General features: G+C 37.0%; 3 protein-coding genes across 8 annotated transcripts; 2 read left to right on the top strand and 1 right to left on the bottom strand.

Annotated features, from left to right (window-relative positions):
* The first annotated feature begins 13,567 nt into the window (after positions 1-13,567).
* LOC140165368 (XK-related protein 6-like) lies at positions 13,568-18,445 on the top strand. The gene is made up of 3 exons (XM_072188689.1): positions 13,568-14,102; positions 15,222-15,436; positions 17,456-18,445. Exons 1-3 carry the CDS (start codon positions 13,609-13,611, stop codon positions 18,379-18,381), a joined length of 1,635 nt encoding a protein of 544 aa, XP_072044790.1. The 5' UTR covers positions 13,568-13,608; the 3' UTR covers positions 18,382-18,445.
* A 1,799-nt stretch (positions 18,446-20,244) lies between these two features.
* On the bottom strand, positions 20,245-26,069 carry LOC140166142 (probable thiopurine S-methyltransferase). The gene is made up of 8 exons (XM_072189531.1): positions 25,918-26,069; positions 25,176-25,268; positions 24,592-24,724; positions 24,102-24,154; positions 22,682-22,756; positions 21,945-22,030; positions 21,598-21,642; positions 20,245-21,094 (listed from the first exon to the last, which is right to left on the bottom strand). The coding sequence occupies exons 1-8, from the start codon at positions 26,013-26,015 to the stop codon at positions 20,979-20,981; spliced, it is 699 nt and encodes a 232-aa protein (XP_072045632.1). The 5' UTR covers positions 26,016-26,069; the 3' UTR covers positions 20,245-20,978.
* A 2,451-nt stretch (positions 26,070-28,520) lies between these two features.
* LOC140166140 (probable thiopurine S-methyltransferase) lies at positions 28,521-59,238 on the top strand. 6 transcript variants are annotated; one of them, XM_072189526.1, is made up of 10 exons: positions 28,521-28,722; positions 33,557-33,690; positions 34,815-34,907; positions 35,924-36,056; positions 37,061-37,113; positions 37,610-37,684; positions 38,372-38,457; positions 43,643-43,687; positions 50,269-50,386; positions 55,161-59,238. In XM_072189526.1, the coding sequence occupies exons 2-9, from the start codon at positions 33,608-33,610 to the stop codon at positions 50,382-50,384; spliced, it is 684 nt and encodes a 227-aa protein (XP_072045627.1). In that variant the 5' UTR covers positions 28,521-28,722; positions 33,557-33,607; the 3' UTR covers positions 50,385-50,386; positions 55,161-59,238. The 6 variants fall into 6 exon arrangements, with proteins under 6 accessions (XP_072045627.1, XP_072045626.1, XP_072045630.1 ...); XM_072189525.1 differs by having other exon boundaries at positions 28,521-28,743; XM_072189529.1 differs by lacking the exon at positions 50,269-50,386 and adding an exon at positions 48,121-48,226 and having other exon boundaries at positions 28,521-28,743; positions 55,161-55,261.
* The last annotated feature ends 9,775 nt before the right edge of the window (positions 59,239-69,013 follow it).

The following is a 69,013-nucleotide window of genomic DNA, read 5'->3' as shown; positions in this document are numbered from 1 at the left end:
TCTGCTATAAGTATGAAATTATACTAGCTGGGCATGGTGTGATAAGCCTTTTGATAAGCATGAAACCATACTTAATATTCAGCTAGCTTAGTATGCAATCTGCTGACTTCAGATATGCAAACTGTTACTGAAGTATGATTTAATATAGGCATGAGCCAAGTATGTTTTCTGCTATAAGTATGAAGACGTATTTGTTTAGCATGAAAACATACTTACTAGGGGAATTGTGTGTGTATCGTCCTTTCGATAAGTATGATATCATACTTAGTGCTTGGGGGCAAAAAAATCGGCCAATTTGGAATATTGCTAACATGTAAGTATGGAGCCACACTCGCTAGGAGCAAGGTGTGTATAAAGAAATTTGGATAACTACACAATTCAGAAGAAGTGTAAATTGACAATATGAACATGAAAGAAAGAAAGAAAGAAAGAAAGAAAGAAAGAAAGACAGAAAGAAAGAAAGACATAAAGACAGAAAGAAAGAAAGAAAGAAGTTGAGGTAAAAAAGCTTTTAAACATATCGTACAGAAGAGGATAGGAAAAGTAATATTATTAAAAAATAGCACTACAGAAGATTCGAACTCATGGCTATCATTATAACCTATTATAGTTCACAAGTCACAGCCTCTACCGCTGCGACACGAGGAACTCTCTGAACAGTTAATCGATTTATAATGTATATTAAGTTATTCAATGTACGTATGGTCCGTGGCGTGATAGAAAACTTAACTGAAACGTATCAAATAGACATAATTTTATCGGTTTACTCCGAATATATTTGTTGGCAATGTATTTAGGGTTGTAAAAATAAATTTGGAATTTGGATTCATTAACTTCCCCACGGTCGACAAAATTTAAAGAAAGAAACTTACATTGATTTCTTTTAAAACTGATTGTGTCGACCGTTAGCGTTATACTTATTATAAATAAATCTGCACAACTAGCAACGGCCCTCCTACAGTGTATAGTGGTTTTGTTAATGCTTTGTGATCACGAGATCTAGAGTTCGAGTCCCATTGTCGCCTGTTTTTTTACTTAAAAAATCTGCACCTTATCCCTTTTTAAAATCTCAGATGACACCTACGTCGGTTCAAATTTTAACAAAAATAATTATGATCAATAAAGAAATCTGTGAGAGTATAGATTTTAATTAGCGATGTCTCAAGAATTTGAATAGATATGATTTGGTTTATCGTTCATTATCGAACTCCATGCACACGTACATTGTCTTTACCTAGAACTGGCTCATTTCCTCGGACAACGAGGCAGCTACGCAGCATAGGACGCGCGAAGCGCGCCCCATGTTACGCGGCTGAACCCACGACTCGGACAACGAGGCCTATTCATAGGCAAAAGCAAATTAAAACAAAAAAAATGGAGAAAAAAATGCCGGGAATTGAACCCACGCCCTTCCGTTAACTGTCAGTCTCCTTATCCACTGAGCTATTGAGGTGTTGTTATTCTACGTGCACCTTTGTACTATAGATTCATTATAAACGAATAAAAAGTGTTAAAAACTAATCCACTTGTTTTATGCAATAATAATTGGCTTATTGAATAGAGAACCACGGTATTCAGACCTGTTCTTCACAAATTAGATTCCAAAACTTGACATAAATAGAAAATTGCACGGTATGCAAGCCAGTAAACATTATAGAGACATAGTATTAAAATCTTTATTGTGTCTGCATACCGTAAAACTCATACATTGATATGGTCTAAATTATCCCAAACAAATCAAGTATAATTAAATAGCTCAATTGGTAGAGCGCGTACCATTTAAACGGGAAAAGTTAACCGCAGGGGTTCGAATACTACATGGTTTTTTTATTTTGATCCCGTTATTTTATTTTTCCTTAGTATTTACTTCTACAGAATAGATTTCAGATTTTTGTTGATCGAAATAATATTTTACAATGTGTTTGGTCAATGATGTCTTCTGCTATAAGTATGAAATTATACTAGCTGGGCATGGTGTGATAAGCCTTTTGATAAGCATGAAACCATACTTAATATTCAGCTAGCTTAGTATGCAATCTGCTGACTTCAGATATGCAAACTGTTAAAACAACATTTATTTTCATTTTAGACTTTTTTTATAGTCTATGTTTTCTACATTTCAGCTTAATTTAGCAGTTGTCATGGTTGTGTGTAAATTCCTATTACTATTAGATACGTTGTAATAAAACACGATTTTAAATATTTGTGTATTAATTTTCTCTGAGGGTTTGCAGCAAAATTGATATTTTATTTTCCTTGGTATGGGTTTCAGTTGTGGCTAGTAGTCAGGTAATGATGATGGTGATGATGATATGATGATGATGATGACGACGACGACGATGATGATGATAATGATGACGATGATGATGATGATGATGATGATGATGATGATGATGATGATGATGATGATGACGATGATGATGATGATGATGATGATGATGATGATGATAATTAATACACAAACGACAAAGAGGAACAAACATGCCTAGCATGTAATTCTATTTTAACATGGAAACGTTTGACCTCTTATCTTCTCGCAAACTAAGATTATGCATATCTTATCTCTTCAATAAACATTGTAAAAGTCGATTTGGCCTTGACACGTGGGGCTTGCCGAAAATGTGAGCATGTCTTCTATTTCCATGCTGTGAGTGATACCATAGAAACGCGCTCTTTGTTTAAACATTACAAGTAACATGAGTGGCAAACATTAATGTTTCATATTGCTTGCAACCCCCTCCCCCACCCCCAAAGCAATGTTGGAGCCAATACTAGACCAAATGTCCGTTCCTGTCTCAGTATCAAAACAACATTGACTGGTGGGTGCGGAGGGGGTTGAGAATTTCATACTAAATTAAATCCTCATCACTGCCATCATCGTCACCATCACGACTCTAATAATCATCTGACATCAGTTGTATTATCCATCATCATCATCATCATCATCATCATCATCATCATCAACAACAACAAAAAACAACATCATCATCATCATCATCATCATCTAAACCATCATCATTATCACCATCATCATCACCATCATCATCATCATCGTCGTCGTCATCATCATTTACGCTATAGCCACACAAATAGAAATCTTACATTAACTGCAAGTCATCAGAAAAACAAAATATTTTAAACAAATTATTGTTTTATTACTGTGCGCACAGTTTGCAACAATAACATCAACTGCTAGATTATGCTCAAATGAAAAATAAAATAGACTTTCAAAAATCTATAATGAAAAAATATTTTGTTAGTTTTTTTTAGTAATTTTGTGGTTTTATAGAAACTAGTAAAAGCATTTATTCTAAATAATAGCGAAACCCACGGTTAGACAGATGTGTTGTAACTACTTGTCTGTCCTCGTCTTTGCAATAAAAACCTATGTTGCACTATTTGTGCCATCCCAATTCTTGAGGAATGGTAGGTAGGGTGCGTTTTTGGCTTAAGCACGATTTTGTTTCTACTTGAAATAAAATCAAAATAAATATTGTTCTGTTGCCACAATTGCAGTTTTTTCAATAAAAAAAATAGATGAGGAATAATAATTATTCCATGTTTGAATCTATTGTCCCATCAAGAATAGAGTGTCTTCAAAAACTTCAATCAATTCATCTGACAAAGGAAACTATTCTGGTCATTCAATTTTGTTGCGCTTGCACCTGTTATATCACAGGCGTTGGTAGAGAAGGCACACTTCTCTTGTCTTCACCGAAGTAGTGATGTAAACACTAACATGATTAATTACCATAGCTAGCAATGGACATACACTATTTTTGTTCCACTTGAACCCATACTCATAGGCTATTCGCTGTCGATGTGACGTAATTAATCGGATTAACTACCATAGCAATTGATGAATACAATTTCGAATATATAGCCCTGCACTTCATCGTTCACGTGGCACCTATGCATTGAACCATAGTTGTCAAAGAAATGCTAATCACTCGCCATGTAAGATTAGTATTTATGAAAAGAGTGGTATTCAATCTATGTTTGGTGACATACGCGGGTGATTAGTGCAATCTGCTTGATGGTAGTTATTGCCAGCGCACTGAATGGTCTATTGTTCTATTGTGTCCGATTTGAGCGCTGACATATTGGAAAATGTTGCCAATCAATATTCATGAGAGTGTACATTCAACGTCCAATTTTCGAAATTGGGTGACTTGTGCTTGGCAGGTGTAAAATACATCTGACTGGGCGTTTTAAATACGTAACGCATAAAGGCATTGACATCATCGAATGGCTGCCTATAGTGCTGTTAGTGTTAGGCCTTTGTGGGGGGGGGGGGCTGTGTTTAGTTTCTATAATAATTATTATAAGGCCTACATTTATTTGTTATTCCTTTCTTTTACTTTCTCTGTACTTATTCTTTCCTTGCTAAAGTATCACTCCCTCTTCTTATCTCCCTTCCCTTCTCCATCCCCTCATACTTTTTGTCCCTCTTTCTCTCTTCCTCCAGCCCCCTCTCATTCTTCATTTCCCCTCCTCCACCTCTTCCTCCCCCATCCCCTCCCAAGACCTCTCACAAAAGAGCTGCCCCCCCTTCAGTACGCCACTGTTTATGACATTCTCCTTCTTAAAATAAAAACTGAAAATGTCAATTTGTGAAACAACTTTAATATAGGCCTATACCGGTATACTTATTATATGTTACATGTAGGCCTATACGTAGCTATTACCATTATACAGTAATAGACATGCAGACATGGCAGCCTTGATATGTAATCATTCAGCAAGCGCATTCAATTTATTTAAATGAAGCACCTACAGTCAGTGGGGTGACAACGAACTGCATCAGCGGCTAATGTGTGCCTTTTGAGCTTACGGCTACTCAATTACACCCTTGAGTGGTATAACAACAAAAGGTACTTTTCGTTATAGTAAGCGCTTTCACGCGACTTTCGTTTGATCACTTATTGACAGTAGTCTGCTAGGTAAAGCGTTAATACACTGTCTGGTCAGCTTACCGATTTAATGGTGGAAGCCCTTTGTCCCAAACAAAAGGTACCTTTCGATGAATAGCTTCTCAGATTTCAAATCGGCACAAGTGTACAATGCGTTACATAATCTATTGCCTCTCCATTCTTAATAGCTCCATGGTTATTGCGATTATTACGTCACTTCGACAGCGAATTGTAGTATAGACGAATCCAACAAGCCAAGTGATGGTCAGAATTTATTCGGCCATTATACGCTGGTGAAGTTACGTAATTAATCGGATTAATTACCATAGCAATAGGTGAAAACAATTTTGAACATATCGCGCTGCGCTACAAGCAGGTTACACTCATCACCTGTACTGTGTACTCTGCAATCATAGATTGAATACAATACTGGTCTTTTCAAAGATACTAATCTTACAGGTGCAGCATGATATGGTTCAATGAAGAGGTACCGCCTGAACGTATCAGTGTATAACGCGGTATATTCAAAAATTGTTTTCACCTATTGCTATGGTAGTTAATCCGATTATTACGTATATATACTTCGCCAGCGTATTGGAATAAAACAGGAGGATGTGAGTTCATAAGGGCAATGTCGGGGATTATAGGTCACAATCGATGTGGAGAGATGAGAGGTCCGACCAACAGCCATAGCGAATGGTTCCAGCGGACGGTCTGTGGCTAGTAAGGAATCGTCTTTGACCACATGCGCAGATCTGTCTCGTCAGGAAGATATTTAATATCCCGAATTTATAATAGGCCTATGCCTACCAGTTCCATCGTATAACCGATCTGCTAGAGAATATTTGTTACCATGTTTAATAAATTCGTATTTATCGTATAATAAAATGTAGCCAAATGTATATTAGGCCAAGGAAAGTCGATTTTGAGTTTCCCGTCACCCGCCCTCACTTCATTTTCTGACCCTCACTTGAATTCATTATTGTGATTTTCCAAAAAAGACCGATAAAAACTGGTTATATTGGCAAAAAAAATGATGAATATCCCTTTATTTTTGTGGAAAAATCAAAATCAAAACAAACATTTTGCTGTCAACCTTGCAGACTCTTTTTAATATACTTTTGAATCTCATTTGGGTTAAACATCCATCTTCAAGTGAGTAAGCGGCAAATAACAACACATTTTACATGCGTGTTGGTCATATAAAATGAAAGGCAGAAAAATAATGAATAATGAATAATGAAAAAGTTACCTCACTTGTTTTCAGAAATTATGTGATGGGAAACTCAAAATTGACTGTTAGGGGCCTTATGTGTCACACGGTTTTCTGCTGAACCACTAGCAGGCTATGTTACCACATCTATGACAATGACAAAGGTGAATTTTGATGATTTTTACGATCGTCCGGATGAGCAAATCACTGAATGGGTCTTTAGTTCCTCCTCTCCTTATCCTGCCAATATTATATGAATCAAAGAAAAATAAAGAAAAAAAAAATTAAACAAGAAAAAAAGACAAAAAAAAGAAAAAATAAAAGAAAAACAATAGAATAAATTAAACTAAATATGAAAAAAAAAATGATCACGAAAGGAGTCTTTAGAAAATGCAAGAAAATATAAATGAAAAGTTTGAACAATATTTTGTTTATAAAAGTTTGTGTGACCGTGATGAGGCTCGAACTCACCATCTTCCGATCTAAAGAACCAAAGTCTTATGCCTTGCCAAGTGAGCTATGCTCGTGAGATGCGAAATAAAGATAAAATAATACATTGTATACCTGCTTGTGTCGGTAAATGATTTGCTCAAATTCCATAATGATATAATATTGTGGAGGGCGCTAGCGTGAAATATGCTATCATCACAGTCGCTACTATTCCTTGTAGACGGGTTTCTACGGTATGTTGGTCCTTGGTTGAGAAGACATTTATATACTTAAGCAAAGGTAATTTGAAAATGATCCTTTGGCGTATTGGATGCCAATTAACTTAATGTACGATCTTTTTTCAGAATACCTTTATTTTTTTCAAAACCGATTTTTTGACATATTTGTAATACTTACACATGTTCCAACTTAAATCTATGAGTTTGTAGTAAAACGGGATGATTTTCTGTTGGTCCGACATATTATCATAATTTTTCAGATTATGATAATATGTCTGAACGATCGTAAATCGTAGTCTCCTACGAAGCCAGTTTGGTTACGCTCCCTCCACATTTGGAGGGAGCATAACCAAACTGGCTGCGTAGGAGACTAACTCTGAGGCCGCACTCGCCGTCCTAATCCAAAAAGTGCGAGATATTTCAAGTGACAGAGGTGAAGTTTATGATGTTGTTTCTTTGCAAATTCCCAATGTTTTTCGTGTCCAAATGTATTGGGAACTTTCATAATGATTGCATATTATCATTTTGGAAGAAGAAAAGAAAAACCTAAAAATTAAAAAAGATCGTACATTAAGGCTTTAAGGGAGGTGTAATGAGCGTGAACCTGGTTTGGATGCAGAGGGAGTGTGCCTGTAACAGACACAGCCACCAGAAAAGGACCAGCTCAGATCGCGCGCCAAATAAGTTTGCAGTCCAGAAATTTCATTTTTTTTCTCAGGCTTGCAAAAAATAGGCAGAGGTGGGAATCGAACCCGGGACCTCCGTGTTGTAAAACCTACTGCGTTACCACTGAGCCAACTGACAATTAGCTATGAGAAGTTTGATAGTAATCCTTGATATTGCCGAATAGAATAAATCAATACTGATAGGTCTATTTATCTAATGTACGATGCTATTCAAATTGGCCTATAAACTAGGAATATAATGTGAAATGACTATCAATCGATCAATTAATCAAGTTGTCAAGCTATCAACAATCAATAATAAACCGACGTAGGCCTATCATGGAATATTACTATTAAACTAGGCCTACTAACTAATATACCAAATAAATAAAATAAATAAATAAGTCAGTAAATAAATAAATAGGCATAGGCCTAAATAAATAAATAAATACATAATGCAGAATGCAGTTAGTATTTTAGTTGCAAAATTCCAAACATTCTATTCACACATTCTATTATAATTTTCTGCTATACACGCAAAGGACCTGTGCCTTTAATATGTCCGCGCCTAATCAATAATGAGTCTTTCACCATGCTCACACACCATGTTAAACTATTGTATCCCTGTATAGTATTATCTACTGACCAAGTCCTAACAACTCAATGAAATGGATGCTATAACGTACCCAATCAAGCGAACATATCAAGGTCATATCAGGGCGTTATACAAATAATGGTCAAAGGTCAACGTTTCCAAAGAAGTATAGTAATAGATGTAGACACAAGCTTTCGTGCGGGAAACATAAACACATAGTCGTCAGTCGTGTGGTTTTTATGAGATTTGATACGGCGCTGAAGTCTATGGCTGTCCCAAAATCAGTACCAGACCCGGTTACCAGACGGCAATGTGTGTGTTGTTACAAGGAATACAAACTCATTTTATCAATAAGTGAACCACATAGAGGAATACGACATCTATCGTGAGCCGATCTGCATTCTGTTGCCTGCAAAAGCCGACGATCAGGTAAAATTCTAAAAGCAGCGTGACTAGATATTTGCGTTAATTTCATGATACGTGTAAAACGCATTGAAAACGCCAAATTGCAGTCATAAAATATATAATATTAGTAAATCACCCAATCGAATGTTAACGTAGGTATGTGGAAAAGAACTGCAATAACAATAACAAACTATGTGCCCAAAGAGTTGTCTTTGGCACGTCGCTTTTTTGAAATATCACCAAAAATATCAAATTTGGGAAAAACGCCCCAAAATTTAAAACAAGCACGAACCTTCCAAAATAAATATATATTAGCACTCGGCGGCCCAGCCACTACCTGCCGCTGTGATTTGGGGTAACTCATTGCTTCCCCTCTCCAGATACCGGTACTTCAAGGTCGCTCATACCCCAGCCCTTAAGTGATTTCAAAAGTGGTTCAGGTGAGTGTTTTTGGTCGACTTCAGATACAGGACGTGCTGCCCAGTTTTGAAGACGTTGTAGGCGACTGGTGATGAGGAAAAAAGGCATTGCAATTCAAGACGAGGAAGTACCAACGAACGTGCGGCATGATGGCATGAATGTTGGTCTATATAGTTCCTAATTCTGGACAAGTTTCGTAGATGAAAAATAGCAGATTTGCTAACATTATATAGCAATATGAGAAGACATGGTCAGGTGATGAGTATCGCAAAAAGCACCCAAGTTCCTAATGGTCTTTGCAGGCTCAATGTGTTCAATTTCAGTAGAAAGAGTTATATTAGGTGACAGTAGTAATAAAGAATTCTGTTTTACTATCATTCACCGACAGTTTGTTTGTGATCATATCCAGTACACAATTTTGGAGTCGTATTATTGCACTGCCAAGGTCGCCCGGCACTTTGGGATCAAAACTGTGTATTATCGGCATATACGTGATGAGAGACATTATGATAATTGGCAATGTCATCAACTGGATAGGTGTATACAGTGTAGCCAACAGGTCCAACTACAGAGCACTGTGGTAAACCTAGACTATGCCATAGTCGAATTTTATTAAAAATATGTTATTATTAGTCATGATGAACCCATTTCGTTGAACTCAAAATTATACTGATGTTTATTAAAATTAAAGTATTCAATAGTAAAATGGTCATAAAGAGTTAAAAATATCAGATGATTAGTGACAATAAAAGTAATTGAATGCAACATTATCTTGTATTATAATGGCTCACTTTAATACTGAACAATTCTGATTTTGGAATCTACCAGTTTATTGATAGCGAACCCCGAAAATCCGACTATGGACTTTTAAGCAGAACTTTACCCCCTGGACTTTGCTCTCTAAAAACACACTGTCAAGCATACTTGTTTATCAGTCCATTAATCACAAGTACTAAGCATGGTATAGTACAAGACGCGCTAGATGTTTGATGAGAGATTAACTTTCGCGTCAACACAAAAGCGCCGCAAATACCACAGACAGTTGTGTACGGTGTAGTTAATGGTAATGGCGCGGGCCCAGAAGATTTACCATAGCGAGATATGGGCGACCAATCACAAGGCAGATCCATTTAAAGATGCATTACATCATGGCCAATTTTAGTTAGGCCAGAAATTGGCCTAACTCTCCATAGAGTCCCGTGTTAAAAATCTTAACCGCAAGGCAAAGTCAGTAGTCCACTTGGGAAGCTAACAAACAGAGGGAGTAGGGTGACTGAAAAGATCAGATGTGAAAATCTATCAATTGTGCACACATTAATTAAATCAGAGTTTTAAATCAGAGAGCTTAAATACAATATCCAGAGTATGCACAATGGGCAAGTGGACTACGGGGTAGTCTCTGGCAAACCAAAAGCTGAGGGAAGAGCCCTCGGATGGAAGCTTGAGTAGCAAAAAGTGATGGAACACGATTAACACTCCTTCTGGAAGAAAAGCCGGGGTCGACACCCGGGGTCGACATACCTGGGATAAAAGATCAATACGGCAAAGGAGAAGGCTGAAATACCACAACCGAATTTTGCAAAGAAATGCCAATTTGAGAATGCAGAGGAACCTGCCCCAGAAGATATACCAATTAATTCCAAGGACATCATAATTTTTAAAGCCAAGGACACCTGAAGGCCCTTGAGAAACTTAGAATCCGATAAAGCTATAAATGGACCCGATGAGATCCCACTAGAATCCTGAATGCGCTAGAATCCTAAAGTCCTGAGTGCAGCGTTGAATAAGCAAGACCTCTCAGCCGCCCATTTGAGCTGTGCTTTGCAAAGGGAGTGTTCCACAGCCCGTGGAAGTGTGCTTCAGTCATCCCGTTCCAAAGTGATTCAAAGTTCAATCCATCCATGTATCGCCTATCTCTCTCTTAGCAACATGATAAACAAGATTATGGAGGCAGTGGTTCCGAGCAGCTTCAGAAGTACCTGTTGCAGCACCATCTCATATCAGACAGACAGTGCGTATTATATTTTCTCTTCACGAAGTATTCAACAAAAATGTGGAATATACTGACTGAGAAGATCGCCTGCCTGTTTACATGGAATAACAGCCAACTTACCTCTTTCTGCCGCCAGTGTATTATCAGTAATATAACCGTTTGTCCAGATTTTCAAGACTCTTTAACTTGTCAGATTTCCACAAAGTGCGCTGCAAACTTTGTTTGACACCTTGTTTTCTTGCAACCTTTTCTAACCTTTTGCGAACGATGAGAACTTTTGTGTTTGCTGTGTAGAAGTACCATACAAATAACACGAGGACAAGTGCGTCTACTGATTGAGGTATATGAAACAATATCTTTGCGAACTTCCTCTAAGTTTATGCATTTTTATTTGTTAATTGTCAACCCAAGATTCCAATCTTTTGTGCAGTCAAATTATGAATCGTATGAATAGAATTTGGAGTAAAGAGAACCATTAGTTGAATTGTGCAATTTTTTTTCAAATGAGTATAGGTATAGAATAGCTTACAGCAAGCAAATACAACTGATGGCAATTGACATGTTTACAAACAAATTGCCATGAACAAATTTTTGTACTTTGGACCTGCATGTCCTTTCTTACTTCTGAACTATTGAAACCCCCATTGAAACCACAACACAGAGCGAGTCATGAGAGCTGGCTTGGAAATTACAGGAAAATCCGGTTACCTTTATAATTATGTTTAAAGATTTTGTGTATGATACAAGTATGACGTGTACTCATAAGTAATAGTAAAGAAGTGTCAAACAAAGTTTGTAGCGCACTTCTTTGACAAGTTTTAAGAGTCTTGAAAATCTGGATAAACGGTTATATACTGATATATACACTGGCGGCAGAAAGAGGTAAGTTGGCTGTTATTCCATGTAAACAGGCAGGCGATCTTCTCAGTATATTCCAATACTTCTTGAAAGCATGCATGTGAAGAAAAAATATAATACGAACTTCTGAAACAAAATCGGCCAATCAGTCTCAATTGTACGTGTATTCACGAATGCTTTTGACGCCTGTGTTTGTTGTATATCCGGGTTGCGATATTTTTTGTACATCAATAAATTTTGTATATTTTCCTTTTTTGAGAAAAATTATAACATTACATAGCTGCAATCAGCGTAAATAGTTGGCACACTCTCAAAACAATTCAATGCGTGCAATATCAATTAGTATAACGTCTGTCATGTACCCGGGGGGCACTCCAACTTTGGAGGTGACGCGTATGTAGGGCTGTTAAGACCCCCTTTTCAGCATCGCTGTCACCCAAAGACCCCATATTTTTTTACAAACACATGCTCTGTCACCCGAAGACCCCTTATTTTTCCATTTGATCTGTCACCTAAAGACCCTTACAAGTTCAATTTGAACAGCAATTTTCATTTATCACTGATTTTGTTACTTATTTTGAAAAAACAATGAAATTTGAAGCCATTTGGAACTAGAAATTCGATTTTCGAGGTTTTTGTGGCGCTGTTTCGGCTCTCACCCAAAGATTCCATTGAAAAAAGGTCATGTTCTCATGCACCGCCCCCATATTTTTTACATTTTGCTCTCACCGAATGCCAAAAATCATGCTCTCACCCAATGACCCCATATTTTTTACATTTTGCTCTCACCGAATGCCCCTTAGTGCGAAAGTGCCAGCCCTACACCTATATCCATTTCATATTGAAGTGCCCCCCGGGTCATGTACATCAACTTTTTGATTAATTCAATCCGAAAACAAAGCAAAATTTAGTTTAAAATGATTGACCTCAAAAATGACGTACGAATAAAACATCGTAATCGAGCTGGGTGAGCCGTAGCTGTAGCTGGTATAACATATTTCCAGATCTTGTTTAGACTGTTACACGCTATACAAGTTGCTGCCTTACGTGTTTTGACATCGTCTTCTGTACTACTAGTCATCCATGCTCCGAGACATTTGAAGTCTTTCACTTCATCTAGCTTTGTGGCATTATTTATCCTGCTGGTCTTGGTTCAAAGACATAAACATCGTCTTGATGTTATTCATCTTTAAAGCGATTTTTCCAACTGATATTAACTTCTTGAGCGTGTTGTATTTCTTCTGACAGGAGAGCGATGTCCACAACGAGGTTCAGGTCCGTTATCACTTCTGATCCAATTTGTCTACTATTTCTTCTTTCTAGATGAAATCCAAATGCTTCTGCCTTGCCTTCGATAGCCATTCTCAAGACAAATCGAGCACTATTACAAACTGAAAGGTGGTAAGGGCATCACATTGCAGAACATCGACTAAGATGTCAAACAGCTGTTTCTCCATCAAGGGAAATTACTTAGCTCTGTTTTTTATGTGTCCTTCCAACAGTGTCTATAATTTGTTTGTAGCATCTTCCTTCAGTAAATAGTGTCGAAAGCTTTTCTGAAGTCAATGAATGTTATTATTGCTGGTAAATTTTTGGCCTTCACTACTTCCATCATGTCTATTGTCCATGCCAGTATGTGACTGACAGGAGTTCTTCCTTGACATTTCCCATGATTTTAGATGACTGTGTGAGATGTATGAGGAGAGCGAGATGTGGGATAAGATGAGGGAAATAAGCGTGTGGAATGGGAGGAAAGTTGAAAAACAAGCTACTCAATTAACAGCATGTATATTTTTCTCTTTTCAGAACTCCATTTTAAGAATATTCAGGATTTCATCTGGACTCGTCAACTGCTATGAGATACCTACACCTCCGATAATGCGTAAGAACTCCAATAGCGAAGATCAAATACAACAATTAGCCCAACCAGATGCACCTTTAACATCGCTGTATGGGGTAAGGCATGACAACAACAATGGCGACCATTCCGATCAGGAATCGAACCACACACCTCAATCACCCATCAGAAGGGACAGGCCGCGCTCATTGGATAAACACAAAAGCAGAAGTTTTACCTACTTAGATGCTGGTTTTATTATTAAAGGTGTTGCTACCTATATATTTGATGTTGTCACTGATATAATAGCTTGTATAAGATATTTTACCATCGGTGATATTTGGTGGGGAGTAATGACATTAGTGTTTGTATTAATAGCGTCCGTGACTGTTCAAGCAGCAAGTTTTCGATGGTATATGTATGATAATGATACACAGACTGTTACAAGAAAACAAACGAAGGGTGTGTTTACGAAGATGTTTGAAAAGACAGTCTGGATTCCTTTACACGTTTTACAATTGGCAACATTAAATAGGTGAGTAATAATTATGGTAATTAATCGAGTACATTGCATTAGTTAAAATAATCACACGCGACTTTGGGTTTGTGCACATGTCAAAATCACGGAAACAGTCAATGCTGTTTTTCCCAAGTCTTGATAAGTTGGTATAATTATAGACTACCGCTTCTCGTGCAATAGCTGGAAGCTATATTAACATTAGTAGTATCTCCCGCTAAGGTGTTTCATCCCGCATAACAAAACGCACCCAAACGACTTGACCTAATCGTAGATCTAGATCCATCCTTTGCACTCATTTTAGTGATAACTTTTTACCCCAACACCTAGGATCGGCATCAAAAATGACTGGTGATGTTTCTACAGTAAAAGGATGATTTTCATTTAAATTATCCCAAGAGATATCGACTTTTTACTTGGTGTGCTTGGTAGCAAGGTTGAAATAGTAATTTTCTTTCATATTAGGAGAAAATATGGCGAAAAATTGCATGTTCGTAAAACTTTTAGCCGATGATAATTTTGGCATATTCTTTTGCACACAGGCACTGCAGAATTTCCACATTTTTTCATCACTTGATAGAGTGGGCGATCCATAGCTATACATTGGTATCAAATATATCGGTATAAAGACGTTTAATATATAAACTTAAAACCCCTTAGTAGTTTGTGTTACAAAATGTGGATCAGTTGAGTTGGACAACCACAACAAAGAGATACGAAAAGATAGAAGCACTGCCAGATACATGAATAAGAACCTAGTGTTGTGCTGGATTATGTTGCTCCTCCTTGATTTCCCCGGCAAGGGGCTTCCCGATTTCCACCTTTTTTCTGCCATGGCGATGGCATAGGGGGTAGTTTGGAATATGTGGTACAATGGTACTCATAGTTGGAATAAAGATTCATTCAATACAGAAAAGCACTTTAAAGTGCTTAATATAACTTCAGGTGACAGACCCTCCCTGGCACCGTCTAGTTCTAAACCAGATTTCTTTTAAGATACATTGTTTCCGTAATCCTCAATTATTCTTAAAATATCAAGACTATTTTACCTATACTTACACGATTTAATAAGGTCGCATAAAGGTGTAAACTCACTCAAAAGCAAATCATCTACTCTAATGTGTCCTATTTAATTAGGTACCTGAGATGCTTGTACTTTGGCTGGAAAAGTAGGGAATCCAAGAGGTCTTTTGAGGAAAACTACATATGGAAGGTATATGAGCAACGTGACCTCACCATGCTTCGTTTAATGGAAGCATTCATGGAGGCTGGTCCACAGCTGGTTCTACAGATCTATATCATGCTGCAACTATACATTGTTTCTGCGCTGCCACAGTTTTACTGGGTAACAGGTTAGTTGCCTTTTATTTTGCATTTTAATTTGGATTTTGCGGCTTTAAAAAAGTGGCATTATTATTATGAACCAAGAGGTCTTTAACATGATAATTTAGTTCCCTGTATGTGACCGTACACCACGAATGAGCCGTAAAGTCAGCAAATTGTATTCCGAGTTACAGTGTAAAATGTGTATGAAGGTCGTATTCATAGGTACCTTAAGTTGGTGCTACGTGTATCTCATTTTAGTAGTGCCAGTCAAACAACTTTTATACCAATCAATAATCCTATTGTTGAAGAGGATAATAAGCTTCTACCTATAAGTCTATAGAATTCTTAAATAGCTCTAGTCTTTGTTTGCTTTGGCTAAATCCTGTTCAAGTGGTGGGTTACAAAGCATTGTATTTTGGTATATAACCAATAATTTACAATGAGAGGCCATTCCTGAACCTCGTTGACTTGGGGATGATTTGAAATGACTGCCAATAATTATGACTGTTTGATATTTAAAATTATTACCAGCAATAAGCAAAGTTCAACAAACCATAACCCCGCTTCTGGATATCGTTCTAAAGAAGTCAAATTATATACCATTTTAAAGCTTATGATATATATTTTCTAAACATGAACTAAAACAAAATTGACCGGGCCAACTTTACGGCTGGTTTGTGGTGGACGGTCACATATCAGAAAATGGTCGAGATCTAATGTCATCAAAACTTTTCCCAAAAACCTATGATCATTTGGAATCTGTAATTATCGTATACAACATTCCCCTGGATTTACCTGATAACAAATTGGTGTGTCAAACTTATTTGAAACCACAGAATGAATCTTTTTGAAAATAGATAATTCAAATCAAACTTGTTCATGTGGAGGAGGTGAAAAACAAAACCCTAATTTAACCAATATGCTCCAGGAGCACTGTGAGTTGCTGTGCTCCAGGAGCACCGTGTGCTGACGGTAACTCAAATTTGCAGTTAACATAATAGGAAAAACATTATTTGAGCAAAGTAACACTTCTTAAACTAAATTTTCATGATCACATGGCCTTTGGCTTTTGGAAAACATGATTAAATGTCATGGATTTCACAACCAACTTAAGGTTAGCAATTATTTTAAACTGTTGCGATTTGATAGTTCATAGCATCTTGCAAATGGAAGAGAGCTTTGGCAAAAATTGCATTGATCATTTCATAGCGAGTGTGTAGAAGAATTCAAATATCACAGATAGCCTATACTTTTGTAGGGCCTGTGGTTCTTGAGTTATGTTGTAAAGAGTGCTGAAACAACAACACATTTGTAAAATGTACATAACTCATTAACAACAATAAATCAAGCAAGTTTTCAAAGTATATGATTTGCAGAATGAACTTTTGCAAAAACATCAGTGTTATTTTTCAATAATATATTGATTTAGATAATGAAAATCAATTTTTTGGCTGATTCGACCAACAATACCTTGTAAAACATCATTTTATCTTATCCATAACTTACACACAGTAGCCTATATAAGAGCCATTTTTGAATAAGGAACATTCTACTCATTTGGAGTTAACTTTCTCAGATGGCCCTCCAGATTTTCCTTGACAACAAGTTGCTAGCTATGGATTCCATAATCCAATATTATCCTATCATTGCTAAAGCATGTCTTGCATACAGTGAAGTGCATTGTTGGTTTATGTGTAGGTCCCTTGCATATTGTTTTACCCCATACAAAGTTGTTTAGCAGTTATAAATATAAAAATAAGGAGTTAAAAAACAATAAAATACATAAGAAAAGAGACATAAAAAAACTGCGTAACTTTAGAACCAAGTATGCCAGACCTTTGGTGTTTTCAGTAAATGATAGCCTATTGTATGTATATTGTAATAATTACAGTAACTCAATTTTCAAAAATGCCTCCTTTGGCCCCATGGACCAGATAGTGTCACATATTTTAAAAAAGCATGAGTTACTTTGAAATTCTATTAAATACAAAAATCTAGAATAACTTGTCTATAAATTAACAAACATTTCCATTTTTTCCCAACAGCATTGTCAGCCATATCCTCTCTCTTATCACTTTCCTGGGCCCTAGAAGCTTACCACAAGGCTCTAAGAGAATCGCTTGAAACTAAAAATGATATCAGTTACTTTGGATTTGCATTCAGATATATCTGGCGTGTCTCTATGATAACCTCACGTGTGACTGCGATGGCACTTTTTGCTCTCCAATTTGAATTCTACATATTTCCTGCCATAGCTTTTCATTGGGCATTAATGACTGTATGGTTAATAAGCCAAAAAACAGAATTTTGTGAAACAAAAACGGAAGAGCGGCTTTTCTGCGGTGTCATTGCAGTAGTACATATATTTTGCTTCTTTAACATGAAAGAAGGTCAAACAAGACAAAGAATGGCTGTTTACTACATACTCGTATTATTTGAAAACTCTGTGATGGCTGGACTTTGGTACTACTACTCGGGAATGTACATAAATCATAATTATGGTATTATGGCACTCTCATTTGTATGGGCTGGATTTTTTATTGGCATTTTAACAATGATGATATATTATGGCTGCTTCCATCCAAATCACTCCCGCATATCTGAAACTGATGCTAATTTGAGTCAGACATCTGGATATGGCACGGAAACAGGAACAGACACTGTTGAAGGTGTTTATTATTATCAAGATGTACCTGACGGATTTACATTCCACCGGAAAAAATCGGACAAACGTCGTGGCAATATGTTCACCAAATCTGGCAGGAGATATCTGTACTGGAGGGATGCTCATGGAGCGGAGAGGGCATTATTTCAACATTTGATGAAAGATGATGAAAATCAAAACATAACTAACAGGAAAGTTGATTACAATAATATTGATGTGGAAATAACAGCTGACAATGAAATTAATAATGTTAATAATATTATTGAAGACCAACAGGACACGGTTTCACATGAAACATCAGTGTAAAAGCAATACTGCCATGCAGTCTTAAGTGTTTTCTGCAGAATCAGGCTGTAAATGAACTTTTTTTTTCAAAAATAGTGTGCTATCATGACAAAAGGATCCAAATGACATGGCTTCAGGCAGTTAGTATCTGCCTACATCTGAAACACCCCAATTTCAAACCCATAACCTATATTCAAAGCTGTTAAAATATCAATGTACATCCAAATATCAATGTAAACTAAGCAGATTCTTTGTCCATTTCAAAATGGTCAATTTTGTAAGTTATGGCCTTTTGTCTTGGTATGGCAGAATACTTGGCCAGTATACAATTCCCCCTCCACTTTTGTTGGTCATTCGGGGGGGAAAACGTTAAAAACTTCCAAATTTGCTCCTAATCAGACTCCATTCGGGGTAACTGAACAACCTGCCCCCCCTTTCAATGTGCTGCGCACGCCACTGATTCACAGAAGGGCTAAATTTCAACTAGACTGACTTGTAATATGTTGACACCCTAAACATAACAACTTTTAATGAATATTGGAAATAGCCCTTTTCAAATAGGTATCTAATACTTGGTTGAATGCAAGGTTGCAAGCAAGAAGATGACAGCATAAAATGCCAGTACACTGATAAAATTACCACTTTTGATGCAGCTGTTTTTATTTTCACTATAAATTGGATTAAAAAATGTATTTCCGATTTATTATGCTACCAAGTTAATGTTTTAAAACCATTGTTACAAAGTGTGTGTACTATTTAAACTGTATTATAATGCTGTAAATGATACACATAAAAAACCATTAATGTAAAAATGCACAAAATAGCATAGTTACTTAAAGACTGGGTAAGATGTGGACTACATTTAGACAAGAAATTCTATATGACCATATGTGAGGGTAGCACACAACAATCAATTGTTTTGGCACTAAATTGACCATGATATATCAGGTGGGCAACTTAAACATTGTATTCACCTGGTTATTAAGCTTATGATAAGCTTAATAACTAGCTTATGATAGGCTTAATAACTAAGAGGGCCTAAGTATGTATAGGTGCTACATGAACAAACCTTTGTAACACGGAATCTCAATGCCACTTATCATTCAATTCTTGCTTTTGCCAGCAATTGTTGAAGGTCTACTATTTTGGTTCCCTTGAGTAACAATCCAATATAGCTCATTTACTATAGCATACTGTTATTATTTTGAGTTGAACTCTTTAAATCTTAATCTCCTTGGAGCTGTGTCATGTCTAGTGTGGTTCAAAGAATATATTAGTCTGGCTCAGTTCAAGTTGAGCGTAATGCCATGTTGGATTTTGCAGTGGCAGATTCGAATCGCGCATGCTAACCTAATCCAAGAGGGTGTATACACATGTGTAGAAATGCGATTTGTCCATATGCTGGCAACACAGCCACATAAACACAGATTCGAATCTGTCATTGCAAAATCCAACATGGCGTTACTCTCAACATGAGACGAGACACAATACAGTTGTGATTTCCACATAAGGGCAGTGGCGTAACCATGGGGGCAGGGGGCAACGTGCCTGGGCGCCAAATTGACCAATTCAGCATCGATTCTGCGCCCCTCCAAACAATTCAAATTTTTGCACACGATTTCAACACAAAATCAATTGAAAGAACATTTTAAGACCGATATTCAATTTCTAGTAACCAAAATTAATTAGAGGTAGGCCTTGTTTGTCCAAAATTTTGTGCGCTCTGCGCGCAATTGTTTCAAGAATTGCTCACATCTAAGATATTCTCGGGGGGAGGTAGGGGCACCAATTTTGTTTCTTGCCCCGGGCGCTACCAACCCTAGTTACACCACTGCATAAGGGTGTCATGATACCATAAACTGTCCCTATCCTACATTACAACATTACTTCACTTATCACTTATTAAATGAATTCAAATAGGCCACCAGTAACAATGACATGTGGCTATTGCACTTCCATTAGAATGTAAATTTAGATTGTGTTGAGGAGACACATGATCCATTCATTTGCAATACATGTGTAAACTTAGTCACACTGCATCATCTATAAAACAATTCTCATTGATTACTCGAGGCTGCAAAATCAACCAGTAGATGCTTGCCAAACAATCAGCTTGTTAATACCTGACATGTTGCATTACTCCATATAATTTATACCAGGCATTACAATCCACGCTACAATCTATATAACCAACAGTCCAACACTGAGCATGTTTCTACTGATGCTCACAATATGCATGTACTTCAAATTTGCGGTGTAAATTGTTTTTTTGACCTGAAAGCTGCTTTAAGGTTGCAACCAGGTATTATCAATTTATAATGTGTCATTGTCGAACTTATGGCACATCCAGCACACTGAAGTGCCAGTTTATATCATAACACATGATTCACCTCATGATCTAGTTATGGGTTGCCAGGTAGCCACACCATATCACACATGTAAGTAAAGTGCAAGTATACTCCAGCGGAGGATTCTGCACAGTATTGGAAGATGATGATGATGATGATGATGAAGTCATCACACCAATCTGTTTCTACTGAGCCCATTAGTCAGTGCTGGTAAGTATTTCACTACTTAGAAGAAAATGGAAAATGAAACATTGTATTCACAGGTGTATACTACTTGAGTGTCAACATATAACATGATGCTGTCAGCCAATCTAGTCCTCTGTCTTTCATTCTGTCACTCAGCGAATCTACATCTTTCTCCAGCACTTGAAGGTTGCATGTATTACCTGCATTGGTTAAAAAAGCACATCAAAATGCATGACTAGTTAAGGTTTCTTAGTCATCAACACATAGTACAACTGCACTAAGTTTTCTGAGTCATCAACACATAGTACAACTCCAATAAGTTACTACTTCCTTGTGTCTTAGCCCATACAAAGAACAATTTTGGTAGAATTATGCCAATGTTAATAGTAAAATATGCCTAAATGGCCAAAATTTATAATTTTCAAGCATCATGTGGGTCATTTCAAAGATCAAATAACAAATGGAGTTTTTTCTAATTGCCTGACTTTCTAATAGACATGTTTTCACACAAAATATTACAAGTCTGACAGATGCTTTCATGAGAAAATGTCTGGCTTACTGAGGACATGGGCATTATTAAAAACAACAGTGGCAAGTACTGATAATTCACACAATGAAAATGATAGTTATTGCTTTAATTTTGACACATCAATGTAATTATATGTCTTGTCTGTGTGAGTGTAGATGCAAAGGTATTACCTACCATAAAGTTGTTCAAATAAATCATGCTGCAAATCAAATGGTGGACCTGAAATGTAAAGAACAAGTAAAAATTACAAATCAACAGTACATTTAAAACATAATGAATAAAAAATTTTTTTTAAAGATGTGGGTTTTCAACAAAGACTTACTTCAACAAAGGTTAACTGTTTTGGCATTCAGAAGAGATAGCGGCAAGCTATTCCAAAGCTTTGGTGCTGCAATGGAGAAATCACAATCCCTGTATAGCTTTGAGAAGCACTTTGGAACTACAAGGAGGTGTGAGCTAGACCGTAGGTTGACAGAAGGATGGTCAAGTACATATTATGATTCCAATTAAATTTGACTCACCTTTCATTTTGGAGGAATTATAGTCAACAATTTCAACAAGGTACTTGCATTCAGGTTTCATTAGCGACACACACAAATCCACATATCTGCATAAAAACAACAGCAACAAAATTCATCCAAATAGTTTGTATAAAAAGATATCCTTTAATGAGGGATCAAAAATACACAATATTCTCTATATTAAAATGACTGCGAGTGCAGGTCCTTAATAATCAATGACATATGTTGACTGCCACTCACTTCAAATGAGTTGAACATGTTTGGTTTGCAACTTTTCAAATTGCACAAAATTTCATTCAATCATCAATTGATGAATCCGATTTCCTTCTACACAATTTGGCATCATACTGCACCTAACCAAATTCTCCATTTATGCTTGGGTCAATGTTATTACTTTATTATGGCCACTCAAATAAGTGTGGACTTTCTTTTTGTGAGGTGTTAATTTGACATTTGTGTAATGTATGCAAACTCATTGCTGACATTTTGGGTTCACTGTAATGTTCTGCTCCAGGGATAAGCATTGTTCAGGCTTTGTTCTCAACTTCTTCTTCCCTGTGTTTTGTGGCTGTGCTGGCAAAATCAGTTTTCTTCTGAAAAATCTCCCTCCATTCTTTGAACCCAGCACTGGACCTATCATTTCGTAATCCCAAAACAATAAGTTTTTTTGTGTGCAAAAAGCTAATTTCTTTCCTGAATAGTAAATAAAAGAAAAGGTAACAACTGATCCTTCCTACCTTTGTCTATCTGCCTTGGCAACTGCAATTAGAGCTCCCCTGTCAAATACACAATCATATGTGCCTAAAATCTCTCTGTAAGATAATTATAATAGATATAAACAATAACAACTAATAAAATCAGTCGCAGCAAGAAACGCTCCCCTTGCATCTTGCCTCTCCCACCCCCACGCTGCTGTGATATATTAGTTTTTAGCATTTTTTTTGCACATTTTCATCACATTTTACTCTCCATAAATGTTGTCTTTTCCCAGTATCATTCTATGCAACCATCACCATCACCCCTAGTTGATGTCTTGGAGGTTTTCAGTTAATCATAGACATTTTAATGTCACATTATCTCTGAAAATTTTATCTTTGAAGTTTATATTTCAATATTTCAAGTTCATGAGTATTTCCGATATATTTCCCAATAAGACCCAAATTGCCTTTGTTTTATTTCCCACCTAGTATTTACAGCCCCCGGGGGGGGTACTCAGTACAAATGACCATACGGGGACGTGCCGCAAACATGGGTAGCATTTTCGGCCTTCTGGTATATCAATGACCCCTTTTTCAAAGCCTATTTTGGTATATGAATGGGTCCTTTTTTCAAAATTTTCTCAATTTTTTTCGGAAAACAGCCCAATTTTTCCTTAATCTAGCTAAAATTTCAAAATTTTCCCAAAATTTTGGGAAAATTTGTAAAAACTAAGACAATTTTGGTTAAATTCGGCCGAAAATTTTGACTTTTGGTATATCAATGGGTCCAAATTTCTTGAAAAATTGGTATATTTATGGGTCCACTTCCAAAATCTCAGCGCACGTCCCTACCCAAACCAAACTTAAGTACCCCCCCCCGGGTTACAGCCCTGGTATTTAACAGCCACCTCTCAATATCATTGCAAAAACTATGCATTTCATGTTTGAATTTATTGATTTATGGGTAATATTACACATTTACACTCCCTGCCTAAAATATCCGGATGCTGACAAGACCATACCATTACAACAAGTATGTAGTAAAGCTTTTACTTAAACCCAGAGCTTAAAATAAGCCAAAATCTTCAAGGGACCCTGAGCTGGAAATCTATGAGCCCTCATCAATTTCCAATGGCCCCAAACTCAAATTGTACAGTTTTAATGTTACGCTGGTACACATTTGAGTCACCCCTTAGTGACTCTGGCATGTTTGATGACAAAATTTCATGCGCATACTGGCAGGCCTGCAGTGAGTTTCCAGAGGGCCCGGCTTATTTCAGGCACTCAACTTGACAATTTCGGAAAGGAATGAGGCTGAGCTTTTCGTTACTAAAAGTGAAACAACACTTATTGACAACTCTCATGAGTATAATATTGTTTTCTGAAAGAATTTTCAAAGCTATGATAGGCTTGCTACATTGCATTTAGTCCAGATTTATTTTGGTGAAGTATTACATACCTTGATAATTTGAAGAGATTACACTGATATAAATTAAGCTTTCCATCTTTACTCTAAAATGAAGGGTGAAAGAGAGAATATGAAAGTTGACCATATCTGTATACCAATTATCTAAGAAAAATGGACCATTTTTATACCCAAGGCACAGATTTTTGGTCCAATTTAACTATTTCACAAAAGTTTTATGAAATTTCAAAAGAAATTCCGTTTTTTAAACATTAAAGTAAAATTACCCATTTTATACCAAAATTGACCAAGAAAAGGTCAATTGTCTTTTTTGTTGTCTGTTTTATTACTTTTTCCCCCTTTTAGTAAACAAGAGAACCCCTATACTATGCTACATTATTAGTACTTTTTTCTGATACACGTCCTCTGATGACAAATTGAAGTCTCAGACATTTGGTAAAACCAGTGTGAGTACACACCCCACACAGCTCACATTTACAGCTTGTGTACAATATTAAGTCATACTCAGTCATAGTATATTTACCTTGTATAATTTGGCTTCTGGTAGTCCTTCAACTGGTAATATATCATACTCTACATTATGTTCTTTGAAGAAATCTCTCACTGGTATCTCACATAATTCAACTCCAACAACAGTATGGCCCAAATCTGCCAGCCTGAAAGTAAAAAGTACATGGAGCGTAACCAAACTGGCTGCGTAGGAGACTAACTCTGAGGCCTCACTGGGTGTCCTATAAATCCAAAAGTGCGAGATATTTCGAGTTTCAAAGGTGAAGTTTATGATGTTGTTTCTTTAAAAATTTCCAATGTTTTTTACGTTCAAATGTATTGGGAACTTTCATAATTAACTATTTTATCATTTTGGAAGAAAAAAAGAAAAATCTAAAAATGTAAAAAGATCGTACATTAAGGCTTTAAACCAACCCTACCCAAAAGGATAGTGCTTGAGAACAAGAAAACAATGTTTCCCTTGCCCCACATATATTATATCAAAAATTATTTAACATGAATGTCAAAAAAAAATACAACTCTTATCAATATGAATTTGTAAATCTGCTTGACAAATGTCAGTATAATGCAAAAACAGGCTGAGTGAATTTAGCTTACCACTTCATATCCCATGATTTCCCACACAACGGAATGAATATCCTACAGTTCTGTCTCCCTGCTATAAGGTTGTCTAAATACTTCACAAGAGCTCTGCATATATAGAAATAGTACGGTAATTGATAAATAATTGTCAAAATTAAATATCTTGATGAAAGGGAAAGGAATTAGGTGGATGTATGACTGTATGTGGGACTGTGGAGGTGGAGGGAGGGGTGCAGGTAATATCCATCACTGCAGACCTACATCCATCTATATCTTTTGACAGTCCAAGTTCTCTACATGTATAAGCAAATGCAGTACACCATAAAATGCATTTCACCATAACTCATACAAACATTGTCACTTGACTTGTTAATTAATATCAATTATCTTTGCTATTTTGCTGAAAAAATGACCTGCGCTACACTCCGTGCAAGTACATTACAAAAAAATTCCCAATGCATATGCCATGATCTCAGTCCTAATAAACATGAGACATGTTCTCACAAAATGAGTGAAAAGTCACCAGAGTAGAAAAGCAGATATGGTTCCTTCAACCTATGATCCAGAGATTATGAATCTGGCCATAACTAAAAAGCAATATGATTTGCAACTTTCCTCTCATTTTGTGAGAACTGGGTCTCACATTATCATTGTACATTACTTGTAATTATACACACATGATTATATCCATATAACTGACAAGAAAAAACCCCTTTTTTTACTGTTTGTCAAGCCGTATTTGGCTTGAACAACTTACGGATGGTGATAGTCTTTATGAAATCCTATTCTGTTGTTTTCCCATCTGTTCTGCCAGGCAGCATCTCCAGCACGATCTTGGCTTTTAGTTGTTTCCATCTTTCACCATATACAATGTAGGCCTGCCATGAAAAATGTATAATTATATTGTTTTAGTTTTACTTGTGATGATTTTGCTCCTAGATTTTTAACACATGTCTCTTTAAAATTGGTATTGGTCAATCAGGGCCGTAGCAAGGTTGAAAAATGTGGGGCGGCCATCACAAATGTGGGGCGGCCAAATTACAGATATATGCCCAAATTGAAATAAAGATATAAAGAAAAACATAACAAATTTCTCAAAAAGAGGGGCGGCCATGGCATACCTGGCCGCCCCACTTGCTACGGCCCTGTGGTCAATGGTCATAGTGATAAACGAGGATGGAATTTATGAAAATGGATTGTTGTAAATACGACATGAAAACAATGCATACCGGTACCGTACGCAATGTTTTGATGACCTAACTTGATAAAAAATAATGGTTAAACTTACATGCACTGCAGTATAGTATGCTTCAGTGAAGTTACCGTACCCCTAAACTTTAATCGGAGATCCAAAAAATCATTTAACCTGTTCAATTTCATAAAAATATCCAGTTCTGAAGTTGGGAAATTCCCATGGTCAACTGCGCAAACGCAAAAAAAAGTTTCAGGTGCTCTCTCGGGGGTACAATTACCGAATAGGGTGCAACTTGCTAGACTTGAGTCCAGTCCTCGTTTACGGAGTTTAGGGTTAGGGTTTAGGGTTGGGGTAGGGCAGTCTTGTAATAAGACTAGTAGAGTTGCACCCTATTCGGCAATTACTCCCGAAAATTTCTAGTGCCCCTTACACACTAAGCCGTCGGTGCGAAGAAATCGTTGCTCCAAAAATGATTGCAATTTACACATTTGTTTTCACCACAAAATATGATATGAAAACACACTCTGTGAGCAATGTATGAATATATTATTGGAGAGCCTCAGAGGTCAAACACTGACAGGTTGTTAATTATTGTCAATATCTGATATTAATATTTTGCGACATTTATAATGAAAATAATTAACATTGAAGACATGTATCCTATGGCACGTTCTACAACTTGAGAACAAGTACTGAACCCGGGGTCCTGAAACGTTCGAAATTTGTAGTTACATGTACTACTACTACTATAGCCCGACACATCATGGCCCTACGTTGCTCCTTCCTCACAGTAAGGGCCATGACTTCCCTAGACTGTAGAAACCGGGGCACTCTGTGGGAAGAACTGTGAAAACGTATCGCATTTTAAAAAGTTCACCCTGCATTCATAAAAGTACTCACGTGTTCAGTTTTGTGATATATGAAGACTTCCCGCATCTCTTTTCTTCATGAAATCTGCATTTTACAGCCAAAAAATGCAATTTTCTTCGCCACCGTGTTATCTCTATGAGACCATTATTTTTGCGGTACACGCTGTTTTCGACGTGGAGAAGGCCAGTGGAAATCGTAGTACAGAGGTGTGAGTACCTCGGGCTACTACTACTACTGCTATACATGTACAACTGAGGCTGATACCATTTCATGGACTGGTTCAGCAAAAATCTTGCACCATTTTTGAGAATGTGCTTCCTTTGTCCTAATGCCGCAAGATTTCGATCCATTCTTTTCAGGTGGTTGATTAATATGGCTTACCTTCTGATTCCTTGGTACCAGTATTTTAATACAGATGATTGAGAATGCACTGAGAAAATTAGGCCCGGAAATTAGCCCGGGAAATTAGACTGCCAAATTGAAATTCACGACAATATAAACAATGACAAGTTGCGGAAAGCTCGTGTGTCAACCTGTGCTGCATGCAGGGATCAAAATGAAAGCTTGATTGCTCCCACAAGTCCATAATGACAATCCAACCCGGCAATCCATGTAAATGATAGCTTGATAATCTTAAACTTGATAAAGTAGTTCAAAAAATTTTTAAATCCCGGGTGTAATTCAATAGCTTATCTGAAATTATTTTATTTTTAAATTTTAGCTTGTCCCTAAGCTGAATTTACCACCGGGCTGTTACTACACATGCGTAGAAGAACAGTTATGGAACATATGGGCACACACCACTAAATAATCGTCCCATTGAAATACACGGGAAAATACAAGAAAGTAAGTTTGTTTTTCTACCCCATGTAACAACATTTTTAATATTTTGATCAAACCAATGTCTTAAATAAAGATTAAACTTTTATTGAAATTTAATTTTTCGGGACAAGTTAAGACAAACTTGAGAGATACGAACTCCTGAACAGCGCCATCCCGAATTTCAGCCGACACGCTCGCCTCCTTACCAGTTCCGGCCATGATATTGTTCCGAGGGCCTATTACCCATGCACATTCGATTCAGAAAATTTTCTGAACAGATATGTAATGTTGAGCTCCTATTCTATCTTTTTATCAAAACAACCAAGAGTCACTCAAATTTGGTTCCCTCGGGACGCCGATATATTTCGCATAGGTGCTATTTTTTACCGGAACTATGAAAGGTTACACCAAATGCGGAAGGATTTGGTGTAGTGCACCCATATGCAAGGCCGTTGTGCAATGTAAATAAATGTATTTGTTCAACCATAGACTCTGATGACATGGTTCAACTAACTCATGAACTAGCATAAAAATAGCATACCGAATTACCGATGCATGCATGTGCATACATATAAACTATGTGTTGATTGTTACAACAAATCTCCTGATTTTGTGACTAGTTTCTCTAGTTAGTCAGCCATTTGTCCAGAAGAAAGAAGGAAGCTTTAAGGCCAAGTATTACTATTTTTTTATAAAGTAAGTAAATTTAATTTAATATTAAAAGGAAGTACATAAAAAATCGTTGCAAATGATAGTGACAGGAGTGGAGGTTGTTCAACACCTATTGCAAATGATAGTGATTGGAGGGGTGATTATCCAACAGTTATTGAAAGTGTCAGTGATTACAACTGATACTTCTGCTTCTGCTTTGATACTCCGGGGGGGGCACTCACGGGTATGTGCCGCGGCGACGACCCCCTTTTTCAGAGCCGCTGGCCGTTCCTTAGACCCTCTGAATTCATTGTTTGCCCGCTCTGAAGCCCTAAAATTTTTCTAGCCGTTCCATAGACCCTCAGATCATCGATTTCCGCTCTCATCGGCATCTTGAGAGCCGTGTTTTCTGTCCTACTATTTCAAGCCCAAAAGCAGACCCAAAAGCTACTTTTGCGAGCCCAAAAACTTCAAAGGGAATTTTCCATTAATTTCTTCCCCATTGAAACACATTGTATTAAAGGAATAAGGTGAACTTTGGGTGGGATTTTGGGCTCCTTTAGTAGTGGCAACACTGGTTGACTGTTTATAAACATTGCAGCAATGCCGAGTGCCTGCCGACCGCGACACCTTCAGCTGGTGAACATTTAGCTAGAAATAAATGATTTTGAGATCCCTTTTGGGAATAAAATTGCCAAATATCAGGAAAAGTACCTCAAATAATTATGTACACATCCTTGCAGCTCTCCATAAACAATGAATTAAAAGGTAATTTACGATCTACTGGTCTAGTGAAATCGGGAGTGGAATGGCTGTCAAATTCTGCACACTTCACTCAATCATCTCATGTATATTAGCATGGCAGTTCAATGTTTTCTAAATGTTTTTCTTTTCGGCACTGAAAAAAATAATTCTTGTGGGTTTACAGGGTCTAGTAATTTTGATTTGAATGCTGTTTTGCTTTGTTGAGGTTTCCATCGTAAGGCCAAACCAGACCTATTTTGCATTACCGGGGTAATGGTTTTCCTGATTAATAATTTAATGCACAATTCAAAGTGAAATTGATTCCTTCAAAAATCTGTGGCAAAAACGCAACAAAATTGAACCCTGGTTTGGCCTGCGGGTTTAGTTTCCGAGATTTTTCAGATTTTTGCGGCCGATCAGTTCCCAAGACCCCCCTTTTGGCCGGTCAATCAGTTCCCAAGACCCACCTTTTTGACCGGCCGATCAGTTCCCTAGACCCTCCTTTTTGGCTGGCCGATCAGTTCCTTAGACCTCAAGTTCGAAAGTGGGGGGGGCACCCCCCACCAAAAAAAATTTTGAGTGCCCCCCCCCCCCGGGTTGATACTCCTCAACGCTACATTTGTAACCAGGCAAGGAGAACTCTGGAACCTAGAGTTAATGAGTGTAGTTTTGAAGTACAGTCAACAACTCAACTGAATGGGAATTGGATTGCGTACTTTCTCAATGTCTGGTGAGCATATTTCTTCAATATTTTGAGAAATTGACGTTGAATTTTCTATTCTATATTGTTTGGTAATAATGTCTTTTGCCTTAAAGTGTGTATTTCCCATTGACATCCAAAATGGCGTAAGCCAGTCCTAAATATAGGTATGCTATGTGAATTCAAATTTGCCATCAAAATGATGCACATTTTATATATCAAATTAAAGCCCTTGAGTAAACAAAGCCAAAACTGAAAACCTTTTTTTCATAGCACTTTCCGTAGCAAAGTTACATCTTGTCAAAGATTGACTTTCATCAAAAAGATTCAGCTAGCAAAATTCCCCAAAACGGCATTTCGGGGTGTTTCTAGATCTTAGTCTCATTATGATAGCAGCTTTTTTAATGAAACTGCTATCAAAATCCCTTTAAAATTCCATGTGCGATTGTCTTATCACCATAAAAAATCATATATTTGGGTCAAGTGAAGTATAGAAAACATATTTATGTAGGTTTCCTTCTTCGCCAGTTGTTTTAAATTTCTATGTAAATATGCATTGACATTTTCGGCGAATTTGGCTGACTAGCAAATGTGTTAACTAAGGTTTGCCTGGGATACCTACTAAATATATGTAAGAGTACCTGGATTGACAGTTCATACACATAGATGTCAACAATTACTTATAAGAGGCAACCTTAACCACACCTGAGTGTGATATACATACAATGGAAGTGCTTATCACTTACATACATAGGTACGGCATATATAGGACTGGCAAGCGAGTCTAAATTAAACCCATATACAGTGTAAAAATGTGATAAGCGTATAAGGAGGTGGACAAGATGATCCATTTGTCTTACCAGGAGCCCAAGAAGATAGGTGAATACAGGTGAAAATTATACCTACTAAATATATGTAAGAGTACCTGGATTGACAGTTCATACACATAGATGTCAACAATTACTTATAAGAGGCAACCACACCTGAGTGTGATATACATACAATGGAAGTGCTTATCACTTACATACATAGGTACGGACATATATAGGACTGGCAAGCTTAGTCTAAATTAAACCCATATACAGTGTAAAAATGTGATAAGCGTATAAGGAGGTGGACAAGATGATCCATTTGTCTTACCAGGAGCCCAAGAAGATAGGTGAATACAGGTGAAAATTGCTGAAAGAAGGCACAATAACCTTGACTGGTCAAGGTACATACCTGTGGCTAGCTATCAGGGCTTGATATGCAGGAGCAAGGGGCAAATTTACCCCTGCTAAAAGGCAAAATGCCCCTGGTTCTGAAACAGAATTAGAACTGTGTGTACACCCAAAATTGCTCCTGAAATCCGTATTTCAAGCCCTGCTAGCTATCATCTGAAGATAACTTACGAGCCTATATTTGCTGAATTAAGGCATGCAAACCTAGCCCGGCCAAGGCACACTCTTGTGGGTAGCTATCCTTGGTATAGCATGCTCCGCACCTGACGGTCAATGGTTCAAAACTGGACTGGATAAAACAATTTTTCTCTTCCACTTCTTTTTTTCCTTCCTTCTTTCCTTCTCTTTTGCCAAAAAGCCTCCAGGAAGTTTAAAATAACATAATACCCTCTACATCCCTATCTACAAGTAACACCCCAGAACTTAGCCAGAAGACTACATCTTTGTATTGGGGCATGGGATAAGAATTCCCCATTTCTTATATGGACCCAAGGGCATAGCGTCATCATCACAATATATTCGTATCAAAAATTGCGGTGATATTACGGCGAATCCTCTCGTTTTTCAACAGCTACGTATGGCGATTTTGTTCGAAATAGGTCGAGCAACTCAGGCTAAGCTTACCATTTACGCGATATGAGATATACCACAGAGTTTCTATTCTACACGTTTTTACGATTTGCGCATGCTCAGTACCCCATATGATGTTGCCATTACAAAAAAATTTGATTTGTTGTCAGGTAAAACCCAGGTTTTGTTTTCAATACACTAACTGGAAATTCAATACACTGATCAGCGGTGATTGCTGTTTGCTGTGGATATATTTTACTGCATTTTCACCATAACAATTTTTAAATCGTACATTAAAAATGTGATATATTCAACAGTTTGAGAATAATTCTAATCATATGAAAGGAACACGTATAGCCCATTCAGCTCAGATCCATGTGCTGTATAGAATATTAAATCACAAGTCTATAATACAATGCAACTTTCTGTATCTGCATCAATAGAATATTGATTTAAATAGAATTGAATACATCTCTAAATTTTGAGTTTCACCACTGAGCAATCTTGCGATCGATTTCTAGCCAATCAGATAGGACTCCTTTTCTTGCGTTCGGTGAAATACCAATCGCCCGTCGCTCATCAACGGTAGTATTAAGTTGCAGGGAAAAAATATTTATAATACAGGGTGTCAACACTGTGAAGGGCTAAAAGCAAAATTGTTATATTGATTGTTGGAAGTGGCTTTTTTTTTGCTTCTTTCTATTTTTTGCTATTTTTCTTCCCTGCTTTAACTATAAAGGACCAGCAGCATGCTTTTAATAGGCTATTGACTACTGACTAGTCTGGCTTTGCATGTACATGTAGCCCTGGATCACAGATTTTCCATGGACCCAATCATGTGTCCCTTATGGACCAACCTGGTCATCACCAGATCATATCAGAACCAGATTGAACCAGTTATCTCAGGCCTAACATTTTACCGGCACTGTGAGAATATGTGAGATTCAAGTTCTTCAAATGCCCAAATCTTGATTTTGATGGGAGAAAGTGAGGGTCAATGTCGCTCGAATCAATGACTATATTCTGAGTTGGAGATCTGACTTTAGTAATGAAATTTACATTACCGTACCATACATTACATTACATTGCATTCAATGGCGTAGCAAGAGCATCAGGGGCCCATGGACAAGGAGCAGTACGAGCCCCTTTAACCCAGGGCGGGATTTACCTTATGGGGCCCCAAACTCACATGGCAAGTAAAGCATGTGCACTCAAGTCAGTGGCCAAGTTTTGGTTTACGTAGGGGGACTAACATATTTTGTTCCGTAGGACATTTGGGCGCAAAGCACATGGAAAAATTCAATTTCAGACTATTTTAGCCCCAGATCAACATGAATTTTGCTATTCGAATGCACGCAAAGCGCTGAAAATTTTACAATTGTGCCCTATTTTTACCAAAAACATGCTGTTATTGGGGTTAAAAGAAGGCATAGGGCAATTTTTTGCCCCCAATGGTAAATCCGGCCCTGCTCTCCATTATCAGCCCTTATTTAATTTTTGCTTTTGTGCTCGGGCCCCTGAACCCTCGGGGCCTATGGACTTCGTCCACCCTGTACCCCCGCTTGCTACGCCCCTGATTGCATTGATCCTTCATTGATCTACATTATTTTGTTTTTGCTACCAGATTGTGCTTACTTGATCTGCAATAAAAAGGCAGTTTTGGAGACCAAGAGAAATGGCATCTGAAAGTACTAATAAGGGTTGGATTAACACTTGGGAGGAAGGCAGAAGTCCATGGCACAGACCACAAGTTCATCCGTAAGTACATTATCATGCTATTTCACATTTGAACTGACAATAAATAATTTTAACCATGGCCTGAATAAAGCAGTCAATGTTTGTTTTATAAATAGCAGGCCTACCAAACATTTTTTTAATCTGTTATGTTACATACAAAATTCACTTTACAATCTCAGTATATAAATAAAAGGTGACAAATTTTTATCTCCCACCTACACTGAGACCGCGCAATTAAGTTGTGTCTGTAGAAATTTTCAGAAAAAAGGGGATCATTTGATGTTGGCAATGTCAAAAATGGGGTGATTTTGTATGTGAGCATCCACAATTTCACATCATTGACAATCAAAAATAGCTTTTTACCTACAGTACAAAATAGACAAAACTCATTCATTTTGCTGAAAATGCCCGCGTAGTGCGTTGAAATTTCAATTTTGAGGACTAATTGTTCAAAAAAGGGGTCATTCAGTGTACGCTGCTGAAAAAACAGGGTCATTGGGTGTAGGATTTGCCAATAATAATGGGCACATGACGATATCAATATATGGGAGCCCCCCCTGGATTGTAAATATGTGACCCATCACATCAAAACCAACCACTTCACGGCTGGCTTCATTGGCAAATAACAATGAAAGAAGATGATAAAAATATAAAGAAAATAAAAAGAAATTTGAGCTTGTTTTGTCACATAAAATATTTTTACTGGAGTGATTTCAACAAGGTGTCATTTTCAAGCTAAAAACCAGCAGTTTATCCTAGTGTTTAAATTTCCATTTCTGCCACGAAGTGGTCTGTTTTGATGTGATGGGTCACATATACCCTAAAGGGTTTCAGGCGCAAGCGCCCTAAAAGCAGCACATTTTGATGTATAGTACCATTTTTTCAACATTTTTTATGCTTTATTAAATTTTTCCGCCCTTTTTTATTTACTAATTCTTTTTGCCGCCCCCTTCGTTTTTGCCGCCCCTGTTTTTGCCGCCCCTTCTTCTTCCGCCGTCCCTTCATTTTGGCCGCCTGCTTTTACCCTGGAGGGGGCTACGCCCAAAGCCCCCCAAAAAAAAAAATACGTGCATGCACTTCCTTACAACTTCACTCTTTCCCCACCCAAGCTTTTCACCATTTCTTATTTTTTGTTCCAATGACAGAATGTTGGAGAAATATTTGGATAAAGTTATAGCTGGAAGACATTCTTGTCGGATCTTTTTCCCTTTGTGTGGTAAAGCCGTAGACATGAAATGGTAAGTTTGATAGACCTAAATGTTAAGTATTGAAAACATGCCTCGGTATTGTGTGTAAGGATGTGACCCATCTCTGACCTCTCTTGCTCTCTAAGTCTTAAGTAAGTACAAAAAGGGTTTAGTTTGACTTTTATGTTACTTTAGGTAAATTTAGACAGGGACAACATGAAGTTGCAGGTGTAGGTAATAATAAATAAAGAGAAGAGAGTTTCAGTTATGTATACCTTGTATCTTGTAATGAAGTCCACCCATTTTGATAGACATTTTTCTTAGTAGTAGTAAGACTATGAGCGGCGTGACCCTATTTCGTCAAATAGTCGCCCCCCCCTCAAATAAACGCCCCCACCACTTTTTTCAACTAAGATGTTTCAAAAATGCCGATATTTCCATGCTAATATACTAGTAAGCTTACCAAGTCGCCCACATGGTCGATAATAGCGTCAGTAATTGGCGAAAATCTGGATCAGAAACCCGGAAGTGAACCAGAAGTCAGTGTTTCTAGTTCATAGTTCGTCATTTTAGCGTGAGTTTTAAGTTTACCTAATGATTTTAACGGGAATTATCGTTCCAAAATTGACCTTGAATAAACGCCCCCATTGGGAAAATATAATGCCCCCGGGGGCGTTTATTTGACGAAATACGGTATACTAAATTATATCTATAGCAGATGAAAAAGTATAATGTTCATCAAAAATCATAGCATTGTTTTACCCCTTTAGAGCCCAAAATTTAACTTTTTATCTTTTTGCTCATAACTCAAAATAAGGATAAATCATAGACACTATCATACTATTTTATGAATCTGTGAGTTATGCATGATTATGTGTATTGCACTGATCCATAGGCAACTGTTGTAATGCTGTTTTGTTTACCAGAATGTAAATACAAATTTGAACATATTTTGAACAGACTTTTTGAGCCTCTCCTCCCCCTAATGAAAGGACTTTCATTTATAGGATGTCATCAAACTTTTGATTTGTTCCCTTATTACTTGCTTCCCTGTCTATTGAATTTAGGTTAGCAGATAAGGGTCACACAGTTGTGGGTGTTGAATTATCAGGAAAAGGCATCAAACAATTCTTTCAGGAGCAAAATGTTGAGTACGATGTCAGTCCGGTGGAAAATTTACCTGATGCAGAACTTTATAAGGTAGGCTATTCATTTTGTGAAACTGTTGTTTATTATAGAAACTTGTGTTAATGTCATGACATAATTGAATTGCCTGAATAGAATTTTCCATTTCATTTGTAGTATATTAGTCGTACTGTAAACACTGAACAGGGAGAAGATACACACAAAAAATATATCCCCAGATAGAGCAAATAAAGAACGTACAATTCAGAAAAAAACCTCTATGGGAAAAGAGAACACACTTTTTTAAAGTTGCCTTTACAGTAAGCCAACAAATTAAGGTACCAGTTGCGTTTACCCCTGTATATCCTAAATAAAGACAATTGTGTCAAAATTAAAACAAGCAGCCGATGCATGTACTCCTTAGCTCTTATTTAAGACCTTATTTGTTGAAATTGGTTGAGAATTAAAGAAACAGTAGTCCAAAATCTGATGAAGATACAAAATAAAAAGTTGCACATTTGTGTTCTAATCAATGAAAGCACGACGCTAGTTTTTCGTGCTAATCAATGAAAGCACAGCACTAGTTATCTTGTTCACGAACGCTTTGTGTACAAATCAATAGGGCATGCAATGTGGCAAACTGCAACTTTTAAATTTGCATCTTCCTTGGGCTTTTGGATCGTTGTGTCTTTATTTCTTAAACAATGTCAACGAATGAGGTCTTAAATTCGAGCTAAAAGATGCATCTATTGGCTGCTGGTTCCAATTATTACATATCTGTCTTTGTTTAGGATATACAGGGGGTGAACGTAACTGGCACCTTAATTTTTTTGGCTTACTGTATATAGAGAAGGGAAATTTTCTAATTTTGAACTAAATTTGCTAAATTCTGATACCATCTGTATTTTATTCAAACTCTCTAGGTACCGTATCATTTTAAATTTTGTAAAATTTGCATAATAAAAGGAATCTTTGTCAAATAGTTCTGTTTAGCTACAAACACATTTTTATTTTAAAACATGCAAGTTCTGATATTTCAAAAGAACAACTTGTCATACCTTATCATTCATTCCTTACAGAGCAAAGATGGCAAAATCCTGATCTACAAAGCAGATCTTTTTGCTGTATCAAGGTATGTCAGCTATTGTGCATTACAGTGCATGAACATGATGGTAAACTAATGGGCATAGCTAGGGGAAAGGGAGGGACATGTCACAGGTGCTGTGTTGGAGGGAGCACCAAATCGCCTGATCACCACCCCTCCAATTGTGCAAAGTCCAAAATTTTACAGGCTACATGCACATTTCAATAGAGATTTATATGAGAGACTGCTTAAGGCCAAAATTCCTTGATTGGTACATAAATTTTTAAATGGGGCTGCAGGACTCCACACTGAAACTCCTGCTGCGCACTTCACATCTTGCCCTACGGGCTTCAAAATCACCTCACAGTGAGTTGAGAGTCCTTTTTGGCCTCACCCAGAGCCCCCCCCCCAAAAAAAATTACATCTGGCCATGACTACAGTGTACTCAGATCAGTATGGATGCTAATAATAAGCATCATACACAGTGACAGCAACTCATCATTTTTCATCATATGAGCAAATAATTACCTTTTTTTTTTTGCAGAGATGTTTTAGGCACATTTGGTGGTATGTGGGACAGAGGCTCTTTGGTTGCTATAGATAAGGAAGATAGAGAAAGGTATGAAATTGGTATATTTATGCAACAAATTAATTTTCTGTCCCTGCTGAGAATATAGTTCGAACTTAAAACTTCTCTTAAAACATTTTCAATGTGATGTATGTCTGGGCAGCCTATTTGTTCAATTATTCCCAACATACATGCACACATGTTCCAATGATATTTCAACTTACTTCAATTATTGTAAGAAATTTATATGTGAAATCCATTTTTTCACTTAAGACTCAAAATTAATAATCTTGCATTCTTTATCAAGTTCAGAATTGCTTTTTCTCTTTTGGGTACTCATGTTTGGTTTGGGTAGTGATGTGCCACTGAGAATTTGAAAGTGGACCCATCTAAATACCAATATTTTTGACCCATCACTATACCAAACGTTTTTGCCAAATCTAATGCAAATTGCCAAACTTTTCGGCAAATTTAGACAATTTTGGCTACAGTTAAGCAAAATTGGGCTACTTTTTTTTCTGGAACAAGTTGGTAACATTTTGAAAATATATGACCCATTTTGTTACAAAATTGACCTCAAACAAGGGGTCATTGATATACCAAATAGGTGAAATTGAGACCCATGTTAATCCTTGTATGGTCATTGTATAAATGGCCCCCCCCCCCACCAAGCTTTTTGTTTTAATGTAATATGTAATTTTGTTTGTGACATAACTATGTGTTTTGTTTTTGTGACAGATATGTTGATTTGATGGCGTCTTTGATGGCTCCTGATTGCAACTACCTCCTATCAACATTTGACTATGACATGGCTGTTATGAAAGGTAACCATGGTAACAAGAATATAAATAAATAAATGTTGGTTGTTTTAACGTGCGCTTCGCCTAAGCATTAGCACACTTCAACAATTATTCCGCTGCCATTAGGATACATCAGAATCATTTCCGCTTCACTAAATAAAACATAAGAATAAGAATAAAACATAATAAGGCCCTATTTTCATGAATTGACAAGGGCAGGAGCCAGGAGGTTTTTTTCTTTTTGGAATGCAAAATGGGCATTGCTAGCTGGAGCTTTGAAATCAAAATCCGCCATCTTGCTACCATGCGCAAAAAATGCATTTTTGTTTCTCTCTCTTTTCGAACAACACGCCAGAAGGCAAATAAAGCATGTATTTGGCAGGTGTACGCAACACACACTTTGCAGGTAGAAACTCATTTTGAGATGACTGTTTGATCGTCGAATATTTGAAAAATGAAAAAGAAAAATCAAAAGGACCAATTCCAGAGTCCTTAAAATGGTGCTGGTGGGGACAATAATCAACCAAAAGATTTTAACAGAAGCCGATTCTAATGGTCCCTATAATTTTTATTTGGGGTACAAATGTAGCACCTTGAGCACTGCTTGTGTACTTTTGATTTCAGAAAATTACAGAATAAATTTTTGTCCTGCCAGTTTTCTCACGGGTGGCATATTGTTGAAATGGGATGCAAGTATAGTTATCATGACTTAACTCGGATTGTAAATCAACTTGTCAGGCATTGTCAATGTTTTGAGAAAAGCATCTGGAGTTTTGTTTCAATATGTATAAGTGTACATACTAGTTTCAATGGCAAGCATAATTAAAGCCATATTATAACATTACTGTAAAAATAGATTAGTATTAATTTTATTTTCCATAAAATGTTAGCTTTTACTGTCAGATATGTCCCCTTTTAATTTTGAGCTGAACAAGTGAGGTAAAGCATAGAAAATTGGAATTTACTACTAGCGCCCATGCATGTTACTCCCCATGTTGTAATACTGGCACGATCCTCTGGGTGTGTGTGTATGTGTATCCCGCACGCTGTGTACGTACAGTGCATACTTGTTTGACTAATATTTCTATCGTAATAATAGAACGCCGGTTCCAGCGTTTTATTCAAAATCTCGGATTTTGACAAAACTACAGCACCTAAAGTCTTGATTTTTGCAGAGTATCTTTATTGACATTGTACATTACAATCTTGTAAAAACCAGAATTTAAAAACAATTTTGAGGGCGTTCTCCTCAGCAAATGTTATAATATGGCTTTAATGCATGAGATAGGTGTACCGTATATCCATATCAAAAGGAAGCACTTGTTAATAGGTTGCTACATGTGTCTCTGTTTACATAGTAGCTATAGGAATAAACCCCAGACTCAAGTGAAGGTCACTTCAAATCATCCCCAAGGCACATGGTTTAGGAATGTTCTATGTATTTCTAAACCATATGACTTGGGGATGATTTGAAGTGACCTCCACTTGAAATGAGTCTGTCATCTTACATCACTTTTATTCATTAAAAAGGAAACAAAAATATACAAGTCTAGATCAGTGCCCCATGTTGATGGTGGAACGCAAGACATATAGGTATAAACACACACAAATATAAAACATGTTATAAAACATTGTATAAAAAGGCATAATATAAAAAGACAATCAGAAGAGTAAAGAGAGCAGCCTAAAAACAGACCAGACACCCAGATTAACAATATAAAAATATTAAATTTCTAAAAACGGTGGACAAATCCAGGAAGGCTCTTGTTTTGAATGAAAAATACTGAAAGATGAAACAATTGCCAGTTTTGAAAGATTATCCCTGAATATTTTGAAGGAAGTCGGGTTATTGCACAGTTTCAAGATTTCTTAATTTAAACGATGAATATTGTCTGGTGTAATATATCCTCTTGAACCTACTTCTAAACAAATAAGACTAACTTCGTAACCAGAGTCTTCAATGGCAGCGACCAGGGGGGCATATTTATTGCACTTTCGAACATGAGCTTTAGCAACGTTGAATTCAAAAGGGACAGTAAGCTCAATGATGACTAATTTTTTATGTTTTTCCAAAAAGACAAATGTCAGGAACCAGGTTTGTAGTTGAACATTCAAAAGGAATTGTTGTGGGGGTGGAATGTTAGTTGCTCTGGTTACCAAGTCGGACAAAATTTGGGGAGGACTAACATCATTAATAAAGCCCAATTTAATGGTTTTGACAATATAATTGAGAATGTTGTTGTGTCTCCATGTGAACCGACCTTGTTCAAGGGAAGTTTTGCAATGGTTAAGCACGTGGTGGAGGGTCTCACGGTTCCCGCAAGTTCTGCATTTATCAGATGCTGCTTTGCCCCATCGTTTAAGATTGGTCTTATTATTCATTGTGTCACCAAGGGCATTGACCAAAAATTTCAGGACACCGTGGGGAAGATTGTAAATAATGCTCTTCCAATGGTGACATGTTGTTTCTAGAGCTAGAAGATCGCAAAATCGCCCCATTGAACAAGGAGAGTTTTAACATGCGAGTGCCACATTTTTTGAACATTATCTTTCAAATAAGTTTTAGCATTTTTTTGAATAGTTTTGAGAGGAGTGTCAACAGATTTATTTACAATTTTAAAAACCGATTCACTTTCATGAGTTATAGATTTTTTCCTAGTCCAGGATTGTTCCCTATTGAGACGAGTGTCAAGAAAGTGGTTGACAAGGGGACCTCCTTTAACTCTAGAAGAGATGTGCGCTGTTAAATGAGCTTCACGGTACAAATCCGAGATAGATTTGATGTCTAAACCTTTTGGCATGTGAACGAAAGCCATGGTGCCAGGGTGGGGAATAAAAAAAAATGTCTTTAAATACCTGTTGGCAAGGGCATCCAGCTTTTCAAGATGGGTTGCGCACATGTCGTTCACAGTAAGATGATACCTTATTGATGGAAGCAAATATTGCACATAAATGCGAATTTTATATTCAGCACAAATGGGGGAGTTTTTGATGTTGTCTAGGCCCGATGTCAACATCTGTCTGACATACTCGTAAATATCAGATTCTTTGTTATTAAAAGTGATAAGATACCCTAAAAATTTATGGGATTCAGTTTTGACTGAAGGTATAGCAGTCTCACCCAACTGATAAAGCAAATCGGATGACGAGCCACGGACAAGTGACAAAGAACGACATTTGGCAGGTTTGAGTTTAAGACCCATCGTGGCAGTAAGCGAGTTGATTTTAGATATCAAACGCTGATGAGTGCGCTTATTGCCAGTGATGAGGCAGAAATCATCTGCAAAAGGAGTGGTAATAACTTTAGTGCCGTCGATATCATATCCGTAGCTCATCTCAGATTCAAGAAATTGAATTATGGGATCAAAACACATAATGAAAATGATTGGTGAGAGTGGGTCGCGCTGGAAGATGCCCCGTTTGAACTGAAAATTAACGGAAGACCATTGCTTGGTTGTAATCTTACCAGATATGTTGGCATACAAATTGAGGATATACTTTTTGACTTCATTAGGAACATTGCATCTATTGAAAGAATACTCGATAAGATCATGTGGAACGGAACCAAATGCATCTTCCAGGTCGAACCAAGTAAAATGAACAGTATGATTTTTACTCTTAGCATGGCGAATTATTTCATGCACTACTTGGTTGTGCTCAATACAGCCATTTTTGCCTTTTAAGAATGCTTTTTGGAGCTGAGGATTTACAATTTTATTGTCCACGATGAAATTTTCAAGTCTATTGGAAATGATTTGGTGGTATAATTTTCCAATACATGAGGAAAGAGCGATCATCCTAAAATTTGATGGAATGTCTGTTTCACCCTTTTTGTGAAGAAGAACAACTTTGCTTTCAGTCCAGCTAGAAGGCGGTGTACCATTGGCAGAAATCTTGTTGAAAAGAGTCACCATAAAGTGATGAGTGCACGGAAGCTTTTTTAACAAACCATAGGTGATACTGTCTGGGCCGGGAGCCGAGTTGGAACTTTTTCTTTGAAGAGTAGATTTAATGTCTTTTGGTTTAATATAAGACATATTAAACTCAGTCATATTCTCAGGAGGAGTACGAAGGTTGGGAATCTAGGACAAATTGTCAAGATTGAATTCTACTGGTGTTGAGTACTTTCCCTGATAAAACTCGTCGGCAACCGTTTTATTGAACGTAGGGTATTCTTGGTTTTGATATAATGAACCATTAACTAGTTTCTTGCCAAAGTTCCAAAAATCAGACCGAAAGAGTTTCTCTTCATGTTTTGTACATCTTGCCGCTTTCATTTTTCTTATTTTCCTTTTTCAAATAGTCGTATGCACGCAGTGCCTCGAAAAATTCTTGCTTTGCTTCGGCGGTGGCATTTTTACTTAAAAGCTTGTTTTCTCAGTTTATTCTTTGTTTTGCGAATATCGCTTTAAGTTTTCGGATCATGGTGAAAAATGTCTTGTTCTCGCCATTTGATTTAATAAATTCAGGATTTGATCTGAAGAAGTCGAAAAGAATTACACCAAAACAGTCACCTGCATCTTCGGGTGATAATTCACCTGCAGCCAGTTCATGATGAAGGGATTTTAGGTTTTCATTCAGAACAGTATTGTCGAGCTCCACGCATGGGTTGGTAACTGTGGAACTATGAATCGCAAACAGGTTGCAATACTACAAGCTACTTGCACGATTGGTAGCGGCATGTCCTTGGAATCGCACCCGTGACTGCCCAATAAACCAAGTATGGCGATGACCGCAATATAACGCGCACTAGAAATCATGATAACCGAACATTTGAGATGATTTAACAAAGTTTTTTGTATCAAAAATACCTTTCAATAATAGTCAAAAGAAGTACAACAAGTAGACAAACACGATAAAGTAGTGTAGAAGCTGCTGGTGCTTCGTGGAACCAGAAGGTAGTGCAAATTTGCAAAGGCGAATACAAGCCCTTATTCCTAACTATTATATAAAAAGAGACGCATATAGCAGCTGACAAGTGCATCCTTTTGATATGGATGTACACATATTAGTTTTTATTCCTTTTTCTTTCTGAGACTAAGGAGATTTCCATTGTGTTTTCATGTCATAGATAACATATGAAATAGAAAAGTAAACACTTCTTTCAATCCATTTATGCAACAAATGGTTTTTTCTTGATTTTGTGTTTCAATTATTGTTTAATGTAGGACTTTTTTAATTTACTTGCTATTTTTTTTCTTTATTGTAGGACCTCCTCACTGCATTCCCGATTCTGAAGTACGGAGATTATATGGTAGGTTTTACATATCAATGTGGGATTCAAACAAGTGAAATGTATTATCTATATGTTATTTGTTACAGAAGTTAAATAATGAGTTTGACAATGATTGTCATCTAAGCCTGTGTCATTGACTAAATGTTACCTACATGGATACATTTTTTCGGAAATGAGATTTATAATTATTATGCCCTCAGGGCCAAGAAATATATATTAATATACAATAATAATCCAAGAAAGGTTGAAACCATGGACATGGTAAAGTGCTCAACCAAGAAGGGAGCTTAATACATGATAAAACTTAGATGACCCTGCTACATTAGTTTTACAGAACTGTTTCATAAGGGCCGTAGCCCTCACTCCTCATAAACTTTGTGCACAAAGTTTCTGAGGAGTGAGGGCTACGGCCCTTACGAAACAGTTTTTTAAAACTAAGGTAGCAGGGTCATCTAAGTTTTATCATGTATATTAATATACATACAATTCACCTTTTCGGTAAATCCCATAAGTCTTTGCATGTCATCATTTGACGTCACACCAATTTCCACATCGCTAGTGAACATTGTTACTGCAAAAATAAATTTACAATTACTGTGAACGTGAAGTGTGCAGTAACTATGTGCGCATCGGCATGGCAATATCAGGGATCGATCCACACGGAAAGGTTTATGGGATTTACCAAAGAGGTAAATTCATTGCATCTTATTGTGTGCATGGCCCCAAGTCAATCAATGTGTTTCTACCGAGCAAAGGGTTAGCTTGTAATGGTGGGTGTTGCGAGATGGTGTGTGGTAATATGTGGTAACAGTCCTAGTACAGTAGAAACAGACCGGGTGAAGGGTGATGCAGGGTAACATCCCCATCAACCACCATTTGAGGTAGTTTTGAGTGGGTGTATGATGACGTTCACAGTAGAAACAGTTCCGGTGATGCTTTAGTGGGTGGGTCACTTTCAAGTTAAAAAACTGTGATTAACTACATTACAGCACACATGTAAATCATCTGCTTGCAGGTCATGAAAAAGTTGTCCATACTTCCGGTCTCCCCACTGATGCACGGGGAGTGAATGGTTACCTGCCTTTTGCAGAGCAGTAGAAACCACCTAGTTGACAATGACAATACAGCAATATTAATATGTTTATATTGCTTGATTTTTTGAATTGATAGGGAGGTCTGAAAAAGTTATAGAATTGCATCGGAACGACAGAGAAGCATTTTTCAAACCAAAAACTTTATACTCGATTTTCCAGAATTTTTTTTATGGAATTAGAAGTGAAGAATAATCTGTGGATACATGTAGTAGAAAAGGATGTAGCAAAATATGAATTTATTGGGGCACAATGTGATCTGATCAGGCCAAATTCAGCAGTGTGAAAATTGGAGTTTACATTTCACTCCTACTTCAAATTCAACTTTTGTAACTTTGGCCTTAGTGGATCAGAATTACTCTGGATGTTCATTATATATTTGGTGTACATGTATGAGATACCAGTCTTCCCCATACCATATACTCCTGGTTAGCTTATATACTCAATGCAGAATAAGTGCTTTGCATGCATTCCTGATATATCATAGCCTTATATTTATTGCTTTGCTTTATCTTGCTACTCACATTGCCATATTACACATTTGCTTATCAAATATATGCTACATAGTTTGTGCACATATGCTTATGGCATGAATTATCCTTCCAAGGGCTAGTTGTTTTTGCCATCAGCCCATATGTTACATGTAGGGCTCCTCTTAGTTCAGTGGCTGACTACCCAGCTAGCCAAAATACGCTTTTTATAACGTTAAAAACCGTTTACACTTTGGTTTTGAAAACGCTTTCAATATTACGCTTTAAAAATGAAAAAGTGTGGAGTTTTGAATACGCTTTATTAATGTTTTCATGTAACGTTTTCAAAACGTCATTATAACATTAAAAAACATATCAGTTTGGTTATGAATGCGTTTCAATATTACGCTTTAAAAACGTAAAATGTATGCGTTTTGCAAGCGCTTTTAGTACCGCTTTTAAAACGCCATTATAACGTTAAAAATGGGAGGGTTTGTGTTACCTTTTGGGCCTTTGGGGAACAACAATGTAACGAACATGGAAGTTTGTTTAAATACATTTTTGTTAAGTATCGAAAAACAGTTTAACAATAATTCTTTACCGTACTTCTGCAGCAAACGATGCGACGTTATGGTTACATCCGTACATGATCCGTATAATGTTTTGTGATTGGAGTCCAGGCGCAAACTCTGTAGTAAAACATGAAGCCGTGTGTGGTTATACATCAGCCATGGCCGATAAATTTACACTGACCATTAATAGCTAACGTATAACCCCAACAGCTCCATGTTCCTATAGGCCATTGTTAAGTTTCTTCTTACTGGCTGCAGGCTGCAACATCAAACATGTACATGTCTACCCCGGGTGTCTACCTGTTTGGATTAAAAAGTCTAAAATATACTTTAACTTGCCCGAAAATGTCACTCTTTTGGAAAATATTACAGCATCCGATTGCAACAGCAGCTCTGACTCTGAGTCATGAGAGTGTAATGCAGGCAGAAACAAAACAAAAAACCTGCAACGATATATATTCCAAAAGAACATTTGGTCCCTGAACTAGGTCAAAGATGTGTATAGGCCTATATACAGACATTTAAGTCATTTCTCCATAATAATCCTGCAGCAGAGCGACGAGTTGATTGGAAATATAAATATACATGTAATAATATAACTAACTGCCAGACTAGACTGTCCAGTGCGATATGTACATGTTTGTAAACCGCTATACCTGTTGTTATACTTGAGTTCAAACCCGGAGTTCAAATACCACTTTCAAATTGCAGACCCTTTCAGGGTCAAGTTCGTATAGTCTCATTCCCAGTAGGCCTACGCAAATTGCCTGCATACGTGCTGAGACAAAGGTATATTCGTCTCAGATACGTGTTATCACTTTGCAGCCAAAGCAGAGCTATGAGGTTGCAAAGTCATTTGAAACGCTTGCAAAAACAATAAATTTACGATCTTTCATAATTACAAACGGCAAGACAACGGTTTAGAAGTTCATTGATCTTTATTTTTGCAGGTCAGTACAATGAATGTAGAAGGCCCATGTTTTCCTATCAGAAAAGTCTGTTCAAGATATATTTCATCGAAATATTTGCACAACATTTAATAGATACTTTTTGAGGAATAAATTTCAATTCTATATTTTGACAATTGACTTAATGATGATGTTGATCAGACTGATGTTGATGATGATGGTGTTGATGAATATAATGATGATGATAATGGTGATGATGATGATGATGATAATGATGATGATGATGATGATGATGATGATGATGATGAATACGATAACATACGATTAATTTAATAATGACATTATGACAAAATAAATAATGCCTAAGTTAAGAAAATAATTGGTTGTAATAAAACGTTATATTAACGGTTGTTTTGTGAGCATTTTGCACACGTTATCATTTCGATAACAATACATTTTGGTTCAAACAATCAGCAATCAAGAAACCAACTGTTACGCCGATAGCGTTTTAAAACGCTTTTACAAAAACGAAACCAAACTAAAACCAATTTGAAACGTTTTTAAAACGTTTTGTGTTTGCTGGGTTGTCCCAAAGTACTGCATTCTTTAACACTCTTCACGCAGGTGTCGACTGCAGACAACATGTTTCAAATTTTTTTTTAATTTCAGAAATGTAATTTTCATGGCCATAATTGGAATCACCATGAAAATGCATTAAAATGAGTACAAACAAGCCTAGTATTGGTTCAGTAGTTTTTAAGATAGTTCTTGATATTTTGAGAAAATATTTCAAAACTTAAACTTTTTCCGTTGAAGCGCATGGCCAGCACGCAGAGCATTAAGTTACAAACATATATTTCTATGAGAAATTTTTTTAATGGTCCTACTTGACTCATTCCATGGGACCAATTCAGAATATGACTTCATGTAGTAGATTGTGAATTTGCTACCTTGTCTCTGTACCTCTCCCTTGGCTTGCAAGTTAGAAGCTTTGCTTGCTTTGTGTTCCTCATCACGAAAAGAATATGAAGCAACCACTCTTAGAAACTGCAGATTAGCTAGGTAAATGCATGGCTATTATATCTTCCTCCTTGTCAACTATATTGTTGGCTTTTTGGATATGCTAATTGAATTTGCAGACGTGGTACTGAATATAAGGACTATACTATGATCAGCTTTAATAGGCGAGTATTATTCGGTTACTGCATGAGTCAATAAAGTCCCACAGAATGACTCAATAAAATCCCAACTTACGCCCACATATATTCACAAAAGTGCGAGTCAGTTACGCAAAGTGCAGTACGTGTAGTATGCGCTTAGCTGTGTGTACGCCATTCTGTATCGATCCACTATATTATGAGACCCGCCTATTACGAGCTGATCATAGTACAAATCTATCTATTTTACCAGCTAACAGTTTCCATGTGGATTTCATGGAAAAGGATGAAGATCCAGCAGAAAAGGCTATGTTGAAACAAGACAGATTTGATGAATTGATCTACATACTCACCATCAAGTAAGGGGCCGTCCATAATTTTCGCTATTTTCACTTACGCATAAAGCGCACGTAAGAGGGAGGGAGGAGTAAAAATCCTGGGCATGTGTACGTAAGAAAAATGGCGATTTGTTTGAGCAATAAAATAAAAATAGTGAAAAATTATGGTATTTTCCTAAGTATTCATAACTTAAAACCAATTAACCTAAAATTATTCAATTCGTTTTAACAATTTCTATAACAATTAACATGCCATGCAAACAATGATTTTCTCTTTAATTTTTAGCCTGATATGCACAGTGGTCCTATTTTACATTGTGCTTAATTTAGTTCATACTAAAATACATTTTAAAAGTATTTTCTATCTACTCTACGATTAATGACAGCTAAGGCCCAAGAGTGGATTGTCAGTGTTGCGACAAAAGACATGAAACCCATTGCAATAAGGGTACTTAGTGGAAAAGAGAGTATTGTGATGTTCAGCAAATTTTGGGGTGCATTAGTCATTTAGTTTAGATCCGGGCTGCATTTTAAACTATATTTTCATTTATTTGTGGCTCTCGTTTTCATGAAAATATGGTTTAAAAAGGTTTTTTCAGCATTTCTCAACTTAATATCTGTAAAAATATTAAGGGCTCATATTGAAATTCCCTTACACAGGAAGGTGTGCGCCATCCTGCAGCTTTCCTGTGCTAGCCTTCTTTGTTAAAATCCTGGGCAGGGTGTATCACTGATGCATAAAATCCATCCGCTTTATGACCGAAGCTTTCCTGAGGCGCCGCTTAGCGAGGGGAATCCTGCCTTCTTTCTGTGTGAAAGCGTGGTAGGGTATTTCAATGAGCCCTAATCCAGAACCACTGAGCTGTCCTCCTGGAAGACTTACCCTAACCCTAAACCTAATCAAACCATTAACCAAAACTCTAACCCCAACCCCAACCCAACATCCCGAATTTTGCTATTAGTAGTACGTAGGTCTATTTTATTTGTACGTAACTCGAGGGAGGGAGGGGGTAAAAAGTTACGTACGCTTTGTATGTAAGTGGAAATGGCGAAAACAGTCAGGGTCAGAGGACAGCGCAATCTGTCTGCTGCCAATCCGTAATAGGTCTATCAGTCACCTTTTTGTACCGTTCGCAGAGCGTGACTTCTGCACAACAACAGCCTAATATGGGCATAATGGCTCCGCCCAATGAACCATATACGGCGCTGTCAATCATCCTTTTCGTAGCTACGTCACATTATAGCTCATTCGTATCATTACATAATCACAATCACCTTTGTCGAACAGACTATTAGGTAGGTACCGAGCTCACGCTGTCCTCACTTTAGCGATCGAAGTAGCGCCTCTCTTAATTTAGTACTCTCAGATTGCGTCACCTGAGTTAACAGCTGGTTTTCGAGTAATCTCAACTAGTCATGCAGTTATGTCCACTGGTCATAAAAAATGTGCATTTGGTTTATTGGTGGTTGTGTGTGGAAATTAACAAGCTCATTATTATGTGTCCTGTTTAACATGCATTATGTGCTGTTGCCAATAATATGTGGTGCAAGGTACCTATATATACGATGCTAAAACCGTGAATTATAGTACCAAGTCATTTCAAGTACAGTCCCTCATAGTAAATAAAGGTAGCAGGGACCCTAGTATACTACCAGAAATTAAAAAGTGGCTGTATTATATGCCTATTTATAAAATTTAATTGTCTATGATATCATAGCTATTGCAATGCACAAACCTTCATGATCATGCTTTGATTACTGTTAATTCCAAAATAACATCCCACAGATTTAACAGCTCATTCCATAATTATCTTATACACTTGCTGCTTGAACTTGTAAATCATCCTCTTTAGGGGAATTCCTAAGTTAAAAACACTGGTGTGCAACATACACAACTAACCAAGTTAACTGTGCTTTAATTTTGGTTTACTAAACTGCCTACCAAGTTTACTGTGTTTAAACTCTGGTTTACTACACAGCTAACCAAGTTAACTGTGCTTTAATTTTGGTTTACTAAACTGCTTACCAAGTTAACTGTGTTTAAACTCTGGTTTACTACACAGCTAACCAAGTTCAAATGGATCATCTGGAAACACATGACTATCTAACAGAGAAATGGAAACTGAAAGGACATAAATGGATGTCAGTATCTATCTTTATGGTCACGGCAAAACTATAATGGTACATGTATAACCAAGTTAACTGTGCTTTAATTTTGGTTTACTAAACTGCTTACCAAGTTAACTGTGTTTTAACTCTGGTTTACTATACAGCTAACCAAGTTCAAATGGATCATCTGGAAACACATGACTATCTAACAGAGAAATGGAAACTGAAAGGACATAAATGGATGTCAGAATCTATCTTTATGGTCACAGCAAAACTATAATGGTACATGTATAACCATTTGACCTGCTAGTATATTTATATAATTTCCTGCCAAAAATGTCTGTAACTCTGTTCACTCATATCCAACCAGACTTCAGCTTTTGAATCTTGTTGCTCATCACACAAATTCCAATGCTGCTGAGGGTACATATAGAACAAGGTCTGCAATTACTTGGAATAACCATTTAAATGTAGGCCTATGGTAAATGACTAATTGAATACCTGAGTGGAAGAAGGGCCCAACTCCATCAAAACTGTTTTTGAGATATTAAGAAAAAACTTAATATTTGGAAAAGTTTTATAGGCAGAACGTTTTTATCTTCAGGGGACCTTTAATACACGAACATACAATAGTACATACATTCGAAATTATATATGATGTTTCCATGGCAACGGTACAGGTCTTAATACTGAGCTGGAGTTGGGCCCTTCTTCCACTAATATACCACAAGTACCAGTTCTGTGTTATAAATAGCTACAGAAATTAGATAATTACCATTAATTGCACAAATAGAACTCATGTAATAGGTTGGCAAGAAAATTTATTGCAGTGAAAAGCAGATTTCATGGATGAACAAAATTCCGCTTTACACTATATTTGTGGAAGAAGGGCCCAACTCCATGGAGTTGGGCCTTTCTTCCATGAAAACCATGATTAAGTGTACGTGGAAGACTATTTGGAGAGTGGATTTTGGCTCATCCTTCACACACAAGGAAGATCAGTCTGCTGGCAATAAAATGCTGGGTCTAACTCATTTTTGTGAAAAATTGGAGTTGGGCCCTTCTTCCACTCAGGTATTCAATTATTTGTGTGTTTTTCATACTTTCAGAGTATTAGCTCTATCTTTTCTGTATTATGTATTTAAATTGTACGGCAAACTTACTTGCCAGACTGGCTGGTAGCAATAAGTTTATCGGGCCTCCTTTTAGGCTGTTAACTCTTCTTGGTTACATACCTGACTAACTGGTGGCAATAAGACTCCAGTATACCAGGCCTCCTTTTAGGCTGTTAACTCTCATTAGTTACATACCTGACTAACTGGTGGCAATAAGACCCCAGTATATCAGGCCTCCTTTTAGGCTGTTAACTCTTATTGATTACATACCTGACTGACTGGTGGCAATAAGACTCCAGTATATCGGGCCTCCTTTTAGGCTGTTAACTCTTATAGGAAGTTAGAAAGAAGAGGCGTCAGAGAAGTAGAAGAAAACGAAGAGAACAAATTGAGTCCATCCTAGAAAGTGGTAAAGGACCAAAGCAGATCTACAAAATGAACAGTAAGAAAACTAGAATCAGCCAGATGAAAGACAAAAATGGTATTCCTACATCTAGTAGAGAAGAAATACTCAACATCTGTGCAGAGTTTTACCAAGACCTATATAGCTCTCATTCTAACCAAAGTAAACCAAACTTCTCGTCTCCAGATCAAACAGACATACCAAATGTAACTGTTAAAGAAGTAGAGACAGCAGTAAAACAAATGAAAGACAACAAAGCACCTGGCACTGATGACATATCCAGTGACGTGTATAAGATAGGAGGTGCAGAAATCATCACTCAATTAACAAGACTATACAACCAAATATTGACAGAAAAGAAGATACCAGCAGCCTGGAAGGAAGCTAAGATTATTCTTCTACATAAGAAAGGCGATACAGAGGATATCAAAAACTACCGACGAATTAGTTTGCTATCACATGCATATAAAATTTTCACACGAATCATTCAGAATAGAATCAAGAGAATCTTGGATGAAAACCAACCTAGAGAACAGGCAGGCTTCAGAGAGGGCTTTTCAACAACTGATCATCTGCATGCTTTGAACCAACTGATTGAGAAAGCAAATGAGTATCAGCTGAAGCTTAGTATTGGCTATATAGATTACGAGAAAGCTTTTGATTCGGTGGAACATAACATAGTGACTTATTTGCAGCCTTAAGAAGGATTGGAGTCAACGAAGGGTATGTTAGGATTCTGGAAGACATTTACACAAACGCCACAGCTACAATCCACATAGATAAGGATGTCTCCAAGCCTATCCACATAAAGAGGGGAGTACGGCAAGGGGACACAATCTCTCCAAAAATATTCACAGCTGCCATGGAACAAATTTTCAAACTAGATTTAGACGAAAGAGGTATCAACATCGATGGAGAATGGTTAACTGACCTGAGGTTTGCAGATGATGTAGCCCTTACATCACCATCAGTCAAAGACTTGGAAGTTCAGCTAAATAGTTTGAATACTGAGAGCAGGAAAATTGGACTAAAAATACACAAAGGGAAAACAAAATACATGACCAACTTTGACACTACAGAGTCCATTGCAATTGACAATGAACCGATTGAGAAAGTAGATAGTTACAAGTATCTGGGCAAGACAGTCAAAATGGAGGACAACACAAGAGAGGAAGTCTTATACTGAGAATCAAGGCTGGCTGGTGTTGTTTTGACAGGTACAAAGACATCCTTTGTGATAAAAAGCTACCAATGACATTGAGGAGGCGTATGTATGATCAATGTGTGTTACCCACCATGACCTACGGCGCTGAAACCTGGTCGACAACTAAAGATCTGGAGCAAAAACTCACCACGACACAACGAGCCATGGAAAGACGTATGCTGAACATAACTATACGTGACAAAATCAGAAACAGTGACATAAGAAATAAAACTGGAGTCAAAGACATCATGGAAAGGATCGGTGAAGCAAAATGGAGATGGGCAGGACATGTGGCAAGAAAAAACGACAACAGATGGACAAAAAGAGTCACCGAGTGGCAACCAAGAACAGGAAAGCGGAGAAGAGGAAGGCAAAGACGAAGATGGCGAGATGACTTAACAGCATATAGAGGCACCACATGGGCAAGGGATGCGCAAGACAGACAGAAATGGAAGATTCTTGAAGAGGGCTTCATACTACAGAGGATGAAACAGCCTAGGTGAGGTGAGACCTGACTAACTGGTGGCAATAAGATTCCAGTATATCAGCCTCCTTTTTGGCTGTAAACTCTTATTAGTTACATACCTGACTAACTGGTGGCAATAAGACCCCAGTATATCAGGCCTCCTTTTAGGCTGTTAACTCTTATTGGTTACATACCTGACTAACTGGTGGCAATAAGACTCCAGTATATCAGGCCTCCTTTTAGGCTGTTAACTCTTATTGGTTACATACCTGACTAACTGGTGGCAATAAGACTCCAGTATATCAGGCCTCCTTTTAGGCTGTTAACTCTCATTGGTTACATACCTGACTAACTGGTGGCAATAAGACTCAATCAAGTATATCAGGCCTCATTTTAGGCTGTTAACTCTTATTAGTTACATACCTGACTAACTGGTGGCAATAAGACTCCAGTATATCAGGCCTCCTTTTAGGCTGTTAACTCTTATTGGTTACATACTTTACTAACTGGTGGCAATAAGACTCCAGTATATCAGGCCTCCTTTTAGGCTGTTAACTCTTATTGGTTACATACCTTACTAACTGGTGGCAATAACAGGCCTCATATTAGGCTGTTAACTCTTATTAGTTACATACCTGACTAACTGGTGGCAATAAGACTCCAGTATATCAGGCCTCCTTTAAGGCTGTTAACTCTCATTGGTTACATACCTGACTAACTGGTGGCAATAAGACCCCAGTATATCAGGCCTCCTTTAAGGCTGTCAACTCTCATTGGTTACATACCTGACTAACTGGTGGCAATAAGACAACAACGGGACTGATCGATTTTAAGCCCTAGGTAGTTCCTTATAAAATGTAGGATTTAATTTGATTAAAATTTGTAATATACTTCTATTTGAATTGAAGTGTTTAAGAATGAGAATAAAGGTATTGTTTTTAGCCGCTGTCGTGCATCTATCGTCTCATATAACACAGGCGACATCATTATTTTTGGCGTAAAACAACTCGGCTTCGCCTCGTTGTTTTACATAAAATAATGATGTCGCCAGTGTTATATGAGACGATAGATGCACTCCAGGGGCTAAAACCAATACCTTTATTCTCTAAATATTGAATGGCTTTGAGTGTGATACAAGAATATTTTTCTATCGAGTGCAATATATTCTTGTATCACACGAAAATAAGCCATTCAATATTATTATTATTATTTATATCAGGCTTTTGCTATGCGGTAAAATGAATTTAAGCTTACCTAGCCTACCTTACCTTCTTGTTTTCTGCTCTTTACTCTCCAAAGACAATTTCGGAATAATTATATATAGGTTTATTTGTAGGCCTAGATGTGGATTATATTTCCTAAGGTTATCATCATCCAGAATTGTCGCTAATTAAGTTTGTAATTTTACTTGTTTATACAGTATGAAATCTCCTGTGAGCCGTTACTGTGTCTGTAGGCCTATTGTTGTGCTGTTGTATCATGACGCGTGTTGGTGCTGTCACCATGGTAACGCGTACGCGATACACATACAATATTTAAAAAAATATTGTATTGCATCCGGGTATTTTGCAAATATTGTACAATATACAGTTTTATTGTATCGCTCAAAAGCCTGATATAAATAATAATCACTGATATCCAATAATTTTTCTTCACAGCTGACCATGTGAATATTGAGATTTTAGACACCCGTGATTGTATGACAGACAGATGGAGGGACAGAGGACACAAATGGATGACTCAAAGTACATCTCTCATCACACACAAATAATGTCAACAACTTGTCAGCATTCTTCAGTAGATATTGATGTATTCTCTTTAATTAATGCCCCAAGAACATTGCATTTTCCAAACAGGTCTTTTTTATGATAAAAGTTTGCATTAAAAACATTGCATGAACATGTTCAGTAATTGCTAGTACTGTCTGGCAGTGCTCCACAAACAATACAGATTTCTACAAATATTGTAAACACTGTTGATTATAATGGCCGTTGTCACATATATTTGACAGCATTTACAGAACAGGTTGGTATAAAAAATAATGGGGGCATTTATTAGGAGGGGGCTTTAATTAGAGAAGCATGTCAACAATTTATACACTGAAGAACAAAGGCAGGTATATGTCTGTGACATGGTGTTCAAATCAATTTGGAAATAAACCAAAAGATTGTCAAGTCCCATCTGTAAATGTTTCTAGATCAATACAATGCTAATATCCCCCTCATCTGTAACAAAACTGGAAGTGGGTCAAAGTAGCTTCTCTGTTTTAAAGAGGAAGCCCTGTCAGAGCAGTTCTTCTGGGGTGAACCAAACCTGCCTGATTATCAAATTAAGCAGTGACAAGGTTATCTCTGAATTTGACATGTGCTAATTGATGTGTTAATGTTATTGCATCAATTGGTACCCGTCAAATTCAGATATAACTTTGTCACTGATTAATTTGATAACCAGGCAGGTTTGCTTCACCCCAGAAGAACTGCTCTGACGGGGCTTCCTCTTTAAGAGGAAACTTCCATCTGTAATGAAACTGATCTCTATGTCTGCATCAATCTTTTGGGTTGTTTCCTTACAGAGCTCTTACAGGGTGGAGTTTCACAACTTTTAAGTACTTAAAAGTATTTGTGTGGCCTATAAAACATTTGATTTTTAAAATTATGTAGAATCCATCCTTTTTTAATGGTGTGCTTAGATATTATTTATATACATAATTGGCCTCTAAGACACTGTGAGAGAGAATATGTAATCATGACTAATGAGAATACCTGAGTACCAGCCGTGAACTCAGTTAGTGCAGTGGTATAAGATCTGGACTGGTAATATGTGATGTGTCGTGTCAAAAGGAGACACTTTTGGGCAGGATCGTAAATGGAGAAATAGCCAAAAATCTGCCGGTGGGTGATTTTTTCACAATTTGGGTTTGATGAGAATTTGTGATGTTATTAATGTTAAAAATATTGTCTGATAGTTTCAGACCGGAATATAACTGGCATCTTGTATTTTTTGAAACATTTTTAAAGTTAATTCCTACTCTCAACATTGTCAATAATATTTTTAAAGGCCGATATCTCAATTTCCAATTTTATAATACCATAACTTCCGAACTCAATATCTTTGCTTACGAATGTCCGATTTCATTGGGAAAACGGCATTGTGGAGCAAATCATCTCTATATTTAAGATATGTAAAAACCTCAAAATTGATAACCTGCCCCAAAGTGTCTCCTTTTGACATGACACGTCACATGTTGTTAAAGGGGTTCAATTCCTGCTGCATCCTGCTTTTTTTTTGCTCTCTCAATTTAGTTTTGTAAAATAAAATATTTGCATGGTAACATTATCATAATTTACTAGGGGACCGTTCACAAACACTTGTAAGGGGGGGCCTGATGCAAAAAAAATTGATCGCGGACATTTTTCGTGGCCCCCCCCCCCCTTTACAGACCACGAATATTTCATGGTCCCCCCTTTTTGACATGAAAATTATGGGTCAACCCCATAGAAAAGCATATAAACTCAATTTTTCCAGGAAAATTTGTGGTCATTTTTTCAGGGCCCCCTTAGGAGGGTCAACAATTTCCAGGCCCCCCTTTTTGCATCAGGCCCCCCTAACAAGTGTTTGTGAACGGTCCCTAGAATAGTTAGAACCTCATTTGTACAATTAATATTTTAATGATACACTAAATACCACCAGTGTTAATCAAGTATGCCAAAGAGATGTTCTGTAATTATTGAATTCTCAATACTTACGTAGCAAAACTTCATTTCAATCATGTATATTTTGATAATTTCTGTGAGATTGAATATATATTTCTATACCATGTTGAAAATGTTGAGCCTTGAGGCAATATACGGGTTCAATGAAACGGTATAATATTTTTAAGTGTTTTTAAAGTCTGTATATATTTACTATTTGCAGCTAAGAAATAGTGATTGGCTGGTTCAGTCCCAGTAATTATTTTATTTAACACTATATTATGTACATACAAAATGTATATATGTGACACAATCTGGTCCACAGGGGCCAAAGGAGGCATTTTTGAAAATTGAGTTACTGCAATTATTACTTTACACATACAATAGGCTATCATTTACTGAAAACACCAAAGTTATGAAGTTTTTTGATGTCTATTTTCTGATGTATTTTATTGTTTTTTACTGCATATTTTTACCTTTATCTCAGTTTCAAATTGACTGCCTTTGGCCCCCATGGACCAGATCGTGTCACATATGTTGTTGTGATTTCTGCATACGGCCAAATACAAGTTTACTATAACCCGTACCTACCTCACCTGTTAGGTATCTTAAGTGATTTGCTGAGTAGTGACAGTGACAAACAAGTATTTGCACTGTAAATATATTGGCAACATTGCCCTCAATAATCACAATAATGGGATGCGGACACGGATGGATTATAGTCTGCTATTCGTCTGTATGTGGTTATCACAATAATAGATATTAGCTTCCGTCATCTAAAGCCACGATTTCTCCGTGATACGGAAAATGGAAAAATTCACGGAATTCGGGGTTTGCTCACGGAAATTTGAAAATGCCACAAAATAGTGAAAAACTGTGTAAAATGTCTAAATTTTGTGTTGATTTGCAAAGAAAAGTGATAATTTAGCAGTAATCAACCATTAAACAATCCATTCTAGCATTTATTCTAGGCCTATGATGCAAGATTCTGGCCGATACAGCTATCGGAAGTACACATAAGACAATTGATGATGCTTAATTTTAATGGGGATGTTGAGGGGAGACTACATTAAAAAGGTACATATAATTATGTAAGACAAATTACACTTTTAAAAACATGCTTGTATTCACTTTTCAGTGCTTTATATGTAAAACGGAAAATCACGGAATCATCCAATTTGTAACGCGGAATTTAAATTTTGTAACATGGAAAAATCGTGGCTTTACCTTTATCCATTGGTTTGTGATGACAATTCTTCATCTTTGTGGTAAGATGTATCCCTTGATGGCCAAGTATTATAACATCCATGGAGCAAGTGTGGTGCAGAATACACAATAGAATGGTTAATTGTTTATTATCTGAAGTGTATTTATGCAGCTGAGATTTGTTTAATGAAATGTTTCCATTGTATGCCCTTTTGAAATATATGACCCATTAGTCCACATGGAAACACAGTAGTTGTTGGAAACCAACATTTAAAGGCAATGAAAAATTGTGTATAAAAAATATTAACGAATATGTACGAGATATCAATTTAGAGCACAAAAGCAATTTTTCAACTTTGTAAGAAATTTAAATGTACATTTCCAAAGGCAACTACCATGTTTAAATGTGATGGGTAACAGGGTTACATGCAGCTGATTTGTTACTTGAATCATAGATCTATGCTTGAATTGAGACTGGTTTGGATAAGGATCTATGATTCCAACTTATGCTTATTATATAAAAGTCAAAATATCAGTTTTCTAGGCAAAACAATATTGTAATTCACACAAATAAAAATAAGAAGGAACTGTAAACATGTTGCAACCATGGCTTGATTTTGAGAACAAGCAAAATGAAGACAAAGGTATAGTAAAATAATATACCAGAGAAAGTCACAGAAAGAAATATAGTGGAAAGCAGGGGCGTAGCCAGCTTTTTTGGTCAGGGGTGGCAAAATAAAATTTCGAGGGCACAGACGAAAAATAAATTGCATCATACATACCGGTACATAACTGTTTTTGTTTTTAGAGAGACTGTACATGACATGTCTTGGAGCTTCCAAAAGGCTTTATTGAGACGATGTGTCACAGTAAGCCTGCATAATCTGTGTATTTAACACTATTTTCGGCCATGATTGGGATAAAAGGGGCTTTATTGTGACAATGTGCTCGCGCAGCCCGCAAATATTTTGTATTTTACACTATTTTGGCACATGATCTGGTTGAATTTTGGTGGAAAAGGGGCTCCTTGTCCTTTTTCTTTTCCTTTGCCCTCCAGATTTTCTCTTCATTTTTTGCCAGAGGGGCACTCTTTTCATTCATTTTATGTCAGGGGTGGCACTCTGCCCCCCTTGCCCCCCTGCTGGCTACGCTACTAGTGGAAAGTTTAAAAAAGGCAAACATGTCTAACTGATGTTACAAGGAGATGTACTCACTGCCCGTCCTCAAGGGGAAAAACCCCAATATTACATCATAATAAAAAAAAAAAAGAAGATAACAAGCATAATATGACATTACTCTGAGGACTCATAGTTATAGTAGGAATTCCAATTGAATGAACGCAGCTTTCAACAGCTGTACTCTATGCAACCGCGATCGTATATCGTGTATTTCAAACTACAACGCGAACGCACAACCTTGGATACAATGCTAACCAATCACGAAAAGCGCTGGCATGGTTGGATTTGCTTCCACGCTACTAACGCACAGTCGCACATGCTGGCGGACATCGCGAGTGTACACAAAAAACGCCACGCTATTGAAAGCTGCGCTTCATTCAATTGGAATTCCTACTATAGTTGTATAGATATTTGACAATTTCCGCATCCATTATTATACACATACAGCACCTAGCAGCTATTGCACATGGGGTTTTCTTTCACTAACCCTTTGATGTTTATAATGAAAGTCATATCTCGTAAAAAAATTGTAAGTGTATTATATATTTTACAGGAACATTTTTACTATTACTATTATGTATGCTTTTTTGTATGTATCATCATTACTGTTGAAGAAACAATGTCTAAAATGTCCCACTTTGAGTGGTCCTTCCTGCCCCCAACAACTGTGTCCTTTTCTTTACAAAGTTCTCAAATTTTATACTAATTGATGTACTATGTACACTTAATCCAGAGAATTTATAGTTTGATCAGTTCGTAATCGGCGGGAATTGTTAGGCTTTTACCACTACGCCGTAAAGTAGACCCATGTTAAGAGTGATATTATGTACGGTAGTTGACCTGTCTGGTTTATATTGTGCATGTTAAATAAAGTATAGACAAAGTATAGGACTTACATTTTTAATTTGTGATACTTCTGGCGAGATGTTAAAAGACAATTTTCGAAATAAAATATATTGATATTAATCCGCGGTGTTATAAGGCCCACCGATTACGAGCTGATCAAACTATAAGGGAAATAAAAGATGAAATAAAAAATTAAGAATTGAATAATTTGAGTCATTTTTAGTAATGTGTGTTATCTAATAACATAAAGGCCCTGCATGCTTTTATTGATTGACTTCAATTCCTTCAAATAAAGGATTTGAACTAGTGTCCGTGACCGTATTACAGTAGATTCAATAAACCGCAGTAGGGATCAACGTCCTACGGTGCACATTTTATATTTTCTGTGGAATAAACTGCTGTGTATGTTTCAGATATTGGTATACTTCTATTGAGCCACATACAGGGCATCTATAATACTATAGAGACTGCAAAATAGTTAAGGAACCACTTATTTTCACCACTGTATATCCTAAACAAAGACAGATACGTCAAAATTAGAACCAGCAGCTATGACCAAACAAAGCAATGGTTTTGTCTCATGTCCCATGGGAGTATGAAATCTAATGCGGTATGCGTTTTTTTTGTGTTTTTTTTAATTGAACAACACCAATTTTGGGTATTTTATAATATCAAAATATATCTAAATACAATTCTGTATAATGGCTATGTTTGGCTGGAATATAGGCTACATCTAGCATTACAATACGGAGTTCAGGTGCGAACATAAACAAAATTGAAATTGAACATTGATTTTACTGCCGATTTTCGGCCAAATTTGGTTAAAATGTAAAAGAAATACAAAGTAAAATTCAACAAATGCGCAGCATGCATAAATCAAATGTTCATAGGGAACATGAGGCAAACCCTTTTTTTTTGCCTAACAGTTGATCTTTTAGCTTGCATTAAAGACCTCATTTGCTGAAATGGGTGAAGAAATAATGACACAATCACAAATTCAAAAGCTGCAATTTGCTCCATTGCATGTTTTATTGAATTGTATACAAAGCGTTCTCGATCAAGAGAACTAGTGACTGTTTTCCATTGATTAAAACATTAAATAGTAACTTTTGATTTTGTTGCTTCCTTGGTTTTAGATCGATGTTGCTTTCATTCTCAATATACGCACATCTACAGTAGATGTAAGCAATGCACTATTTCACCAATACATAGATCTATAGTAGATGTAGTGATGCTCTACTTCATCAATACACAGATCTTCTGTAGAGGTAAGCAATGCACTACTTTATCAATACACATATCTACTGTAGAGGTAAGCAATGTCCTACTTCATCAATACACAGATCTACAGTAGATGTAAGCAATGCACTACCATACTTCATAGGCAAATTTAATGAATAACATGAGCAGAAATATTTTTTGGCTAAAATCAGTCCTGATTACTAGATTATTTATTTATTTCCCATAATTCACAACAAGTAATCATTCTGCATTATAAAAAGCCCCATATATCATGTAAAAAATTTAGCTACAATTTAAATGTCACTTAAATATGACAAAAGTGTGGTGCCTAAAAGTTGACAACCTTGTACAACATTTTGCAACTTTGTGCAAAGTTTGGACATTTTCTCATGATGCATGGGATATAATAGCTGACTGGTTTATGTACTTTGTTTGCTGCCTTGTTTTTGCTGAAGTTGTTAAAAATATAATTTGTTATGTAATATGAACCCATTTTACCCAAAAAATGTACATGCACTTGCAACATTTTTTCTTGACCGCAGCTAAGGGATGGGCTTAATGTCAAAATGGCCACTATTTTTGGCCTATGTTTGTGACTTTGTAGCTAAAATCAACCGAATTACAGCAGTTACAGTCTACAAATGCTCTACAAAGAACCAAGAAGCAACTGGTGACAATGAATATGCATCTTCCAGTTTGGAGTATTTGCACATTTGAATTTCAAGATGACTATATGGCTGCCAGAAGTAGAAATATGATTAAAATACAGCATCAATATGTACAAAACAGTTTTTGTCATGCAAGATTCGCCAAAATGTACCTCGAAAATAGGCTTCTGAAATTTAATGAGTATTGAATTTGGTTCTAATAAATGTCAATATTATTTCTTTGATTGGTTTGTAGCATAATACAAACAAGGAGAAAGCAATCACTCGGTGTGATTTTGGGGGCACACATTTAAAACAAACACTGCAAACAGGTTTTTAAACTCGTGAACATGGAGCGTATAATTAAATAGGCCCTATGCAAATAATTCCAAACTGGCAGAAATATGTTTCTTGTCACCAAATGCACACATCATGCTCAGTGGCGGCGGCAGGATTTTTTTTTTTCGGGGGGATTGAGGGGGCAAAGTGAATTTCAGGGGGGGCAAAATCACCGCAAAAAGTGGACATTTGTGTAATTTTGGGTTTTACAGGGGGGCAAGAGTTCTGACTGGGGGCATTTGCCCCACCCCCGCCAGCCCCGGTTGGTGCTGCCACTGATCATGCTGCTTCTTGGTTCTGTGTAGATCATGTGTAGCATGTTATTAAATGGATTCAATATTCATAAGTTACAAAAATAGGCCAAAAATGGTGGCCATATTGAAATTAGCACCACCCACCAGCTGCAGTGAAAAAATGTTGCAAATGGGTTCATATTACATGAAAATCACATTTTTAGCAACTTCAGTTTTAAAGCCAGCAGCCTCGTAAATTTTAGGCAGTGGACTATAATCATGATAATGGGGGATCCACACAGGGATCCACGTCTAAGCTTAGTATTTGCTGTGAATAGCTACCCCATTTGAGCATAACATTATCGTATATGCTGAAGTACCCCCTCCTGCTTTCATACATTTAAAGCTTGATTATAAATTATCACATTTGCAGTGGAAGAGAAATATAATGTAGCCAACCATTTATCAGATATACACACAAATGCATCAATTTACGGGATCAATTTATCAAAAAATAATGAAATATAGCTCATATATCATATATCCAGCGTTCAAAATAGGGCCGGTCAGCCTGCCATTCGCCTGTAACTTTTTGGCCAGGCCGGTAACTTTCGTGACTAGCAGTCTAGTTGCCGGCCAGGCTGGCCGGTAACTTTTTAAAGGTCAAAGTTTTAGTTTTTAAACATAATTCATGAATAATGCATCTTTTATCTGTCATTATTTTATTAAATCACTTACGAAGCATGGTATAAATAAATTTAATAGTTTCAATCCGACAAAATGCAGTCCCGATCTTGCCAGAAACATTTACGGTTCAACCACCGCTTCGACCAGCCTAAGTTTTATTCTGTGAATTATATTAGTCCGAGTCGGACTTTGGAGTCTCTGACATCAGTAATGTGGATCATGATTCAGTTGTGTAAGAAATTTACGGTGGAGGGGACGTACTCTAATTACATTTTGATAGGGTGTGCCGCTGGAACTCTGAAACCCCTACCTGTATTAAAACGACTGATTAGACAGTTGTTGACAAATTTTTCTCAAATCAGGATCCTACATGTTTAGGGATTTTTTCTCAAATCGGGACCCATGTTTAGGGATTTGTTGCAGTTGCCACTTTAGTTTAGACTCATAAAACTTACTGCTGGGACAAATTCCCGGGAACTGGGGTAAAATTATCCGCAGTAACCTACACGTCCCTATTTTGTACCTAATAGAATTATTATTGTAATTATACAGTTCATTTTAAATATGCATGACAAATAATTCCTTGGTTTAAAACGTCACTATTGAACTTGTTGTAACATTTAATTGACGGAAATAATTCAATATGTGTCCCAGCTTATAATTTCATGTTTCAAAGCTCAAAACGTTTTGGCCGGTAACTTTTCACCTGGGTCGGCAACTTTTCAGAGTTACAGGCCTGACTGGCCTGTAACTTTTTGAGGCATATTTCGAACACTGCATATATCATATATCTTTGATTATACACACTTAAAACTACGGGGTCAAAAAATGACCCAAACGGGGTCATTTTTGACCCCAGCAAAGTTATCAACTAAACACCATACCACTAACGGGTCATTTTGACCCCATTGGTCGGGTCATTGCAATGACTACGATTTGGTCAAATAGTAACCCCATTGGGGTCAAAATATTACCACATTTCGGGGTCAAATGAAATGACCCCTTCAAAAGGGTTGCCTTATTGGGTTACTTAATGACCTCATTTCGGGGTTAAATGAAATGACCCATTTGAAAGGGTTGTTTTATAGGGTTACTCAATAACCACATTTAGGGGTTGTTTGGATTTTTTTAGTAGGCCTATGGTCATGCTGGTCCCACCAGGACATAAGTGTGTTTCTGCACAGAGAAAGCATTACATAAACAGCAAACTGCGTCTGTGTATCACACTCACACACAGTCAGTCATCGCCTATGACAGTTCACGTATTATAAGCTTACATGATATAAGCTTATAACAACTGCAGCCAAGACACCAGCCACGACAGCATGAAATTGAATGAATTTGCGTGCATAGACAAGGGTCTATGCATCCTTGCAGTCTCACTTTTCAACTAACTTTTCATATTCCATCATGCAGACAAGCACACACGACAATCCGCTGAGCTGCACAATCAGAACAAATATGGCGCTGATGTGACCACGTGAGCCGATGTGTGTGCAAATAGTTCCGAAATGCAAGTCATTATAAAGTTGACAAATTGGGTAACTTCGGTCAAAAATTAGTTTTATTTATTAATCAACAAACATTAATTGCAGCTCATGTTTAAACTCATTTATGAATTGAGATTTTCAAAGCGGAAGATTGAAACTGATATCAATGCGCCGACGGTATCGGCAAAATGACCACTAAGTTTTTGACCACGTTCGTCGTGGCTAAAATGACCTCGTGAATGTGGTCAAATTAAAACAGTACAACCCCCTTGAAGGGTCAAAACAACCCTAAACGTGGTCAATTCAAAATGACCACGGAAAATATAACCCCGTAGTTTTTAGTGTGTAGTTGGAAAAAGTGAAGCAACTCTTTTGGTCAGGGCATGCATCCATTACCATATAAGGCCAAACAAAAAAGGTTCGCCTCAAAGCTCACGAGTGGTTTGAAAACAAATGCGAAATGCAATTTCTTTTTTTTCCGACTTGGTATTTTTATGGTATTTTGAGAAAAAAAAGTCAAGATTTTCGCCAAATTTGTCCGGAAAAAACTTTTTTTTGAAACAAAAAAAATTTTGGCATTTCTTTTTTTCAAATCTCGATTTTACAAATGCGCATGCAAACTTTGAGACAAACCTTTTTGCTGCTGCTGTTGATGATGATGAGTAGAATAGCACCATTTCAATTTTGGTTATTCAAGAATACTGCAAATGACAATGACTTTAATTACCCAACAAAACTGGGTTACAGTATTACCATGTTATATAAGGTTGAAATGACCAACAGCACAAATATGCACAAGTTTCAGAAACTCAGGTGCCAAAAATAAATCAAGTATTAACATGGATTCAAAATTCTCACCAAAGTTTACACCTATGAATAAATCCATCTGTCAATCTTGTTGCATATTACTCCTTTGTTGTCTGGCCGAATTAATAAACAGAACTAGATCGCCCAAAGATCGCCTTCCTGAAATCACCCGCTGACAAAACTGATATCATCATTCTTTGTTTCACCTTTTTATGTGGCAATTTTCCCATGAACATCACACTCCTGTTGAATTTAACACTTCTGTTTCTATATGCTGTTCATGCAACATTCCAGTAGGTACATTTTCAAGTTTCCACAATTCAAATAAGTTTGGGATATCAGTACACAAAACATTAGCTGTTGCCATAGCAACACAACACCTCATTCCTTGGCTACATGGCACCCCCACTCTCACTGAACACATTAAACAATACAATCTCACTTCCAACAAACTTTTAAGTCCCACACAGATTTATATATTATTTTCGCTCCAAAGGTGTTGTTGGTGGTGTCAAAGCCTTTTTTGCAAAATCATGACTGAAATTCTAAGTTTCACTGCTGTAGTGTAAGAGACACTCTTCTGCCAAAATTGCAAGATGTCGTCTGCTTCTGTTTGGTTGCTATAACAACAAGCCTTAGGTGAGTGTTTTCAGTTTATACAAACAATTATATTTTTCTGAATTAAAATGTGTACTGCTTATTTAGTAAAATGTTATTTGAAAGAATTGTTAAAAATTTCCAGATATTTTTTTAGTTTTAACTTTTAAGTTTTGACTTATTGATTAGCAGCCAAGTTCAACGTTCATCCAGCAGTTTTACAAATAAAGTTCTTGTACTCCTGTGCTTTATTTTGTTGCTTCATGGTCACAAGTTGTTCGTGATCATAAAACCATATTAATTTGCTTTATGCAAAAAATGTGAAATTAGTCATGGTTGTATGCATTTGGTTTGGTGAAGCCTTGGTTTGGTACGTGGTTGTCACACATACTTTTGACCTGGGACTTGAGTCACTTGACTGACATACCAAGCTAAAAAAAAACCTTGGACCATCTAATTCAAAGTCTTGATAGTTGGAAACTTTCTTTCGCTGAAGGCACCATGTCAACAATGCCTAGAAAAGCTGCTTTTGCCTTGTAAAAGTATGTAATTTTTCGCCATTTGCTGCTATTCCTTTTCTCCGATCAGCACCAGATAGATCGGTCTTCCTTTTACGCGCTATTAACCTGTGTAAACCAATCAAAGATCGTAATTGACAGTGACATCAGATGCGATAAATTCTTTTTATCCCTGTCTTTAATTATATAGTCTGTCTTGTCTTGAGAGTAATGTCATGTTGGATTTTGCAGTAGCAGATTCAAGTCCAGTGCGCTAACCTAAATCCTGTGGGGCGTATACGGACGCGTAGAAGGGCAGTTTGCCCGGGGCAGTTTGTCCGTATGCTGGTGACACAACCTCGTAAATGCACTGATTCGAATCTGTAAAATCCAACATGGCATTACTCTCAACTTGAGATGAGACACACTATATAATTGGACCAATCATGTTTTCATTGGAGATCATTGGTTATTGGATTTCTTTAGGAATAACATACTCTGGGTTTCGAGTAGGAACATGTAATTTCAGAGTCATCTGTATAACTTCAGATTTAAATATTTTATTAAATAGGACAAAAAGTACAATTCACAGCTGTGACAATATTTTTCTAGAAGTTAGTCATTCATATTGGGGTAGGCTAAAGCAGGCCCTATACGCAGGGGGGGTGCGGGGGGTGCGACGCACCCCCCCCAAATTTGGAAAAGTATACAAAAAGTCCAAAAATTTCAGGATTTGCGAGCGCAGCGAGCCAAAAAATCAGGGTTTTTACGCTTTTTTGGACAAAAAAGGTCAAAATTTTAGGAAGAAAGTCCACTTTTCACAAAATTTGGAAAAAAAGGTCCACTTTTTCAAAATCAGCACCCCCCCAAATGAAATCCTGCGTACGGGCCTGGGCTAAAGTTACTTGGAGTTTGATGGGTATACTTCTATAATTGACTCTTCAGGGGTAGTCAAAGTTGAATGCCAATTTCTGATAGAATGGGTATGGTACTAGAACATTAGCACAGGGCTATGTGCTGGAAATCTGATACCTGAGTGTATGATGATCTACATGTATTACAGAAAATATCATAAAGGTAGATACATTATAAAGATTTGCCTAATGGCGCATATGGGCTCCCTTGACATAACTGGTATTTTAGGCACAAACTAAAAGTGCTCTCCTGTAAAATTCCCACCAGAAAATAAGGGCACAGACCCTTAATTCTTGTTGGGATTTTCAGAGGAGGGACCCCTCTATTTATATAAGGAGCCCATGTCCACCATTAGGCAAATCAAGGTACATTATTAAGTGTAGAGCTGCAGACATTTATACTTTTATCGTACGATAATCAATATAGGGGTATACATAATTACGTGCATTGTGCATGTTTGCTTCGCTTGCACTAGTAAAGGCGTGTTGCAGTATGTGAACGTGGTTAGTTCCATATAGGCCTAAACTTTTATAGACCTTATAGTCAATTCTGTTTCCTTTTTTTTTTAAAGCACAACTGGGATGTGTGGCATTCATACAGAATAGTATGCACAAAGTGCCAAAGACCCCACATGTTTACCATTTTGCACCAATTTTTGCAAATGTATTTTGCACAGAAAGAATCAAACTTGAAAGCAGTAAAGTAGCTGTTAGCATTCCCCCCCCCCCAAGTCCCCATATTGGCAAATTCTGGCATTTTCCTGATTTTTGGGGTAAGCCTGATCAGGGGTGGGGTGCCCGGTGTAAATGCCATGACCCCTGTGGCACCACCACCACTCAGTGTCAGTGGGCAGCACCAGTGATTTGCTTTGGGCATAGGGCTAAAGTGAATTTCAGGAAGGGGACAAATCAGAAATGTGTCCAAAAATAGTACAATTTTCAATAAATTGTTTTTTTGGATGGGGTTGGGTTCAAAGCCTGGGTTTTTGTTGTTGTTTTGTTTTGTTAGGGGAATACCCCCCCATTTTATGCCACCACTGCACTAAACATGTGACCTATGTCTGGTGATATGTTCCATAGGATATCGTATATCGTATATATCATATATATATATATAGTATAACTCCCCGCTCCCG

This window comes from Amphiura filiformis, chromosome 12 (genome assembly GCF_039555335.1).
Source record: "Amphiura filiformis chromosome 12, Afil_fr2py, whole genome shotgun sequence".
Lineage (NCBI taxonomy): Eukaryota > Metazoa > Echinodermata > Ophiuroidea > Amphilepidida > Amphiuridae > Amphiura > Amphiura filiformis.
Note: the sequence above shows the minus strand (reverse complement) of the source record. Positions and strands in the feature narration are given on the sequence as shown.

Excerpts from the sequence above, each read along its gene's own strand:
- LOC140165368 (XM_072188689.1), top strand. The coding sequence starts at position 13,609 with ATGCGTAAGAACTCCAATAGCGAAGATCAAATACAACAATTAGCCCAA. Across the intron at positions 14,103-15,221 it reads CAATTGGCAACATTAAATAG|GTACCTGAGATGCTTGTACT; the intron begins GTGAGTAATAAT and ends CTATTTAATTAG. Across the intron at positions 15,437-17,455 it reads ACAGTTTTACTGGGTAACAG|CATTGTCAGCCATATCCTCT; the intron begins GTTAGTTGCCTT and ends TTTTCCCAACAG.
- LOC140166142 (XM_072189531.1), bottom strand. The coding sequence starts at position 26,015 with ATGGAAACAACTAAAAGCCAAGATCGTGCTGGAGATGCTGCCTGGCAG. Across the intron at positions 22,031-22,681 it reads GCCAAGGCAGATAGACAAAG|ATATGTGGATTTGTGTGTGT; the intron begins GTAGGAAGGATC and ends GTTTTTATGCAG. Across the intron at positions 21,643-21,944 it reads TAATTCCTCCAAAATGAAAG|GTCCACCATTTGATTTGCAG; the intron begins GTGAGTCAAATT and ends TTTACATTTCAG.
- LOC140166140 (XM_072189526.1), top strand. The coding sequence starts at position 33,608 with ATGGCATCTGAAAGTACTAATAAGGGTTGGATTAACACTTGGGAGGAA. Across the intron at positions 38,458-43,642 it reads TGACATGGCTGTTATGAAAG|GACCTCCTCACTGCATTCCC; the intron begins GTAACCATGGTA and ends TCTTTATTGTAG. Across the intron at positions 43,688-50,268 it reads TGAAGTACGGAGATTATATG|CTAACCAAGTTCAAATGGAT; the intron begins GTAGGTTTTACA and ends TTTACTACACAG.